Source organism: Trichechus manatus, unplaced genomic scaffold (assembly GCF_000243295.1).
Source record: "Trichechus manatus latirostris isolate Lorelei unplaced genomic scaffold, TriManLat1.0 scaffold00036, whole genome shotgun sequence".
In the NCBI taxonomy this organism is placed as follows: domain Eukaryota; kingdom Metazoa; phylum Chordata; class Mammalia; order Sirenia; family Trichechidae; genus Trichechus; species Trichechus manatus.
In genome coordinates this window covers 5,645,049-5,717,137 of record NW_004443972.1, presented here as the reverse complement: position 1 = coordinate 5,717,137, position 72,089 = coordinate 5,645,049, and positions in this window count along the sequence as shown.

The window sequence follows — 72,089 nt, the reverse complement described above, 5'->3', positions numbered from 1 at the left end:
AAGTCCTAACCTCTAGTACTTGTGAACATGACCTTTTTTGGAAACAGGGTCTTTGACATAAGATCAATTAAGTTAACATGAGGTAATACCCCAGTGGGGTGGATCTTAATGCAATCATAGTGATAGCCTTATAAAAGAGGAGAAGAGATACAGAGAGACAGACAGAGAAAGGAGAGTCATGTGGAGATGCATCTACAAACCAAAATCCGTTGCTGTTGCCGTCAAGTCAATTCCGACTCACAGTGACCCTATAGGACAGGGTGGAACTGCCTCATAAGGTTTCCAAGGAGCTCCTGGTGGATTTGAACTGCCGACCTTTTGGTTAGCAGCCATAGCTCTTAACCACTATGCCACCATGGTTTCCCTACAAACCAAGGAAGACTTAAGTTCAATAGTGTAAAATACCAACTCATGTTACTGCAAAGCTAATTAAATGACCAGAAAAATCCTACAAAGCCAGCTGGGAAATAAGGGTTCCAATGACTCAGATGCAAGATCCATAGCCCAAACATGTCCATCCAGTTCTCAGGTGCAGTATGGCATTACCTTCAAGCAGTTAGCTGCTCCAGTTTAATATCACTGGGGACTATTCTGGATCTTGTGGCTGGCTGGAACTTTTAGAACAGAAGCAATAGTTCGAGGAATCTTCTGGTTAGTTGATTATTGATTCTTGCATTTGAGAAGGTTCAATCAGTAGAATAATCCAAACTTTCCCTGCTGTTTCTCTAGAGTTGTCTGCTATATCCCCACACAACTTTGATCTTGCTTCTGCACACCCCAACAAGATGAGAACTTCAGCCCACTTCAAATGAGAAGGCGAGTAGGCAGATGATGAGAACAAATTGCCCGGGACATTTTATCCTTATTTGCTTATTAAGAATAAAGTATCTTGGGGTTTTACTGTACCTTGTTTATTCTGGAAGTTAAGTAAGAGTTTGTCACCATTTTAGAAAATTCCATCACTGATGATAATTCTTATAATATTTGACTTTTCAGTTCCACAGATTTGTATCTCTCAAATTCATGGCAGTTCTATGTAGAGGAGAAAAAATTGGTTTGATTTTGCTTTATATTGAAGTCACATTGAAATATGAATTATATTTCTATAAATTACTTTAATTATTCATTATAATATAGATGAAACATTGTTGTTGTTAAGTGCCATCGAGTTGATTCCAACTCATAGCGAACCTATGTACAACAGAACAAAACATAGCCCTGTCCTGCGCCACGCTCACAACCGTTGTTATGCTTGAGCCCATTATGGCAGCCATGTGTCAATCCATCTCCTTGAGGGTCTTCCTCTTTTTCACTGACCTTGTACTTTACCAAGCATGATGTCCTTCTCCAGGGACTGATCCCTCCTGACAACATGTCCAAAGTATGTAAGATGTAGTTTCACCATGCTTGCTTCTAAGGAGCATTCTGGTTGTACTTCTTCCAAGACAGATTTGTTCATTCTTTTGGTAGTCCATGGTATATTCAATATTCTTCACCAACACCACAATTCAAAGGTGTTGATTTTGCTTCCGTCTTCCTTATTCATTGTCCAGCTTTCGAATGCATATGATGTGATCGAAAATAGTATGGCTTGGGTCAGGCACACCTTAGTCTTCAAGGTGACATCTTTGCTCTTCAACACTTTAAAGAAGCCTTTTGCAACAGATCTGCCCAATGCAATGCATCGTTTGATTTCTTGACTGCTGTTTCCATGGGTGTTGATTGTGCATCCAAGTAAAATGAAATCCTTGACAACTTCAATCTTTTCTCCATTTATCATGATGTTGCTTATTGGTCAAGTTGTGTGGATTTTTGTTTCCTTTATGTGGAGGTGTAATCCATACTGAAGGCTGTGGTCTTTGATCTTCATCAGTAGGTACTTCAAGTCCTCTTCCCTTTCAGCAAGCAAGGTTGTGTCATCAGCATAACTCAAGTTGTTAATGAGTCTTCTTCCAATCTTGATGCCCTGTTCCTCTTCATATAGTCCAGCTTCTTGGATTATTTGCTCACCATACAGATTGAATAGGAATGGTGACAGGATGCAACCCTGGCACACACCTTTCCTGACCGTAAACCATGCACTATCACCTTGTTTTGTTCGAACAACTGCCTCTTGATCTATGTACAGGTTCCTCATGAGCACAATTAAATGTTCTGGAATTCCCAGTCTTCTCAATGTTATCCATAATTTGTTATGATCCACACAGTTGAATGCCTTTGCATAGTCAATAAAACACAGGTAAACATCTTTCTGGTATTCTCTGCTTTCAGCCAGGATCCATCTGACATCAGCAATGATATCCCTGGTTCCACATCCTCTTCGGAAACTGGCCTGAATTTCCGGCAGTTCCCTGTTGACATACTGCTGAGCCGCTTTTGAATGATCTTCAGCAAAAATTTACTTGCGTGTGATATTAATGATATTGTTTGATAATTTCTGCATTTGGTTGGAACACATTTCTTGGGAATAGGCATAAATATGGATCTCTTCCAGTCACCAAATTTCTTGGCATTGACGAGTGAGCACTTGAAGTGCTGCATCTGTTTGTCGAAACATCTCAGTTGATATTCCGTCAATTCCTGGAGCCTTGTTTTTCGTCAATGCCTTCAGTGCAGCTTGGACTTCTTCCTTCACTACCTTCAGTTCCTGATCCTTTGCTACCTATTGAAATGGTTGAACGTCAACCAATTCTTTTTGGTATAATGACTCTGTGTACTCCTTTCATCTTCTTCTGATGCTTCCTGAGTCGTTTAATATTTTCCCCATAGAATCCTTCACTATTACAACTCGAGGCTTGAATTTTTTCTTCAGTTCTTTCAGCTTGAGAAATGCTGAGCGTGTTCTTCCTTTTCGTTTTCTATCTCCAGCTCTTTGCAGACGGCATTATAATACTTTACTTTGTCTTCTCGAGCCGCCCTTTGAAATCTTCTGTTCAGTTCTTTTACTTCATCATTTCTTCCTTTTGCTTACTACTCGAGGTTCAAGAGTGAGTTTCAGAGTCTCTTCTGACATCCATTTTGGTATTTTCTTTCTTTCCTGTCTTTTTAATGACCTCTTGCTTTCTTGATGTATGATGTCCTTGGTGTCATTCCACAATTCATCTGGTATTCAGTCATTAGTGTTCAACGTGTCAAATCTATTCTTGAGATGGTCTCTAAATTCAGGTGGGATATACTTAAGGTTGTACTTTGGCTCTTGTGGACTTGTTCTAATTTTCTTCAATTTCAACTTGAACTTGCGTATGCGCAATTGATGGTCTGTTCCACAGTTGGCCCCTGGCCTTGTTCTGACTGATGATATTGAGCTTCTCCATCGTCTCTTTCCACAGATGTAGTTGATCTGATTCTTGTGTATTCCATCTGGTGAGGCCCGTGTGTATAGTCACCAATTATGTTGGTGAAAAAAGGTATTTGCAATGAAGAGGTCATTGGTCTTGCAAAATTCTATCATACAATCTTTGGCATTGTTTCTATCATCAAAGCCATATTTTCCAACTACTGATTCTTTGTTTCCAACTTTCACATTCCAATCACCAGTAATTATCAATGCATCCTGATTGCATGTTTGATCAATTTCAGACTGCAGAAGTTGGTAAAAATCTTTAGTTTCTTCATCTTTGGCCTTAGTGTTTGGTGGGTAAAATTGAATAATAGTCGTATTAACTGGTCTTCCTTGAAGGCATGTGGATATTATCCTATTACTGACAGCGCTGTACTTCAGGATAGATCTTGAAATGTTCTTTTTGACGATGAATGCAGTGCCATTCCTCTTCAAGTCGTCATTCCTGGCATAGTAGACCATATGATTGTCCAATTCAAAACGGCCAATACCAGTCCATTTCAGCTCACTAATGCCTAGGATATTGATGTTTATGCATTCCATTTCATTTTGACAATTACCAGTTTTCCTAGATTTTTACTTCATACATTCCACGTTCCAATTATTAATGGATGTTTGCAGCCGTTTCTTCTCATTTTGAGTCGTGCCACATCAGCAAATGAAGGTCCTGAAAGCTTGACTCCATCTACGTCATTAAGGTTGACTCTACTTTGAGGAGACAGCTCTTCCTCAATAGTCTTTTGAATGTCTTCCAATTTGAGGGGGCTCATCTTCCAGCATTATATCAATGTTCCACTGCTATTCATAAGGTTTTCACTGGCTAACTCATTTCACAAGTAGACTGCTGGGTCCTTCTTCCTAGTCTGTCTTAGCCTGGAAGCTCAGCTGAAACCTGTCCACCATGGGTGACCCTGCTGGTATCTGAATACTGGTGGCATAGCTTCCAGGACCACAGCAACATTCAAGCCCCCAGAGTACTACAAACTGACAGACACGTGGGGGAGATGAGACACTACATTCTTTTAAAATTGTATGGGTAGGTAAGTATATTACATATAAGTATCATTTCAGAATATTTATTGAGTGCTATTGCTGTGAATTATCTGATCAAAATACTCATGTCTAAATGTCTAAAAGCACCAGCCAGTCTGAGCAATGTCTGACATTCAATTAAAGCATACTGCAATTAAGTGATGACCCACAATATCATATCATGTCTGGCCAAAAAAAAAAAAAAAAAAAAAACCCCACACACAAAACTATACCAAATCAAACAGTAGTATATTTCTTAACACCGGTTTTCTAGGAAAACTCTAAATATTTATAATAACCATTTAATTTTATTTTTTATATTTTAAGAATAATTCTTAAGAAAGAAAACCCCTTAATATCTCAATGAATACTTCCAACATGAATGACATTTGGATAGAGATTTCAAGAAGAGATAAGAGCTTCTCGTGGGAAGCCTTGAGGTTGCATTGGTAAGATGTCAGACCACTATTTCTTAAAAATGATAAGTAGACACATCTGGGCCTAATATTAAGGGAAAAGAGGGCACTCTCCCTGCAGAAGGTACAGTGCAGAACACTTTTTGTATTCCATTAGGCATAGGAGGGAGTTCCTGGGTGGTGCAAATGGTCAATGCCCTCACTGCTAATTGAAAGGCTGGAGGTTTTAGTCTACCCAGATGCACCTCAGAAGAAAGTACTAGTGATCTACTTCTTAAAAATCAGCCATTGAAAACTTTATGGAGCACAGTTCTACTCTCATACACCTGGGGATGCCATGAGACTAACTCAACTTGATGACAACTGGTAGGCATAGGAGGCAAACTGGTATAGTGATCAAGAGACTCACTGTGGAGTTCGATGGCACTCAGATCAAGTCCCAGGTGTGCCACTTGACGGGACCTTAAACATTTTTCGTAATCTCTCTGAGTTAAATTTTCTCTTTTGTAAATATTAGGAATAATTTTAGTCTGCACCTTTTATTTCTACTTAAAGTAACTCCTTCAGGTGTTTAGCGCAATACCAGACCTTAGTTGCACTTGTAAACATTGGCTATTACAAGCATCACATGCCTAATATAATCCTTGCAACCCAGTTGTGAAGTAGGCCTTATTATCCCCATTTTAGACACAAGAAAGCTGAGGCTCAGAAAGCTTGGGTCATATACCTCAGGACATGCATCTAGTAAGTGGTGATACCAGAATGTAAACTTAGTTGAGTTTGACAGCAATACACAGGCTCGTCTTATTCAGTACTACAGTGCTTCTGAGAGTAATGGCATTTCATTATTAATAATGTACATTTCTACAGTACTTATAATTTGGAAAATGCTTTCCCAGCCTTTAACTGTTAGTGTAGAGGATGTGATGAGACTAGTTAAAAGGGAATGGAATAAGAGATTTAGGTTTAAAAGGGAGCTAACAGCGACAGCTAACAGCTGGGAAAAGAAGATCTCATCTGAAGAAAGGAAGTAAAACAAAACTTACATAACATCTCAGAGCCAGGGAGACAGGCAGAAGATGCAGGAATGGGGAATCAAAGAAAGGGAGAGCTTCAGGAAAAACTGCAAAGTGAGACATGACGGTTAAGTTGGCATCACTGATAGCAACTGCAGGCAGGCCCTGCAGTCTGCTAGGTACCTCAGGTAATGCAAACAGGTTGGGAAAGGTTCCGTAAGAATTGCAATTGCTGAAGTCAATTAGAAATTAAAAGTGAGCAGGGTGATTGCTCTGAATGAAAGAGAGGCCCATCTTAGGTTGCCAAGAGGATGGTGGTTTAAGATACTGGTTTCTGAAGTCATATTGCCTGGAATCAAATTCTGGCCCTACCCCTCCTAACTGTGTGACCTTGGGAGACAAGTAGTTCCACCCCCCACCCCCCACCCCCTGCCCCGCTGTGGTCTGGGAATGGTGATACTCTCTATGGCATAATGTTGATGTTACTGAATGACATATTGAGTGTTGTGTTCTTAGCAGAGTCCCTGGCTGGTGTAAGTGGTTAACTTTTGTTCAGAGCTACTGAAAGTTTGGGAGTTCAAGTCCACCCAGAGGCATCTCAGAAGAAAGGCCAGGTGATCAAATTATGAAAAATCAGCCATTGAAAACCCTATGGAGCACAATTCTACTGTGACATATATTGGGTCTCCATGAGTTGGCGTCGACTCAGTGGTAACTGGTTACTGTACTGGTTCCTAGTGTTCTTAACACTATGGCTGGAACATAACAATAAAGGTAGTGTAGTAAAGTGTTAGTGATAATAAGGACGATGATGATAATGATTTCATCCTTAGGACAAATGTGATAATAATACGGTGGCTAATAAGAGACATTATATACATTGCAATAGTGACTCTGTCTCTTGAACTCTAGGTATGTGAGAGGGTAGAAGGTGCAATATTCCTGTAAAAACGTTATTGTCTCCATGTAGCCTTTTCTAGGGAATCCTCAGGAGACCTGCGCACAGCTGGTGCCTGAGGTAGTGAAAGCAGGTTCCATCAGAAGCACAAATGGAAGGAGTAATGAGGTTCATCGTACGGTTAGGCTGGCCTAGGAGTCAAGGACCTGTGAACCTACTAGCAGGAAGGCTTCCTGAGGAAACACCTCCCACTATTCTGTGTTGATTTTCCTATCCTGCTTCCCCACACACACTCACCAGAAGTCCTCTTTTTCTGGGCCAGGAAGTAGTGACTGTTTCCCGTAAAGAATCCCTTGTCAGTCACTGAAACGTTTGTTCCAAAGTGAAGGGAAGAACAAGCGAGAGAGCAAGAGTGAGAAGAAGGAAGAGGGGTGGGAGGAAGAAGAGAAGGGGAAGAGAGTGAATAACACATATAGTTTCTCTCAGAAAGATTCTCACAACCAGCATCCTACGAGAAAGGGGTTATAATTCCCATTATATATCTGGAAAATACTGAAATATGCCTAAGATCTTACAGCTAAAAAGAACAGGAAATGGAATCTCAACTGAGATCTATTAACTCAAAATCCCTTGCCCATTCTACTAAGTCACGCTTCCTTCCCCACAAAGTATCAGAGTAGTTTCAACTATGAGTTATATCCAAAGAGAAAAATGGCTGTGTGGTTGACCCATCATGGTTGTTTAGATGAATAAAGTTTTTACTTGGAAAAAAAATTGTTATATTCTCATGTAGTATCCTCTTACAAGTAAAATTAGTTTGTTGAACAACAAAACTATATGGTTAAGTATGCTTGGAAGTTTGCCTATAAAATATAAAGATAAACTTAAGGCTTAGCTGTTCTCCTTGAATATCTGTACACAAAGTTTTCTACATTTAAACTATAACATTTTTTTCTTAATTGTACATCATGGGGAACTGAAAACCCTGACACTTCCTCCTGTGTGTAATTGAGGTCAGCCTCTGCAGAAAACTGGGACATCTAAATTATATAATCTCAGTTCAGTCCACATCGTCCTTATTATTTACAGCTTAAATCTTACTCTGTATTGCCTATCCCTAAAATAAGAAACATCATATGTACCTATCTTATATAAACCTTACTTATTTGTAATTTCAATTAAAAGGATTTTAAAGTGTTGATGCAAGGGAACTGTGATGATTTCAGACAAAACATAATTGCTAAATAAAGCACACCATAAATCTCACACCAGCCTATCTTCAGAAAACAACTATGTTGATCATATATCCTCTAGTAAGATATTCACTTTTAATTCAAAGGGTTAAGAAGTCTGAACATCCTTTATTTCCTGGAGGGATGTATATATTTGAAATCTAGCACAACCCACTGAATGTCAGTGCATTAGATATAATGGGAAGAGCAATGAAAAGAAAGAAAATATATGAAAATAGACAGATGGAATTGGTGAGCTTACCTGCCTTGGGGGAAAGGAGTCATGAAATAGCTACTAGCACCCTTAAAAACACTGCTTATGTGCCTCATTATGCCACCTAGACTTTCAGCCTGTCACATTCAATGAGGTCTTTGCAAGCCAATGATGCTAGAGCTGTCAGCATGATATTCGGTAATTCGGGCTGGCTCCCTCCTCCACCATTTTGTGATGCTTCCTGAAAAGCAATGGAGGTAGCATTGCCAGATATTCTTTCTAGCCCCATTTAATAAGAGTATTTTAAGATTTCACGAAGAACAGCTCTCTACTACTGATTTGCCAGGGCATCCAGTCATTCTTGCCACCATTCATGTCTTTTTTATAGCTAAGGCATCTTCCTGGAGAAATGCATTTGATTCAACTTGTAGAAACTAGTGTTATTTGCTAATGAGTTGATTCCTACTCATGGTGATCCCACGTGTGTCAGAGTAGAACTATGTTCCATAGGGTTTTCAAAGGCTGATTTTTCGGAAGTAGATCACCAAACTTTTCTTCCAAGGTGCCTCTGAGTGGACTCTACCCTTCAAACTTCCAGTTAGCAGCTGAGCTCATTAACTGTACCACCCAGGGACTCCAATGTTATATACGTTGTTGTTGTTGTTAGGTGCCCTTGAGTTGATTTTTGACTCATAGCAACCCCATGTGACAGAGTAGAACTGCCCCATAGGATTTTCTAGCTGTAATCTTTACTGAAGCAGATCGCCAGGTCGTTTCTCCTGGGGAGCCTCTGGGTGGGTTTGAATTTCCAACCTTTCAGTTAGCAGCCAAGCACTTGACCTTTGCACCACCAGGGCTTCACCACCCTATTTGCAACTTCTGCATTCTGCCTAATCCACTCTCCCAGTTCTGTTGTTTCTCTGTTAAGGTTCTGATTACACATATTAGGCTATATTTTTGAGAGCTGGAGAAGCCTTCTTAAAGGAAGTGTGTAACCTGACCCTACAGATGCCAGTAAAGTTCCGTTAGTCCTTAAACTAGCCCAAGCCAGATTTAGCCTGCCCCACATGTGGAGAAGGGACAGCTGTGACTGCTATTTGACATCAACAGAGGACACAGCACCAGGAGGAACGAATCAGAAGGAAAATCATCACTTGGACCCTGTTCGGAATCAAGAGGTTTGACAAGAACCACGTCACCTCCTGTTTCCTGACCACCTTCTAGAATTTCTCCTCTGCAGTATGCCTGTGAGGCCACCATCTTGCTACCCAAATCACATATAAGCCCTGCTACCCTGTAGCTCGGGAAGTGGGATTTAAAGAACTTCCACCTGGCTCCTTGCTTTGCACATTGAGATAAAGTTACTTTCTCAAAGACTGGTGTCCAGATTATTGGCAAGTCTGAGCACACTGGACAAGGACCCACCTTCCCTGGTTCGGTAACACGTGTGAGTTATCTTGCAGTGGGACATCAGCTGTTTCAGAACATGGTGGAATTCTCCATGGAAATCCTGGAATTCAGTTTCATCTATGGAGCAGTTCTACTCTGTAACACATGGAGTGGCCATGAGTTGAAATTGACTCAATGGCAACAGGTTTCCCAGTCCCCTGAGAGGGAACAGTGAGCTTCTCTTTCTCCCAGCTGTGCTTATTGATGCAAAAGCAGATGGAGCTTGTTTCCCTGGAGCCCCTCCTAGATTTTGTCTCAGCTTTAGCTTGCAGGCAAAATCAAGGACAGAGGGACTGATTGGCTGACCATTCAGCAACTTACTACAACACATTCACTGAAGTCTCTGGAAGCCTGGTGGGGAAATGAGGTCTACAAGAGAGTAAAGGCTGTGATTCAGCCCTTGAAGGAATTATCTGATGACACTATCAGACACCTAAATTATGAGATTCCATAGGGACAGAGATCATTCAGGGAGCTTCTTCACCTAAAGAGGAAGGGAATGGATTACACTCCTTCCATCTTCTAACCACTTTCCCAAGATCCTGTCATCCTTGGAGATCAGCCATCTGCCACCTACCACCTTCCCCCTACAAGGACCATAGAATTGAATTGTCTACTTTTAATGGATTTAGAAAAACTTTCTTGTACATAGAACTCCTTCTTTCACCTCTTCGGTAGGTGTGATGTATGTTTGGCACAGGGATAAACTGTGTCTTGCATATTTGAAGCGATGCTGATGGAGTCATACATAGCACAATGACTACAGAGGAAGGAAAGAGAAAACAAGAGAGCCTCAGTACAGAACCCTAGTCACGGCTTCAAATTATTTCGGGAAATGTATCTTCCTCTTCCCGCCTGTTCTCTCAATGTGTGTCCTTGTTTTCTTGCCTCACACAAATGTTCAGATGTTCTCAGCGCCCTCAGATCATTTCTTTTCTTAGCTAGCCAAGAATAATTATTTCTGTTCACATTTCCTCTTACTACTGCCTCTCTCACATCATTAAGTTGCACTGTTACATTCCAAGGACTACACATTTGGTTTAGGTATATTTGCTGGGAATATTGTTCTCCCTGCTCAATCTAAGAGAAGTCTCTCCTTTGGTCTCTTGCTGTCTCCCTCTTGTTCTTTTCTCTTGTTTAGTACAAAGAAATCTGCAATCTGCTTTCAGTCATCACTGTTGACACATCAAAGAAATATGACTTTACTTTTTCAGAGAAAATATGAATCATGTAGTGTTCCCATGCAGACAGTACCCTCCTCTGTTAGCTAGCTGTGCAATCTAAAATTCTCAGCTTGATTTTATCCACAAATGATGGTCAGATTCTTGGGACTTACACTGCAGAGTACCACCACACCAGGATATGACCTCATCTCTGACAAACTAAGTAGGGTGAGCTGGGTCAGTGTTTGGAGGAACATTTCCGATGAACGTTGAGAGAACCTCAGGACAGGACGACAATTCCCCGTTCTGGACAATGCCCCCCTTCTTTGGTGAGAACATTCCAGTTGCAAATTAAAAGGCAATGATAGGCTCATAATTGTCACAGAGAAGCCACTTGATAGAAAATAAACTCCCATTTTTATGACAACCAAACAAGAAGCATCAACTAAATTGTGTAGGGATTCATAATTCAATTTGTGTGAGCGATATAGACAACATGAGTAAATAAAAGGAAATACAATATATTCCAAATTAACAACTTCTAGAGGTACGTGCCAAAACAGTCTCAGTTTGTTTTCTGTATGTATAAATACTTAACATGGAGAATCGATTTTTCTAATAAAATCCCTGTCATTGTAGGACCTTGAATATCCTTGTGATTCATCCAGATGCCTATTTCCAAAGCCTTAAAGTAAAACTGCAGCAGACTTGCTAATCAAAATTAACTATTAACCTCTTATTGCATGTATAGCAGTGCCCAGGAACCAGAATACTCAATGGACCAAAGCATCCCATTGTCCAATCACTCAAATAAAAGAGAATTTATTGCCTTGTGATGACAAGGCCGAGGAAGGAGATGGGAGGCGGCAGAAAATGAATAATCGAAAGGAATGCTTAAGCCTAAATCTTGTAATTACACTCTGCCCACTAAAGTTTCCCATAAATATCGCTTGGATTCAACAACTTCAGTCTCTCATTACTCATCCTGTGTCCTTTTAAGGCTGGTTGTCTGACCCACTGTGAGGGAGATGTATTCCAAAGCTGAGGGAATTCTTGAGTGTGTGCAGGTCAGTGGGTGAATTTAGTGTTACAGGCATCCAAGAATGTATCAGTGACAGAAAGATTTCTGCAGGTTCATTTCAGCTGTCAAAGAAGTGACTCTGCTGAATATTGATTCTGTTCTGCTTTAGGTGTTGCCCTTGGAGGCAGTCATCGTCGACAAACACAGATGCAGATTCATAGTCATGCATCCCACAAGGCAACTGGCACATCACTCTTAAAAAAGGTACAGCAGCTACCTTTTTTGGAATTGACTCTGGGAAGAGAATTCTTCTAGATTGTGCATGTGTGTTCAGGTGGCAGAGGCTGGAAAATGATTACACCAAAATAGATAATATGTTATCCTATTTTATTTTTTTAACCTAAAGTTACCAGTTTTATCAGTTGCCGTGGAGTCAATTCCGACTCACAGCAACCCCATGTCTGTCAGAACAGATCTGTGCTCCATAGGGTTTTCAATGGCTGATTTTTCAGAAGTAGGTCACCAGGGCTTTCTTCCAAGTCACCACTGGGTGGACTGAAACTGCCCACCTTTCAGTTAGCAGCCAAGCGCATTAACCAGTTACACCACGCAGGGACGCCAATGTAAAGGTATTGATGGTTTAATGAGAAAAATTTAAAAAACCAAAAAACTACTCATAAATACAAGTAACATGGGTAATAAAAATACATGCATAATAACCGAAACTGTAAAGTGAAGATTTAAGTCCTGAGCATTTTCATATGACGAAGAGTATAAAAGAAAGAGAAGTTAAAGGATGATCTGGAGAAGACAGTAAGCAGAATGTCAGGGCCGTGGTAAATCTCAGAAGAGATGAGAGAAAAGCTAATGTTTTTCTAGTCTAAGAGAGAAGACATGGAGTCAATCTGTCTAAGGCAAATGGATGTCCCAGAGCAGCATTTCCGAAACCATCATTCTTAAAATTGATGCAGCATTCAGAGGTATTGCTTTTTGTCTTTGAAAAAATAAGTTTCTGGGTTCAGAAAGTAAGAAATTATATTCCCTCTTAGAGATTCACAAAGAACATCAGACTCTTCTGGGCCCTGATAATTCTTCTGGTAAAGCATTTCTTTAACTTTTTGTTTTTTAGTCCAGTGTTTTTCAAATGTACTTGAATAAGAAGACTTTATTTATTTATTTGTTATCAGTTTTTGTCCTAGGAATATTGTTCTAGGGAACCTCTGTGACATACGGTTGGAGAAGCAAATGAACAAGACGGAATCATCAAGGAAGAAGAGATTGGGCTCTTGTATCTTTATTCCTTCCTTGCTAATGTTGTGTTGTTGTTAGGTGTCATCGAGTCAGTTCTGAGTCATAGCGACCTGATATACAACAAAACGAAACACTGCCCGGTCCAGCACCATCCCCACAACTGTTGTTATGCCTGAGCCCATTTTTGCAGCCACTGTGTCAATCCATCTCACTAAGGGTCTTCCTCTTTTTCACTGACCCTCTACTTTACCTTGCTAATAGGGTCATGGAAATGCTCTTCCTTATGGCCGCAGGAGTTTGCAGAGTCTCTGCCTAATTCATCAAATTTAGCTTTAAAAAATAATAAGCTAATACTATTATTCTTGTTCAAGGATATTTAGGATCTGATTGCCTTTATCAAACAAATTCCTATAATCTTTTGAAGACATTTGCCACTGTTTGCACTGAATCATCAAAGGGAAGGCTGTGGCAAAGAATACATGAATGGAGCATGACATCAAGAATATGAGGGGTCATGTTTCAAAAGCTCTTACAATACAATTTTAGCAAAAGGCTGAATATTGTTTTTGTGCATTTACTTATGGTACACCAAAAGGAAGGTAGTGGAAATTATTTTTCTTCATCACATCATAATATCAAATTGAGGATTTTCTTGTTTGTCACAGATTTGATACGTGTTCAGTTGTCTCTAGTCTAAATCATGATATTAAATACCTTAAGAACTGGCTACTGGAGAGAAATCAGAAGTGCCATTTATGCCTAGATTTTTTTTTTTTTTAAGAGTGACTAGTCTGTGTCCAGCCAGAATGCTCCTTAGTAGCAAGATGGCGAGACTTTGTCTCACGTACTTTGGACAAGTTATCAGGAGGGACTAGTCCCTGGAGAAGGACATCATGTTTGGTAAAGTAAAGGGTCAGTAAAAAAGAGGAAGACCCTCGATGAGATGGACTGACACAGTGGCTGCAACAATGGACTCAAACATAACTACGATTGTGGGGATGGTGAAGGACTGGGCAGTGTCTTGTTCTATTGTACATCAGGTCACTAGGAGTCAGAGCCAACTCAATGGCACCTAACAACAATCTGTGTCCTCAGGTGTTTCTATGATCAAGAAGAGTACACAACATCTCGTATAAGCAGAAGTAACTATTCTCTTGAATTAAGAGTAAGTTCTCTTATGATTCTCAGGTTATATTAACCTGAACTTTTTGGTTAAGACTTACATAATATTCAATGAAAAGGTGCCTACAAGGAGAAAATAGTATCAGTGACAGAGTATTCTATATTTGTGATATTATATGAATTAAAAATAATTGAAAATGAATTAAAAAGCATCAAGCTTACTGTTTTTGGGACAGTCAGCACATTATGCATGTTTCTCTTTGTTTTGAAGTATTTAATCATACGATAGGGACGATTTTTGACTTGAACCCTCAAAGTCAAAAGATCTATAAAGGGGACAAATTTGACCGCCTAATATGAAATTAAACTTTAGCACTTCAAAATAGCCCATTAGAGAAGAAAAAACATCATGGTAATATTTGCATCAAATATCATAGTCAAAGGATTAATATATGAAAGTTCCTACAACACAATGAGAAAAAGAGCACAATAGAAAAAGGAAATAGGAAGTTCAAACAAAGAAATATAAGTAGTTTATTAACATGTGGAAAAATGTTCCACCTTTCTAGTGGTCAAAGAAATATAGATTAAATCAACTATGAGATATCATTTTTACTTTACCAGATTGATAAAAGTTCATAGTATTTTTGAAATTATAGTAAAACCAGCAGGAGTATAAATCAAAGAAAACAGTATAGAGGACGATTTTACAGTAGTTATAAACTTATATAATGTATAAACCCTTTAATTTAGTAAGTCTATTCCTAGTCACTTATTTACAGAAACATTCCTAAAAATATGTAGTAAAGTGTGCAGGAATATATGGGAAGTCCCCTGCAACATTATTTGTAATAACAAAAAATTGGAAACAACCTAAATGCCCATTAGTAAAAATTTATTGAATAAATTATGGTACAATTGTGCAATAAGACTAATAAGCCGTTAGAAAGAATGAAGATTTGTAGATCTTGACAAGAAGAGATGTTCATGACATGTTGTTAAGTGTAAAACACAAGCGACAAAACACTCTGTATAATATGATTTCATTTTGGTATAAATATGTGCACATGTATATATGTATCTAAACAATGTAATGATGACGTTTTTCTATGCTCTTTTGTATTTTTTGACTTTGTATAGAAAGCAGTATTTTTAAAATTAAAAACAAAATAAATACCCAAACAAAAATCCTCCAATGAGATAGTAACTAAAGAATGCCACCTAACTATCCTTATGCCTTTTTAAAGTAGCTTCTCAAGTCAAGCTGTAGGTGGACTCTAGCAGATTCAATGTATATTAACACCAAAGCTCAGCTCTCATTTCTCAATTGATAGCGTACCATCTTTCCCCTGGATTGCTGCCTTGACTTTCAAACTGCTCTCCCTGCTTCTACTGTTGACTCACTGCAACCCATTCCCAATGCAGTAGTCTGAGTAGTCTTTAAAACACTTAAATTATATTTATGTAACTACCCTTCAATGGTTCTCTATTGCATTCAAGATGAAATCCAAAATTGTTAACCTGGTCTATAAAGTTCTATGTCATTTGTGCTGCCTAGTTTTCCAGTCTCCTCCAATACCACACCATCCCTGCCTCACTGTGCTCCAGCCACTGTGGCCCCATTTCACTTATTCAAAGGCACTAAATTCTTTCTGGCCTTTGTATATGCCTTCTGTCTTTTCTGGCATGCTCTTTCCCTGCTGCAAACTCCTTCTTCTCTTCCCCTTTTCTTGGCTAATATGCAACTATTCTTCCAGACTCAAATAAGCATTCTTTAGAGAGGTTCCCCGATCTTCTTTACTAACTAAATTAAATCCCCATCCGTTTCTTATATCATAATATACTTTTTCTTCAGTTTATTTGTTATAATTTGTAATCATATTTTTATGTAGTATTTTGCAAATAGCATGTAAAACCCCTTCATAGCAGTGGACTATACCAGTCCCCTCTTGTTCATTCATATTTTTAAAAGAACTTCTTTGCCCACTGCTATGAGCATCTCATAAAATATTCCTAAGTAAACTAGAATGCAAAACCAGTGAACCATAATACAAAAGTATTTTACTTAGTGAACTGAAATACTATTCTGAGTGAGCAGAAAGCTCCTTGGGCGCCACTTACAAAAATAGGCTCTGCTCTTCTCAAATGCTTTCCACCCAGAGTAGAGTGGGTTTCTCAACTTGCTAAGCACTGTTAGAATCCCAGTTACCAGGGGAACCCAGCATCACCCTTGGTTAAACTGTCCTATCTTCACTCACATTTTATTTCTGGTAATTTAATTTTTATAGTCTTCTACTTTTTTAAAATAGGACTACAGCTGCCCTGTTCTTACACCCTCAGAGTTTACATATTTCCCCTGAGTTTCTGAGGAAAGGAGGTAGTAAGATGAGGAAAGGTTAGGAAAACCTCCTACCAAAAATATTAATCACCTGGGAGGAGAAAGACAAACAGAAGTTTAATCTTGTGTTTATGAGTCAAGTGTTGCTTACCTCTCTTAAACGAGTTTTGCAGTTTTATTAATACGCGAGCTTTCTTTCCAAGTTCCAAAGTTACATTTATCCGAATGTTATTTACCAAATCCACTAGAAGAACGTACATTCACATTTGATACCAGTCTGAATCTATTTTAAACTAGGTATTCGTTTTCTTTGAGTTATATGCAACAAAAGATGATAAAAAGAAAAGACAAAAGAAATATATTCGGTAGATTCTAAGATATCAAAGAAGTCTCGAATAACGAAGCATTACAAAGAATGGAAACAAGGCTGCTCCAAATTCATGGATATTTTCTCTCAAGTTCCAGGATGAACATGTGTCATCTTCTTTCTCCTTATTTGTTTACTGGGTAAAATTCTTAGGGCAAGGTTCTGATTGGACAGGCTTGAGTTAGGTGTCCGCTTAGGTGTCCGATAAGATATGACCAGCCACATCCACTTCTGTGAATGAAGCTGATAGAGAAGAGGTGCTCGGAAGACACCTTAATGGTTGCTTATCATACATGGCCAATGAGTTCCCACTGAAATACTTTATTTATTGATTGATAACAGGAAAATCTATAAATACAGATAGATAACTGATTGAGGGACTTTGAAAGAGCTATTGTCTAACAACAAAGTTCTAGAGTGACATATTTTAACTTTGTCCAAATAAGGAGAAAGATAGAGGAAATTAGGGTGCACAGGAAACCCTTATACTTTGGGAGTGTAATGTTGACATCTATGCAACATGGCTTCATATATTGCTCCTGTCTCCTGGTGGATAGAAGAAAGAACATTTTCTAGCGATCATGGTATCTTCTTAGTTTTGATTTCTTTTTCTTTTCACTTACCCAGAATCTCACCATCAGTTATTTTTGTCCTCTTTGACTTATCTGTTTCCTCCCATTCTCATTGTCACTTCACATTATGGTGTTTCCCTTATGACCTCATGCCCAAAGATTGGCATTGGTCACCAGGTCTCCTAGCTTCAAGTTATTGAACTCCTTTATTCTATATTGCACTAGCTACAAGATGAATCTTCCTAAAACATCACTTTTGTCATGATGCTCCTCTTCTCAAAACCATATAATTTCCTCCTATTACTTAATCATGTCTAATCTGCTTTGTTGATCTTTTCAAGTTCCCGGAAAGTTTGGCCATTCTTATCAACACTTAGTTTCTACTCTTCCTTAGTCTGAATGCTTAGGTCTATCAGTTTGGCCTCCTTGTTTTCCTCCTTCCAACTATATTCACCCCTTACTCATATTCCTGGCTCAGTTTTGGTCTTTTATTGCCCTAGACTACTATCTTCACTCTTCATGTTCACATGAGTCAGAATTGACTCATGGCAACTAACAACAAGAATGCTATCTACATCCCTCATGTTCATCTCTTAAAATTCAGATTATTATTCTAAGCCCTTCCCATATCTTGCCTCTTATGAGGCCTAACTCATGCTTACTGTCCCATTCTTTTAAATTTGTTGTGTATTACAGCCCTATGAAAGACCTTCCTGTTCTTTAATGTCTGCAGACCATTTGCAAATTTAACATATCAAAATATAGAAAGGATCTAATATCCTCCTGTTCATTCATTTTTTAAATAAATATTTATTATATATCCCCTACATGTCTGACATTGTTCTAGACAATGCAGATTTGTAGAGCAAAAGAGATAAGTGTACCTACTCTTATGGGGCCTAATTCTGGTGGAGAAGATAGACTGCACCCTGAGTAAGATGAGAAGTAACAGGAAATGAGGTAAGAATGATAGCTAGAGGCCAGACTGTGTAGGACTTTGAAAGCTACGAAACCAGGAAAATAGCATGATGATTTCCTTCTTCTTCTCCTTCTTTTTATCCTTCTCCTCCTTCTCCTCCTCTTCCTTCTCATTCTCCTCCCCTCCCCTTCTCCTTCACTAGGCTAAATAGCATGGATTTTGTATTAACTGTAATGGAATATCACTGACTTCTACACAGAGCAAGATTGTAGGAGAGCAAGGAGAAACAGAGAGGATATGCAAAAATCTAGAGAGAATTCATGGTGTTTTGGACTGAGTGATAGTAATGGAAATGGAGGGATTGTTTCATGTGTGTATGCTTGGCCTCTCCTATTATATGGAAAACCACCAAAGACATATTTTATTTCTTAACCCATGAGGTATTCCACAGGTAAAAGCACATACAGGATGTTCCATATTGGCAAATTGATAGGGTTTAATTTGACCTCTACTTTATTTATTAAAAAAATAAAAGATTTGAGAGATAGAATATTGCTGATATTTAGTCACTGAATTTACCATTCCTTTTGTTGAGTATTTCCCTTCGTCATCATGATGGATACCCACACAACTTATTGGCTAGATTTTTCAGGCAGTGATATTCAATCAAGACAGACCCAAACTACTAAATTGAACCTTCCTGATATTTTTCAGTTTTTAGATGTGTCCTCAATATGTCATAATAATTTAAGGAATTTCGATAAGAAAATCTCAAGGCAATATAAGATAGCTGAACATTTTTTTCTTCCCACAAATGTATTTCTTTTTAGCCCAATGTGTTTGCTTGTATACATCTAAATACCATGGTAATGTTTCAAATAATTACATAGTCCCCAATGTATAGTTATTGAGTAGGATGTGCCAATGATTAAAAATCTGTGTATGGAAATATAGCTGTTGCTTACAAAGGCTGCTAAATCTCAAGGCTGTGCTTGGGCGTATAATTTATTTTTCTTTTTATAACTGCAACTTGACTATTTGAGAACTAACTTTTCCAAGTAACTTTAAAATAAGTAAAATGTTCACAAGAGATATCCACAGAGGAACCAGTATAAGAGAGCTTCTAACCCAAAGATCTAAGTGATCTGCTCATCACAGATCAGTGTTGTTAGGTGCCCTCGAGTCAGTTCCGACTCATAGTGACCCTATGTACAACAGAACGAAACACTGCCCAGTCCTGCGCCATCCTCATAATCATTGTTATGCTTGAGCCCATTGTTGCAGCCTCTGTGTCAATCCATCTCATTGAGGGTCTTCCTCTTTTTCGCTGACCCTTTACTTTATCAAGCATGATGTCCTTCTCCAGGGCCTGAACCCTCCTGATAACATGTCCAAAGTATGTGAGATGTAGCCTCGCCATCTTTGTTTCTAAGGAGCATTCCAGTTGTACTTCTTCCAAGACAGATTTGTTTGTTCTTTTGGCAGTCCATGGTATAGTCAATATTCTTTGCCACCACCACAATTCAAAGGCATCAATTCTTCTTTGGTCTTCTTTATTCATCATCCAGCTTTCACATGCATATGAGGCAATTGAAAACACCAAACTTGGGATTACATATTTCCAGGGCAGAACTCTTCTGGAAAAGTCATGATTAAGGTAGAGATAATGAAGTAATAGATACAAAAGCACATGGAAGAATTTAAACAATTATACACATATTTCACATAATTTTTTTATTGTACTTTCAGGTTTACAGAACAAACTAGCTTCTCATTAAACAATTAGTACACATATTGTTTTGTGACATTGGTACCAACCCCAAGACATGTCAACCCTCTCCGTTCTCAACCTTGGGTTCCTTATTACCAGCTTTCCTGTCCCCTCTTGCTTTCTAGTCCTCGTCCCTGGGCTGGTGTGCCCCTATAGTCTTGCTTTGTTTTATAGGCTTGTCTAATCTTTGGCTGAAGGATGAACCTCAGGAGTGACTTCATTATTGAGCTAAAAGGGTATCCGGGAGCCTTACTCTTGGGGTTTCTCCAGTCTCTGTCAGACCAGTAAGTCTGGTCTTTTTTTGTGCGTGAGTTAGAATTTTGTTCTACTTTTTTCTCCAGCTCTGTCTGGGACCCTCTATTGTGATCCCTGTCAGAGCAGTCAGTGGTGGTAGCCAGGCACCATCTAGTTGCGCTAGACTCAGTCTGGTGGAGGCTGTGGTAGTTGTGGTCCATTAGTCCTTTGCACTAATCTTTCCCTTGTGTCTTTGGTTTTCTTCATTCTCCCTTGCTCCAGACGAGGTGAGACCAGTGGAGTTTCTTAGACGGCCGCTCACAAACTTTTAAGGCCCCAGACGCTACTCATCAAAGGAGAATGTAGAACATTTTCTTTACAAACTATGTTAAGTATTTGGCACAATTTTTATTTAATAAATCAGAACAACTTTATTCTTTAATCAGAACTGCTCCAAGTCCTTAAATTCAGAAGAAGAATTTTTTTGGAATGGTCAACTAAAAATCAAAATTCATTTTGCCAACCTGAAAATCTTCTACTAACTTGTTTTAATTTATAGAAGGAATTTAATTAAGGCATAAAACTTAAATTTAATTCAATAATTCAGTGCACATAAAAATTCTTCACTCATTCAACAAACATTATTGAACTCCTATCATAAAAAGCGAAGTCTCCTTCAACAATATCTACAAATAACATTTGAAAAAATATATTTCTAATCCAATGGTTCATTAACAAAAGTATTGCCAAGACCTGAGTTATGGTCCCATTGGAATCACAGTTTCACAGCATTTTAAAAGAAAGCAAACTGAGCTCCTGTGACAAATAGAGAATCAGCGTCATAGCAAGGATAACAATCACCCAGGGGCAATCTCTAAGTTGCATCCCCTCTCCCCCATTTCAAGATGAATAGACTTGACAGCAGCAATGCGTAAGCAGAAACACCTTTCCCATTCTTGTCTGGCTACTTCAGTCAGACTCCTTTCATGTTTGTGGCATTACAGAATGTCATTCCATGACTCATCTGATGCCCTCTTAGACTTATGCTTAGGGGCAAGTGCCCCTTCTGCCCACCCTCCCTATGCTTCTGTAAGGGAAGAATGCATTGAGAAGAAGTTGAGATGGATCCAGAAAAGTAGTAGACTCATGTACTATATATTCACAATACGTTTACTGACTTACTCAGACCTTTTTATGGCAGTGTTAAGATTCAAGCTCAGACCTCCTAAAGCTTAGACAAATACTCCTCACCCATGCCCCACTCATTGGATTATTCTCATTTTGTTGTATTACTAAAGCCCCATCATTAACCCAACTGTAGAAAATTAAATAACAGTATTTCTTTAAACTTACTATGTGTTAGGAACTATTCTATATACTCTACATCTCTTGAATTGTTTAATCACTACCCAAACCCTATCAGGTACGGGGGGCAGTGGTAGAAATCTCACCATCCATTCAGGAGACCAGGGTTCGATTCTCAGCCAATGCACCTCAAGTGCAGCCACCACTCATCTGTCAGTGGAAGCTTGTGTGCTGCTATGATGCTGAACAGGTTTCAGAGGAGCTTTCAGACTAAGACAGACTAGGAAGAAATAGCTGGCTATCTACTTCTGAAAAAATTAGCCGGTAAAAACCCTGTGGATAACAACAGTCCTCTCCTGCGGTATATGGGGTTTCCATAAGTTGGGATTTGACTCAGATGGCAGCTAATAACAATAATAAATCAGGTACACATCATTATCATTTCCACTTTACAGATGAGGACACTGAGGCACCGAGCAGTTTAGTTGTTTGTCAAAAGTCACAGAGCTACTGAGTGGTAGAGTACTAATATGAAACCTTGTAATCTGAAAACAAAATATTTGCTCATTGCTTTATTTAAGGTTATCCAAAGTAGTTGACTTAAAATTACAGCAAAACTTTAAAAAATAAAACACATTATGCCCTTAAAAATAAGCTGCATACAAAATTCTGGTAATGATTGCTTCTTGTTTTATAGGCAATTTAATTTAACTTTCAGCGTTAGGAGTTCAAATATAGCATCAAAGAGGGAGACTGGAAGATATTTTGCTTATTTAGGGAACGTGCTTTCTAATTCAAATATTCATGTGAAAGATTCTGTATCTATTTCAGTGTGGTCTTTATCCTCAGTTATCAACACAGTGCTTGGAACATGGTAGGAGCTCAGTAATGTTTGTTGAATGAGTGAAGGACTTTTATGTGTGCTGAATAACTGAAATAAAAATAAGTTTTATGCCTAAAAATGCACAATATTGTAATTAAGGCAAATCTGATGACCTGGGATGATTTATGTAGCTTCTTCACATATTACCTAATTCCTAAAATAAGCCTGGTGGCTCCACAGGTAAGAGCTCAGCTGCTAACCTAAGGTAGGCGGTCCAAACCTACCTAGTGGCTCTGCAGCAGAAAGACTTGGTGATCTGCTTCTGTAAAGATTATTGCCAAGAAAACACTATGGAGCAGGTCTACTCTGTCACATGGAGTCACTATGAGTCGGAATCAACTCGACAACACACAACAACAACAAAATATCTTTAAATTACAAGTCTAAACATTATAGATATTATTAAATAAGTTTATAAATAACCTTTATTGTCTTTCTATAAGTACTATATGAGTTGAATTGTACTTTTAAAAACTGAAACACCAGACATACTTATTACAGGGTAACAGTAATTTTTAATTCAAATTTGGACTATCAAGATAATTATTTTTTCCATAACAAATCAGTTTCCTACTTTTGCAATCAAGCTGCTTTAATAATGGCAGATAAATTTAATCTACAGATTGAGAAATGTTTGTCAAGGAAAACATAGATAAACTAATACTTTTATTTATGTATTTATCTATTTATTTTTAGGGTTTACTGAACTCTGCAGTAATAACTTAGGGTGCAAATACGTATATGCTAATTTAATTTACCAGGGTGTTGTTTTATGTTGGTCTTCCCAGAATATTTCAAATTTAATTACTGTCCAGAAATTCACTACTCAATAACCTTAGTAACACACATATTTAAATACTGTTGGGAAACCATTGGTAGGTAAATGCGTTATAAGTAGAATATTTGTGCTATAAGAAACCCAAAGCTTGAGAATATTTAACCTACAACTCTATTGTTACCATTCTAAGTAGCTACTTTTTTATGAAACCTAGTCTCAAAAATCTGATATTTTATCTTCATATTGAATTCTAGCCAAGTTTTCCATATGGATTCAATAAAATGTTTGGGAGATATTTTAGATTCAGCCTCTGTATATACGACAAACGTTTTGATTGTTCTCTCTGTTTTAGTTATGTTTATTATGTTTAAAGAAAAGACCTACATTTTCTGGCAATCCAGTGACAAGGAAGCCTACCTTTACTGAGCTTCACAGCTAGAGGAGAATGGGCTGGTTCACTGTGGTATGGTGCATACTACAGCTGTAAGGTGTCAGAGAAATCTGCTGGATATTTTGAATAGTTAAAAACTATTGTTTGTTGAATTATACCAAGGTGTTTTCTCTTCAATAAGATGGTAATTATTTTTGATCCCCAGGCAATTGTAAAAACAAAATATAAATTATTCCTTTCATTCAGGGGGTGCAAGCATAAGACGGATGATGTCTAAAGGGCCCCTTCAATCTGAGAGTCTGTGATTTTGGAAGTTTATAATCTAGATAGAAAAATAAGATTCAAGAAAAGTTGACTAATTAGGTAAGTCCAAACATACTTAAATGCTGAATAAATGGTGTAGATAATAAGAAGCAACATGAAGTCTAACAAAATTGACATACAACAAGTTCACTATAACAGGATTTAAAAAAAAAAATTGTATTGGATGAGGGTTGTATTTACAATAGAGTTTTGTATGTTTATGATTATTTTTGCATCAGATTTGATCTAATGGGTTGAAATGAAATCTAAATTTTTTAGCTATAAGTGCTACTGATCTGTAGGTAATCAGCCTGTTGCCTGCATAGTCTATTGAGCTACTGAGATGACTGAAATTATCCAGACTGAACATTTCTGGTTTCACTGAATAGTATCATATCCTGAGCAATTGAGTGATTAACTTCCAAACAGTAGGTTTTCTTAGAAGTCTTTTCAATACTCTTTGACATTTCTATATGATACTATGCTTGTATGTTTCTGACTCTGATTTTTGAGAATTATATTCAGTGAACCAAGTTTTACAAATATTCAAATGGCAATTTTCAATGTTATTGCTTGATTCCTTTACTGATCTCTTCTGTGATAATTTCAGTTGATCCAACTCCCTACTTGCAGTCTGTGTAGTAGAAGTATCCAAAACCAAAAGAATAGCTTTAGATTTGCTTGATATTACCCCAGCCAGATCCCTAATGTAGCTAAAGTTACATTTTGGATAATATTGCTCCAAATCAAATCAAAACTGTATAATCCTCATCTTTCACTCCCGCCACTCATCCTCACCCTGCCTTTCCTCTGTTTATTCTTCACCAGATTTTCAAGGCCATCTTAGGTTTGGTTGCCAGGTTACCAACAAAGCCAGAAGGTGAGTATAAACCTATCCTGGAAAGTAGCACGTGTCATAGTTGAGGAAATAATTCCACTGTAAATTGTAGATGAGAGCACATTCATGGCTTCATCAAGCTGTCTTGGGCATCAATGATGGCAGAATAATAGTGGATGAACATGGTGGACCATTCCTGTTGAATTTCTTGTTCAAGAGCTCTTCTTCCTGCATTCTTCTCCCTTAGCCTTGCACCAGAAGTGGCAGCAATGTCAGTTTCCAGAGACTTCTTTTCCTGTGTTCTCCAGTCATTTCCTTCCCTAGCTTGTGAAATAGAATACATTTATCATGGCTGCTTGTTTAAATTATTCTGAAATTAAGATATGCATAGTATAAACCAAAAAACCAAACCCATTGCTGTCAAGTCAATTCCAACTCATAGCAACCCTATAGGACAGGGTAGAACTGGCTCATAGGGTTTCCAAGGAGTGGCTGGTGGATTCGAACTGCTGACCTTTTGGTTAGCAGCCACGCTCTTAGCCACTGCCCCACCCGGGCTCCATGCATAATATAACCCAAAAAACCAAACCTGTTGCCATCAAGTTGATTCTGACTCATAGCAACCCTACAGGACAGAGTAGAATTGCCCCATAGAGTTTCCAAGGAGCTCCTAGTGGATTCAGAATGGTGACCTTTGGTTATCAGCCATAACTCTTAACCACTACACCACCAGGGTTTCCATGCATAGTATAAGTATTATAATTTTCCTTAAATGCACAAGGTAAATTCAAAGGTGTTTATTTTATTCTGAAATTAAACTAGGCATAATACAGATACTGTATTTTTTTCTAGAAACATACACACTTCACAGACATGTCAGTTGATAGCTAGTCTACTTTTCAGTACCAGGACCAGAGAGGCAATTTCATCTATCATTCAGATTCATCTATCTCCTCTACTTTGTAATATATTTTTCTTCATTCATTTCGGTTTTCCTTTCTGTGTCACTAGAGATGATAATTTTTAAGACTTTATTTTTTGCTTGCTTGTTGGCTATAAAATAACATTCAAATAATTGAACACCAAAACAGTCCCTTGTGCTCTTTACGAAAAGGAGTTGTAAGCATTTACAGGTGAATCTTTTTAATGAAATGCATGGCTCCAAGATTTACTCAGTCACACTGTGTATGCAATAGGACTGAAACAGACTTCTCAAGGATTGTAGTAGTAGCCTTTTTACCTTCTCTAAAAAAAAAAAAAAAAAAATAGCCTTTGCCAGCAATTAATTTGGAATCCTTGCAAATGCTCTGGTCTGAAGGCTCTATTAGCCTTCACTTGATCCTTTTGATCAGGATTTTCTTCTCCCACTTTTGGAAAATGTTTGGTCTCAGAGAAACATATGGTAATTAGAAAATTTTTTTTTAAATTTCTCGATGATTTCTCCCTTTTGTTCCACAATGCAGGCAAGTCTTCCCATGTTTCAGGGAAGAACCTGCCAGATGATGGCATAGAGGCCAACTAATCTGTCTGGTGGTCCTTCCAAGAGTAGTGTTGACAAGTACATGCTCTAGAGATGACACTCTTTCATCCTCCAAAAATTTCTGACCTGAGCATCCCTGAGTCGTAATACTACAGAGATAGAGAAAAAAGTGTGAACATTCTTTCTCTGATCAGTAATAGGTCAGTTTGCCCAGGATTTCAGAGCTCATAAAAGATATCTGTGGTCAGTATCAGGGGTGGATTAACCAGGAAGCAAGGTACACATGGGCTTGTTTACTTTGATGTTGTGAAAAATGAAAAACAAGTGAAATTGTGCATTATGGATTAGTAAGTAAGCATAAGTAAGCCTGTGCGTACCTTGCTTATTGGGTAATCCATCCCTGGGTCAGTTCATCACACTGTCTGTGTGCAGACCATTAGCTATGCTGTAAGGAATCCGGCTTGCTCTTTGTGTTCTGTGAAGCAGAACAATAGGTCACTCTCCTCTGGAATAGCTGCTGATTCCTTCAAAGTTCAGTTGAAGCCCACATTTTTCCTCTCTGAATAATGCATGAGCTTGATTCCCCCATGTGCTGCTAATCTAGTATGGAGCAAACTTCCAACAGCTGTCAGCCTTCTTTCTGATGTCACTGAAAAGGACTCCCTGGCTCAAACAGGGAGACCTTGTAATCCGACTTTGTTTGGGAGGAGGGTTGTGAAGACAAGGTAGAAGAGAGAGAAACCCCAAGGAGTGGGCGTGAACATGCAAGCAGGCAGGAATGCTGGCCTCTTAAACAGCATTTAGTTCCATATTGCTCACCTATTAGGATCATACTAGATTAAAAGGTAAGCCCTGCTTCCCCATGCACAACAATGAGGAAACATTCTGTTGATGAAGTAGTTCCTCCATGCCCCTTTATGAAACTGAGGGCCCCGTCCATGGTGAGCTTTCAAGGCTTATGGTTCCATGATCACCACTGACCATATGAGGTGCCAACCTTTATTATTTACTTGTGAGAGTAAAATAGGAGTCCATGGGTGGTGCAAATGGTTAAGTGCTTGACTACTAACTGAAAGGTTGATGGTTTGAACTCACCCAGAGGCACCTTGGAAGAAAGCTCTGGTGATCTACTTTGGACAGATCATGGCCACTGAAAACCCTATGGAGTGTAGTTCTACTCTGCAACATATGGGGTTGCCATGAGTAGGAATGCACTTGATGACAACTGGTCTGATCTGAGAAGAGTAGAAAAGTGACCATAATTTATAGACTCATGCACCGGTCTTTAAAAATGTCTGAGAAGCACGCTTACCCACTGCTACCACTACCCATTGTCATTGAGTTGATTCCAACTCATAGCGACCCCACAGGACACAGTAGAACTGCCCCATAGGGTTTCCATGGAGCAGCTGATGGATTTGAACTGCTGACCTTTTGGTTAGCAGCCAATCTCTTCACAACTGTGCCACTAGGGCTCCAAGAAGAACACTTAATGCCTATAATGCCTAACTACTCACAAGAAGAGGGGTGAAGAGGCATCTAAGGGTCTCATCCCAGTCTCTAGCAGAGGAAGACGTCCCCATGCCTTCACACTGCTGTTCTAAATGGAATGGATTTCTTTCTAGATCTGCTATCAAATCTACATCTTTCAAGGCCCTTCTTTCATGCTACCTTTTCCCTAAAGCTGTTTTTCCCAAGGGACGTTATTTGTCCTTTTAACGCTATAATATGAGGTAAAATTTTATGTATTTGGAACTTCTTGAGGTCCCCAAAACTCCATGTTTCTAGAATCTCCACATAGGAGGATGACAGACCAGGCTGTGAAGAATCATAAAAGGTTTGGCTAGTCAGTCAAACCTTTACGTAAAATTGTATCTTAAATTTATTAGTTAAATCCTTGACCAGGAATGAACAAGAATAGAACCCAAGTATTTACTTGAGGGGAATATTTCTGAAGGATGGAAAAGTATATTGTAAGGGAGGTAGGAGAGCCCAAAGCAAACTTCACCTATTTTATAATTTTGCCTCAAGCTGTCCCTGAAGCCTACCATGATCTCTTTCCATCATGTCAATTTTTTGCACCTAAAAATCAATATGGGTGTTGTGTTTAGCCTCTCTGTCATAGTTTGCCAGTATCTGCGCTACTTGAACTTGTTATGCCTTCTAACAGTGGAGGAATGTGAGGGGGCAGAGAGTAAGTAAGGCCATTGTCTCTGTTTTGGTTCCAAAGAACACACTGGTTCACTCATGCCCTACGGAGTGGTCAGGGAAAAGTAGGAACAGCATTTTCTTGGTGAGTGGTTGTAGATTTTAACATTAAACTCCTCTAGCTTCACCACCTCTTTCTAGTTCTTTTGTGGTCCTTTTCATGAATTGGCAATCTTTCCTATCAGTTAGAATGCTTTCAGTTGTGATTAATGAAAGACCCAACTAAAACGGACCTAAAAAACAAGGAGCTTATTAACTCATGCAACAAAAATTTTTGAGCTGGGGCAGTTTCCAAGGCTGGTTAATTTAGAAGCTTAATAACTTAGGTGGCCCAGGTGCTTTTTGTCTTTCTTCTCTAACATCCTCAAAGGATTGGCCTTGTTCCCTTTGTGGTGTCAACATGCTGAGGCAGATCCAAGTAACACAAGCAGACATTAAGACCAGGGCCAGCTTTATGGGCATGTGACCAATACAGCTACACAAAATCCCAAGATCAAAGTGTCCCATGCTTGAGGGATAATGCTCTAAGTTGCCATCTTGAAGTTCTTAATAACGTTACTTTAAATTTGTGTTTTGTAAGCGACAGTTCATGAGACAATGGAGCATGTGCTAGAGGCTTGAAGCCTGGACTCACGTGCAGTCCCGCCTCTCACTACCTCCTCATCTCCCTGGCATGGGTTCTTGGTCACCTGCTCCCCCTCCCCTGCCTGAGGACTGCTGACGCCCACTGCCCCCAGCAGGGATCTGGTGTGAGTACAGGTGCAGGGAAGGTCAGGGTCATGTGTCGCCTGCGTGCTGAGTCACAGGGCAGAGCCCCAAGTGCCTATGAGAGTCTGCAGTTGCACCATGCCCATCCCCATGCCCAAAGGAGTGCGACATTAAATAGCAAATAAAAAACACCATGACAAGGTGGGAGAAAGAGACCGTGGAAAAGGGGAAAAAAAAACTTTTTCTTGCTGTTTGAACAAAGGTCCTAGCATTTAAATATTTCACTGGGCCGCATAAATTATGTAGCCGGCCCTGATGAAGACTTCCAGCAGAGGACAGAGACTTTACTGTCCACCTCTTATCACTAGCAAGTAAAGCGTTTCCTAGACAACACTAGCCCAGTAGATTTCGCCTTAATTCCAAATAGCCCAGTTACATTTCATGTCTATGCCAAAGCCGATGACTGGCCAAGGATTGACCAATAAGGATTCATTTTTGGGCTGGTGATGGTTTCTATCCCTGAACCTGACAGGGATCTGCTAGCAAGAAAAGATGGAGACAGGTAGGGAGCAGGATTTAGATAGAAAAACAATGGTGTCTATCACCCTGTCCTTTTGCTGACTCATTTCCTAGTTCATTTTATCATGTCAGCCAGCGAGGTCATAGGAATTGTCAGAAATACCCTAATTTAATGCTTTTCCAATCCTTTTAGCGGTGGAAACTTTTCAAATGAACTCACACAGTGAACCTCACTATCAGAAGGCATTAAGAAAAATAAAGAGAAGCTAGTCTGGTTGAAGCAGATGAGTGTTGCTTGGGTCCTAACAAATTGTTGTCGTTGTTGTTAGGAGCCATCGAGTCAGTTCTGACTCATAGCAACCCTATGTACGACAGAACGAAACACTGCTGGGTCCCGAGCTATCCTCATGATCGTTGTTATGCTTGAGTCCGTTGTTGCAGCCACTGTGTCAATCCATCTCATGAGGGTCTACCTCCTTTTCTCTGACCCTCTACCAAGCATGATACCTTTCCTCAGGGACTTGTCCCTCCTGATAACATGTCCAAAGTATATGAGATGAAGTCTCACCATCCTTGCTTCTAATGAGCATTGTGACTGTACTTCTTCCAAGACAGATTTGTTCATTCTTTTGGCAGTTCATAGTATATTCAATATTCTTTGCCAACACCATAATTCAAAGGTATCAATTGTTCTTCAGTCTTCATTATTCACTGTCCAGTTTTCATATGCATAGGAGGTGATTGAAAACACCATTGCTTGGGTCAGGCGCACCTTAGTCCTAAAGTGACATCTTTGCTTTTAACACTTTAAAGAGTTCTTTTGCAACAGAATTGCCCAATGCAAAGTCTTTGATTTCTTGACTGCTGTTTCCATGGGCATTGATTGTGGATCCAAGTAAAATGAAATCTTTTATAACTTCAATCTTTTCTCCGTTGATCACAATGTTGCTTATTGGTCTAGATGTGAAATTTTTGTTTTCTTTATGTTCAGGCATGATCCATACTGAAGGCTGTAGTCTTTGATCTTCATCAGTAAGTGCTTTAAGTCCTCTTCACTTTCCTCAAGCAAGGTTGTGTCATCTGCATATTGCAGGTTGTTAATGAGTCTTCCTCCAATCCTGATGCATCATTCTCCTTCATATAGTCCAGCTTCTCAGATTATTTGCTCAGCATAGAGATCAAATAAGTAGGGTGAAAGGATACTACCCTAATGCACACCTTTCCTGACTTTAAACCACAAAGTAGCCCCTTGTTCTGTTCAAACAACTGCCTCTTGGTCTATGTACAGATTCCTCACGAGCACAATTAAGTGTTCTGGAATTCTCATTCTTCTCAATGTTATCCATAATTTGTTATGATCCACACAGTTGAATGCCTTTGCATAGTTAATAAAACACAAGTAAACATCTTTCTGGTATTTTCTGCTTTCAGCCATGATCCATCTGACATCAGCAATGATATCCCCTGTTCCACGTCCTCTTCTGAATCCAGCTTGAATTTCTGGCAGTTCCCTGTCAAGGTACTGCTGCAACCACCTTTGAATGATCTTCCGCAAAATCTACTTGTGTGTTATATTAATTACATTGTTTGATAATTTCTGCATTCTGTTGGATCACCTTTCTTTGGAATGGGTACAAATATGAATCTCTTCCAGTCAGTTGGCCAGGTAGTTATCTTCCAAATTTCTTGGCATAGACAAGTGAGCACTTACAGTGCTACATCCATTTGTTGAAACATCTCTATTGGTATTTCATCAATTCCTCTAGGCTTGTTTTTTACCAATGCCTTCAGTGCTGCTTGGACCTCTTCCTTCAGTACCAAGGGTTCTGGATCATATGCTACCTCTTGAAATGGTTGACTGTCAACCAATTCTTTTTGTACAGTGACTCTGTGTATTTCTTCCATCTTCTTTTCATGCTTCCTGCATCATTTAGTATTTTCCCAGTAGGATCTTTCAGTTCCGCAACCTGAGACTTGATTTTTTTTCTTAGTTCTTTCATCTTGAGAAATGCTAAGTGTGTTTTTACCTTTTGTTTTCTATCTCCAGGTTTTTGTACATTTCATTATATTTTACTTTGTCTTCTCTAGCTGCCCTTTGAAATCTTCTGTTCAGCTCTTTTACTTCATCATTTCTTCCATTCAGTTTAGCTACTCTATGTTCAAGAGCAAGTTTTAGAGTCACTTTTGACATCCATTTTGGTCTTTTCTTTCTTTCTTGTCTTTTAAATGACCTTTTTGCTTTCTTCATGTATGATGCCCTTGATGTCATTCTACAACTAGTCTGGTCTTCAGTCATTAGGGTTCAGTGTGTCAAATCTATTCTTGAGATGGTCTCTAAATTCAGGTGGGATATACTCAAGATTGTACTCTGATTCTCATGGACTTGTTCTAATTTTCTTCAACTTCAACTTGAACTTGCATATGAGCAATTGATGGTCTGTTCCACAGTCAGCCCCTGGCTTTGTTCTGATTGATGATATTGAGCTTTTCCATCGTCTCTTTCCAGAGATGTAGTCGATTTGATTTCTGTGTATTCCATCTGGTGAGGTCCACGTGTATAGTCGCCATTTATGTTGTTGAAAAAAAGATATTTGCAGTGAAGAAATCATTGGTCTTGCAAAATTCTGTCATGCAATCTCCGGCATCGTTTCTTTCACCAAGGCCATATTTTCCATCTACCAACCCTTCTTCTTTGTTTCCGGTTTTCGAATTCCAATCACCAATAATTATCAATGCATCTTGATTGAGTGTTCGATCAATTTCAGACTACAGAAGTTGGTGAAAATCTTGAAATTCTTCCTCTTTGTCCTAGTGGTTAGTGTGTAAATTTGAATAATAGCCTTGTTAACTAGTCTTCCTTGTAGGAGTATGGATATTATCCTATCACTGACAGCATTGTACTTCAGAATAGATCTCGAAATGTTGTTTTTGACGATGCACGCAATGTCAGTCCTCTCCAATTTGTCATTCCCAGCATAGTAGACCATATGATTGTCTGACTCATAATGGCCAATACCAGTCCATTTCAGCTCACTAATGCCTAGGATATTGATGTTTATGCATTCCATTTCATTTTTGATGATTTCCAATTTCCCTAGATTCATACTTTGTATATTCCACATTCCTATTATTAATGGATATTTGCAGCTGTTTCTTCTCATTTTGAGTCATGCCACATCAGCAAATGAAGGTCCCAAAAGCTTGACTCCATCCATGTCATTAAGGTTGACACTAATTTAAGGAGACAGCTCTTCCTCAGTTGTCTTTTGAGTGCCTTCCAACCTGAGGGACTCATCTTCTGGCACTATAACAAATTAGGAAACAATTATCCCTAAATAAAAATCTGTCAAACCAATTCAGTGATGTCTAATTAAGTCTGTGCTCTGAAAAATCTTTCTGTGCTACAGTCATAGTTATTTAGTGCTGCTATAACAAAAATACCACAAGTGGTGACTTTAACAAGCAGAAATTTATTTTCTCACAGTTTAGGAAGCTGGAAGTCTGGATTCAGGATGCTGGCTCTAGGGGAAGTCTTTCTCTTTCTGTCTGAGGAAGGTCCTTGTCTCTTTTCAGCTTCTGTTCCTCAGTCCCTTAGTGATCTTCATGTGGCCTAGCATCTATCTTCCCACATCTCTGCTTGTTTGCTTGCTTGCTTAATCTGCTCTTTGACGTTTCAAGAGACTGACTTAAAATACATCCTACACTAATACTGGAGCCCTGGTGGCACAGTGGTTAAGCATTCAGTTGCTAACCGAAAGGTCGGCAGTTCAAATACTCCAGCCGCTCCTTGGAAACCCTATGGGGCACTTCTGCTCGGCCTGTAGTGTCACTATGAGTCGGAATTAACTCGAGAGCAACGGGTTTAGGTTTTTCTTTTTTTTACACCAATAACTGCTTCATTAACGTAACAACAAAAATCCATTCCCAAAGGGGATTATAACCACAGGTATAGGGGTTAGGATTTACAACATGTATTTTGGGAGGACACAATTCAATTCATAACAGCTACTTAGTTTTTTAGGGTTTTTTTAGACCTCAAAAATATCCTTAAAATTGGTGTTTGGTAAGACATACATGCTCTGAAGCTGATTTCATTTTCTAACTAAAGAGTAACTCTTCTCTTTTAGAGCATATAAAATAAATTAACCCATCAGGAACTGATACTATAACAATTAACTTTTTCTACTTTTATTCCTGTTTTAGTCTAGGTCTTCACATCTCACCAGGTTTTCTCATATTTGGCTACCATACTTAAGTTCTGAAACATCAAAACTACATTAAAATCCCAAAGTGTTTGGAATTGGATGACCAGTTTGATTTGCAAAATGTTAGTTGGCAAGAAACGACTTGGAAGTTGATTTTGTTTTCTTTCCTCATCAAACTCTCGGCTGCTGGGCAGACAGATCTTAAGTCTTTCTTCAATCATTGTCCCAGAAAATTTGTATGTCAACTGTTCAGTTCCAACTGCTCAGGTACTTTCCCATCCAGATACAGGCGCAACCAGGCAAGAATGTTGGGAAAGAAAACCCAAGCCTGACTTTACACTCGGGTTTCAGAAGAAACATTTGGCAGCTTGGAAAGACCTCAACAGAGTGTGTCCTAACCCCTCCACCGTCCACCCACCACTTAAACATGGTACAAATTCATACACCACAAAGCCTCTCCCAAAAAAAATACATTATAATCCAATAACTGCATCCCTGTGCCCACACATTCAGAAACCCAGTCCATTTCTTCTGCACAGGAATTCTGAAAACGAAGGCCAGGGTCTGAGGTTTTCACCACAAGGACTCCACCAGGATTAACAGTTGCCTGGGAAAGAAAGGAGCACAGACAGGCGAAATGCTTAACTGAGCATTGCTTGTGGAAGGCGAGGAAAACGCCTAAGGCTCAAGTATGCTACAACGTCTTACTGGCCATTTTGGAGTTCTGAAAATCAGCCTCAAGTTCAGGTGGGTGCACTGAAGCTTGAGATATTTTTACGGTTTTCGCCAGGGTTTCTTAGCTTTGCTCTAATCTTAGGTCCATGGCAGCAACTAACTGACTTACCTGAAAAGAGAGCAAGGCAAGGTAACAGGGATGGGTCAGTAAAAATCAGCCTTCAATACCAGAAAACAAAACAAAAGTGTTCAAACCCTTAAACTATTTTATTGCTTGAGCAATATCTTTGCTGTAAAGAAGAGCACAGTGGGAAACAAGAATCACAATTTGACCTGTTATTTCTAAACTAATGCAGGGTTACCAAGCTGGTTCGAGCATTATGAATTTAATGCATTTATGCATTTAAGCAGGTAGGAATCACGTGATTTATATAAACCACAGGATAACAGCACAGGATAACAACACTTGTGAAAGTGCTTTGCAAACTATGGCGATGGTTTTCTTGTTATTTTCCCCTAACTCCTCGTTTCACAGAGTCATACTGAATTCACCAAAGAGGTTGAGTGGCTTGTCACATGACTTCCAGTTTCTTGCCTCTCAGTCCAGTCACCACAAAGCAGACAGATACAAAAAATGCCCAGAGCAGATTTTTCTTGGGTTAGTTCACTTTGCCAAATACATTATTATGCATATAATTATCGGTAGTTACAATCTGTCTGGAAACCAAGATCATTAACTACAGTAATTTGTGGATGAGTGTTTCTTTGAAATGGTCATTTTCCTATAGCTTGAATCATTCCTATAGTTTGAATCACTGGTTTTGGAACTCAGAGAGTTGTATAAACACAAAAAGTATATTATTTACTTTCTATGTCCAGTCAGCATCTGCCTAAGAATTGTTCTAAGACAAAAGGGACAGAAATAGTCACAGATCGGTGATGAATATATGACCCAAAGCTTGGGGAAGCTTGTTAGTATTGCCCTTTAAAGGAACTTTAATTAGCTGTGTGTTGTCAGCGACCCCAGGCATTCTGGGCTATGCCAATGTCATGGTCATCTTGGCTTCCAGGTTATCAGGTGTGGGGTAACGAGACTAGGAGAACAACCACAGCTTGAGCAAAGATGATGAGTCAGAGAGAAATTAAAGCCCTGGGGTGTTTTATTGTTTAAGTTGAAGAGGGGATAATAGGCTAGCAGGGAGCAATTTCTCAACAAGGGAAGGGATTACTTTTGGAAGGAATACTTTTTTGATTTTGTAATATTTAAAGTACAATGAACATTCATGGAAGCAACAGTCAAGAAATCAAACAACACACTGCCTTAGGCAAATCTGCTACAAAAGACCTCTTTTAAGTGCGAAAAAGCAAAGATGTCACTTTAATGACTAAGGTGCATCTGACCCAAGCCATGGTGTTTTCAATCACCTCATATGCATGTGAAAACTGGACAATGAATAGGGAAGACCAAAGAAGAATTGGTGCCTTTGAACTATGGTGTTGGCAAAGAATATTGAATATACCATGGACTGCCAGAAGAATGAAAAAATCTGTCTTAGAAGAAGTATAGCCAGAATGTTCATTAGAAGCAAGGATGGCGGGACTTCATCTCACATATTTTGGACATGTTATCAGGAGGGACCAGTCCCTGGAGAAGGACATCAGACTTGGTAGAGTATCAGTGAAAAAGAGGTAGACCCTCATGAGATAGATTGACACAGTGGCTGCAACAATGGACTCAAGCATAACAACGATTATAAGGATGACTCGGGACTGGGCAGTGTTTTACCCTGTTGTACACAGGATCGCTACGAGTTGGAACCAACTCAATGGCACCTAACAACAACAACAAAAATATAATTAAATGAAACATGAACACTTGGCCCCCAGTTTTGCTGCTCACCTGGTATTAATTTGAATTTGAATTCATAATAAAGTAAAAATAAGTAAATTTTAATTTATGTCAAATAAATTATTCAAATTTATAAATTCAAATTTGATCGTGAGCATCTTTTTGATCTGATATTTCTTGGCCATAACATGTAATTTAGTAAGTCTGCCATACCATAGGATTCTGTTACACAGGGACGGGGACACTTTTTCAGTAAAGGGCCAGTGTGGTGCAATGGATCACTTTTGTGTGGCCCTTCTTACCCCGCTGGGCTTGAGGTAAGCCATCCCAGAGGCGGGAAAGAGAGAATCCTACCACCACCAAGGAAGAACAGCTAGAAGCTGAGAGCAAGTCCTTTGGACCCAGGATCCCTGCGCTGAGAAGCTCCTAGCACCGGGGAGACTAAAAGAGAGAGCAAGCTGTAACCCTGAAGACAATGAGAAGGAGTGGCAGGAAAGATCTGCAGGAGACCCTGCAGTCGGCTTCCTGGCCCACAGAGAAGGAAGCTGAGTGCTTGGAGTGCCTCTGGGGACTTATTGGCAGGGGCTAAAAGAGTTTTGTAACACTTGCCTGAGCAGGGCAGAGGCCTAGGGCCAAAGAGAGGTATACCTGCGAGCACAGCTGAAAAGAGGCTGTCCTGTTGGAAGAACTATATCCTGAGTGTTCCTGAGACTGAATTGTAACCTGTTACTTCCCTAATAAACCTCAAAATCATGATATTGTCTGTGAGCTCTGGGTGGCTATTTCAATGAATTACTGAACCCAGCAGAGAAGTAGAGAGTGCTATGGGAGAGACAGTTGGTGTCAGAATTGGTAAAGATGGCGGAGAGAGGAGGCATGTCTGACCTCCACCTCATAAGAATCAGCCTTGCACCGCTGATCTTGATTCTTCTTCCCCCTTGTAAAGTTAGAGGAGGTCAGACACCAACCCCATGCCATTTTTATAGCCAGATAATAAATATTTTAGGCTTTGTGGGTCATAACAACCTCTGTTGCCGATACTCAACTCTGCCATTGTAGGGCGAAAGTAGCCATAGATGATTTGTAAAGAAATGGACATTGTTGTGTTCCAATAAAACTTTATTTACAAAAATAGGCAGCTGGTCAGGTTTGGTCAACATTTGCTGACCTCTGCTCTAATAGTTCTAAAGATTCCGGGCTTGTTGGGGAGGACTTTAGGGGTTCTGGGAAGCTTTTAGCCTGAAGAAAAGAGTCATATAGGGGTAGAAAATCAGATCAGGGTTCCACTCTGATCATAGCCAGCTTTAGAAGTCTGGGGAGGGGGAATTTGGGAAGCTCTAGCTACATTAATGGTCAACTAAGACGCCCTAGGAAGGTTCAGAATTCTCTGTGGGAGGGAATTAGTTAAATCGATCCTCTGGCCACATTTCTCCAGTTCTTTTCACTAAAGATAGTGGAAATAAGGTGAACGGATGTTCATCTACTCTCTCCATCCCACCACCGTCTTGAAAAAATGGAACCTCATTTGACAACGTTATAGATGCCAAAGAATGTATAATTTGAGCTTATACCTCAGTGTGTGTTTAAATATAACTTGGCCAGTGCAACGTAACTTGCAGCCATAGAGACATACGGCTTGAGCTCGTGATGTGTGTGCGTGTGTGTAAGAGAAAACAATACCATCTGACTAAATGGTAGGCTTGGTGCCAGATGCCAATCTGACTGAAGCAGGCTCACAAGCGAACAAAGCTAACCTCGGCCTCCACTTCCTCCTCCCTCAAGAATCTATTAAAAGACTGAAAAGGGCTGTTTAGCATCAGAGAGTGGGACTTGTGCTAAAGTGCACATTCCCCAGTGTCAGAAATGGCAGCAGCTGCAGCCCAGTTTAAACAACAGTCGCCTGCTACTGCCATTCCCCAGCACATCCCAGAACTCCGAGGAGGAAACTTTTCAGAACTTCCTGGATGTGTGGATTGGGGCAGGAAGTGAGACAAAACACACGTTACAGAGCCATGTACGACAGCTGCCAGGAGGCGTAAACTTTCTGAGCTGCTCCAATAGCAGGGAGACAGCCCAAGCCCATTGGTGGTAAACTTTTCTTCACTTCTCCTCTTAGGAAAAATTAATGAGGCAACAGAGAAGCCTTTGATCCATGCTGCAGAAGAGGCCCTGAAATGAAACAAAATCCTCAGGGACCCCAAAGTTTGCCAGTTCTCCCAAATCTTGTCTATATAGACACCAAGTGGATTGTTAATCATGTGAATAGATTTTTACATTAAAAATATATTGTATAATCTTTCAAACATACAGAAACATATTAAAATCTATCATAAACACTCCTGTATCCACTATGCAGATGTACCAAGTACTAACTCATCTGCCATATTGAGTCATTTTTTAAAAGAAAAAAAATTTTACAGATACCGTTGAAGCCCCCCGTGTATCACTTTCTTCTCCCATTTTCTTCGCTGTGTTTTCAGGGGTAGCTCTAGTAATTCTTGAGTTTGAGGTGTATCTTTCCCAAGAATATTGCATATTTTCTACTATATGTGTGTGTGTGCACATAAAGATATGTGAACATGTATTTATATATATATGAAAGGCCTGGCAATCTCCTGAGCCCCACTGACAGATGGGTGATGGCAGCACATGAGGTGCGTTAGTCACGAATCAAACGTCACATGGAGGGGAGAATTCTACCCCTGAACCACCTGGGGCAGCTCATTGAGTGTCCAGGGGAACCAGCCCAGGGCTTCAGGCCACGCCAGCCCCTCCCTCCCCACCTGTCCCCAAAACTTCAGGCATCGATATCTCGGCACACATGTGACTCATTCAGAACACACTGGGGGCAGTCTGTGGGGAAGCCTTGCTCCTGAAATGGAATTGCTGGGCATCTTCAATCTCAGGAGAGAGTGGCAAATATTTTTTCCCTAAAGTTGCTCTATCAGTTTTCACTCCCCTTCAGTGGCATCTGAGACTTTCTACTTTACCATATCCGTGCCAGAATGTAGTATTAGGAACTTGTAGAATTTTGCCAAATCTGTTTATATGTGCGTTTTCCTGGTAATGGGTCAGGCTGAGCATCTTTTCACATGTTTATTGGCCAAGAAAGTTTCTTCTTTTGTGGTTCATATCCCTTCCCATTTTCCTACTGTGCTATTAATCTTTTCTTAAAATTTATAGGGCTAATTAAAAGTAAGTACTTAAAAGTAAATCTAGGTCCTAACCTTTTGTCATACTTATGCAGACGACATCTCCCAGTCTGTAGCTTGTCTTCTAACTTCGTCAGTGCCTTTTTTTTCCACAGCAGATTTGACCTTTAATGTAGTAAAATTTGGCAATTTTTTAAAATTATTTGTGCATTTGGTCTTCTTTAAAACTCCCTATCCTGAGGTCATAAGTGTTTGCCTCTACTTCCTTATAAAAACTTTTCTGTTCAACTTGAGTCTTCACTTCGCCTCACGTTGATTCCCCTGGATCCACTTTGTTGATGTTGTTGTTGTTGTGTGCGGTTGAGTCAATCCTGACTCCCAGTAGCCCTGTGGGACAGAGCAGAACTTCCCCAGAGAGTTTCGAAGGCTGTAAATCTTTATGGAAGCAGACTGCCACGTCTTTCTCCCACGGACTGGCTGGTGGGACATTTTGGTTAGCAGCTGAGTGCTTAACCACTGCGTTTTGGATCTACATTCGCGAGGTTAATTTTATTTTATGATGACTGTATGTCCCACGAGGAGCAGTGGCGGTTCAGTGGTAGAATTCTTGCCTTCCATGCGAGAGACCAGGGTTCGATTCCATCGATGCACCTTATATGCAGCCACCACCTGTCTGTCAGTTGAGGCTTGCATGCTGCAATGATGCTGAACAGGTTTCAGAAGAGTTTCCAGACTAAAAGGGGCTGGGAAGAAAGGCCTGGTGATCTACTTCTGAAAATCAGACAATGAAAACCCTGTGGAACACAACAGTCCAATCCATAACTAATCATGGGAATGGTGCAGGACTAAGTGTTTTGTGGTATTGTGCACGGAGTCACCATGAGTTGGGGGCTGACTAGACGGCAGCTGACAACAACATATGTCACACAAGCATTTATTGAATCGCTATTTATTTTCCCACTGATCTGCTGAGCCACCTTCGTAAACACGCAATCCTTCTTTTCGTTGCATATGCTCCTTTACTTTTAGGAGAAGGCGCTGATGGAAGCACCCCACCTCTCACTCTGCGGCTCCCTCGTGGAAAGTGAGGTAGCTCCTGTGCTGCCTGACTCAGCGGCAGGGAGAAACTTGAGTGCTGGAAGGAATATCTATCAGTGCATTTATGAGTTGTTGTCATTAAACTTCAGAGAGAACTTTATGACTCAATCCCTATTTAAAATTATAAGTGAGTTAGTCATGCCGAAGCTCATGTGCTGTTATCCTGAGCTACAGCCTTCAGCATATCATAATGAATCACAGCCAAAGTGTGGTGTGCACTCCACAGTTCTCCACAGACGAGAGCCAACCATCAAATTTCATATATTCCAGTTTTGAGAAATGCAATTAGTTGACCTAAAATAAACCCGCTTTATCACTTAGGGGTGTTTTGCTGTTTCCTGAAAACTGTGAGACACGTGCATTATAAATCTCATACATTATTTAAAAAAAAAAAAAAAAGATAGCTTGGCAGAATATTATTGGAATTAAACCAATTCAACTTTCTGGACTTTAAAATGGCACAAATCCAGACCAAGAATCAGAAAAAAAGAAGTAAAAATAACAACCCTGAGCTATTTTAATTAACAACCACCACCACAACAAATCAGACATTCGAAGAAACACTTCACAGATAACTTTATGGCAGAGATTTCTGTTAATGGAAATGCCAACAAAGAAAAAGGGAAAAGAATCTAAACTTTACTGGACACAGTATGAATCAGTCACCTCACAAAGCACTTTTATGCATGCTGTGTCTATTAAAACTTACCACAGCCCTCAAAAAGCATTATTACATTCCCACTTTTGAGATGAAAAATTGAGGTTTAGAAAACTTGATTAACTTGTCAAGGATAAAGAGGTGGTAAACAGTAGGCCTGGGATTCAAATTTGGATCTACATTGCCCAAAGTCTTTGCTCATCAATTTTCTAACAAGGTTTCTGGTTCTAGCATTTGGGCACGTTGGCCTAGAAAGAATCATTCAAAGAGCCACATTATTTTCAGGGCTATAGACCATGGTGGAACTGAAAATTTTTTGTATCTCTAAGGCTGTGAGTCTGCTCTGGAGTAGAACACCCAGTAGAATCACCCAGCTTCTGCATTCTGTCATTGGGTAGTCTCTAAACTGGGTCAGTATGATCCTTCTACTCTATACTACTGGCCCCATGATTCCTCCAAAATTTATAAGACCAGTTACATATTGGAGTCTCAGATGGTTTGGCTTTCTGAAAGTGTGATAGTTAATTTTATGTGTCAGCTTGGTTAGGGTATGGTACCCCAGTTGTTTGGTCAAACACTACTCCAGATGCTGTTATGAAGTAGTTGCGTGTGACTGAATCAGTTGGCCTTAAGTAATGCAGATTACCCTCCATAACGTGGGTAGGCCTCATCCAATCACTTGAAGGCCTTAAGAGCAAAAAGGGGAGTTTTCCCTATGGTGTAGTCTGTCACTAGACTATAGACATCTTGCCGGAACTCTTCCATTCTTCCCATTGCCTAACTTACAGATTTTGGAACACAAGATTAACAGAATCTCCAATCTGTTGCCTGACCAACAGATTTTGGACTTGCCAGCCTCCCACAACTGCATGAGCCAATTCCTTAAAATAAATACCTTTATTTATCTCTCTCTGTACCCTCCTCTGTGTGTGTATGTGTGTGCCTATGGAAGTGTGTGTGTGTATCTATAGATAAATACCACATATATATATATATATATATCCCTAGTTCTGTTTTTCTAGAGAACTGACTAAGACAGAAAGATAATATGATACATCAGCAATTACTGCATAACACCTCCTACAGGTATGAGGCTTGTAACCACATTGATAATGGTTGCAGTGAAACAAATGAATAGTCACACTAAATATGAAAGAGCAAGATAATAAATATGCCCAGCAGTTCAGGGAGATTTTTTTCTGCTAAACAAGTTGCAAAAACTTTTGGTTTCAGCACTTTGGGGATTTTGGAATTGTAGATAATGGGTTGGGTACCTGTTTTTATAACTCGACACTTCACGGAATCTATAGTTACTGTTTGGGGGCAGTAAAAGAGTAAGTAGGACATAATCTTTGCATAACACTTTGCTGCTGACGAAACCTTCCATTGATGAGCCTACTCAGGCTTAGAGCTCTTGTGAAGTTTGCAGAGGGTCACATAGCCAGCTAAGACATCTGGAAGAATCTAATACTCGGTTCTATTTCCAGTTTCATCCCTTTCTATTGTGGAAACTTGCAAGTCAAGAACCTCACCAAAGTTGAGTTTCCTTGTCTATAACCTGGGGGCAGTTATCTTTTCTGCCTAACTCAAAGAATTGTAGTGAGAAACAGGTTATATTATGTTATATAAGTGTAAAATCAGGGATGGATTACCCAATAAACAAGGTAAGTAGAGTCTTGCTTGGGCTTACTTCCTAATCTGTAATGAACGGTTTCACAAGTTTTTCACTGCGTGCCTGTGCTTACCTTGCTCGCTGAGTAATCCACCCCTGTCAGGGATTATAAAATTGAAAAGAGCCTTTGATTCTGTAAGAAGGTACTGTGGAATTGGGAGACAGATGCCAGCCATACCTAGAAGCAGAATCTTTGACGTGGTGAAAAAATGTGAAAATGTTCACTACACATGATCTGGTAAGCAAGGTAAGCACTATGCTTACCTTGCCTATTGGATAATCTGCCCCTGTGTAAAATCTTATTATTATGATACACCTGAATCTGTTTGGCTCAAAGCCTGCATGTGGCTTTGTTAGGGCAGGGAGCATTGTCCGTGACTCCCTGGTGAGCTCCTCGGAAATTCTTGCAGGATGCCAGAAGGCGACCTGTCCTCTCCTGCTGAGCCTAAGTGCGTAGTCACAGCTGCAGTGCTCTCGTTATTTAAACTTTCAGCTGATCTCTGAGCACATTCCATTCCCATGATGTGCAAATTTTAAGACATTTGTTTCCAAGCTTGCTGGGAAAAAGAATAGAACACTTTTTTCAGTGTTTGGACTTCAGAATATATAATTCAGGTAATAAAAAATTGTCTCATATCACATATTTTATTGCACATTTCTATGTAATACAGAGATACATATTTGGATGGAAGTTATCTTTCTTTTCATTACAGTCTTTTCAGGACCTCATTAAAAGCATCAATGCCAAAATCTGCTTTTGGAAAAGCTCTTAAAAATTATATCCAGAAAAATAATCAAGGGTATTGTAATGCAGACCAAACCAGTTTTCACTATATATTTGGTAGGGTACATCTTACACTATAACATTGAAGGACACATTGGACATGACACAGCACTGGGATGATAGAAATATTATAGTACATTTGGCATTTATTTTTGCTTCTAATATCTGTATCCATATGCATATCTATATCTTCACCACTCGTCTGTCAGTTTGATGTGCTACAGTGGCTTGCATGTTGCTGTGATGCTGGAAGCTGTGCCACAGGTATTTCACATACCAGCAGGGTCATCCATGGTGGACAGGTTTCAGAGGAGCTTCCAGTTTAATACAGACTGGGAAAAAGAACCTAGGGGTCGTTACTTCTGAAAAAATTGACCATTGAAAACCTTTCAGATAGCAGCGGAACACTGTCTGGTATAGTGCTAGAAGATGAGCCCCTCAGGTTGGAAGGCAGCCAAAATACAACTGGGGAAGAGCTGCCTCCTCACAGTAGAATTGGCCTTAATGATGTAGATGGAGTAAAGCACATGCGATCTTTATTTACTGATGTGGAATGACTTAAAATGAGAAGAAACAGCTGCAAATGTCTGTTAGTAATCAGAACATGGAAGGTGCAAAGTGAGAATCAAGGAAAATTTGAAGTCATCAACAATGAAATGGAACGCATAAAGATTGATATCCTAGGCATTAGTAAGCTGAAATGGACTGGTATTGGCCATACTGAATTGCTTTACTATGACAGAATGACAAACTGAAGAGGAATGGTGTCACATTTATCATCAAAAAGAGTATTTCAAGATCTATCCTGAAGTACAACACTGTCAGTGATAGGATAATATCCATATGGCTGCAAGGAAGACCAGTTAATACAACTATTACTCAAGTTTACGCACGAACCACTAATGTCAAAGATGAAGAAATTGAAGATTTTGACCAAATTCTGCAGTCTGAAACTGATCAAATATGCAATCACGCTGCATTGGTAATTACTGGTGATTGGAATGTGAAAGTTGGAAACAAAGAAGAATCAGTGGTTGGAAAATAAGGTCTTGGTGATAGAAATGATGAGGGAGGTTGCATAATATAATTTTACCAGACCAAAGACTTATTCGTTGCAAATATCTTTTTTCGACAACATAAACGGCAACTATGCATGTGGACCTTGCCGAATAGAATACACAGGAATCAAATCAACTAATTATGTGAAAGAAGATGATGGAGAAGTTCAATATCATCAGTCAGAACTAGGCCAGGAGCCGACTGCAGAACAGATCATCATTTGCTGATATGCAAGTTCAGTTGGAACTGAAGAGGATTAAAACAAGTCTACAAGAACCAGAGTATGACCTTGAGTATACCCCACCTGAATTTGGATACCATCTTAAGAATAGATTTCATGCACTGTACACTAATGACAGAAGACTAGATGAGTTGTGGAGTGACATCAAGGACATCATACATGAAGAAAGCAAAAGATCATTAAAAATACAGAAAAGAAACAAAAGACCAAAATGGATGTCAAAAGAGACTCTGAAACTTGCTTTTGAATGTAGAGTAGCTAAAGTGAAAGGAAGAAATGATGAAGTAAAAGAGTTGAATGGGAGATTTCAAAGGGCAGCTTGAGAAGACAAAGTAAAGTATTATAATGAAATGTGCAAAGATCTGAAGTTAGAAAACCTAAAGGGAAGAACATACTCGGCATTTCTCAAGCTGAAAACACTGAGGAAAAAATTCAAGCCTCGAGTTGCAATATTGAAGAATTCTACGGGCGAAATACTGAATTACACAGGAAGCATCAGAAGAAGATAGAAGGAATACACAGAGTTACTGTACCAAAAAGATTTGGTCAATGTTCATCCATTTCAGGAGGTAACCTATGATCATAAACCAATGGTACTGAAGAAAGAAGTCCAAGCTGCACTGAAGGCATTGGAGAAAAACAAGGCTCCAGGAACTTTGGAATACCAATTGAGATGTTTCAACAAAGGAATGCAATGCTGGAAGTGCTCTTTCATCCATGTCAAGAAATTTGGAAGACAGCTACCTGGCCAACAGACTGGAAGAGATCCATATCTGTGCCCATTCCAAAGAAACATGATCCAATAGAATAAATAAATTATTGAACAATATCATTAATATCACACACAAGTAAAATTTTGTTGAAGATAATTAAAAAATGGTTGCAGTAGTACATCAACAGGAAACTGCCAGAAATTTAGGCTGGATTCAAAAGAGAACATGGAATGAGGGATATCATTGCTGATGTCAGACGGATCTTGGCTGAAAGTAGAGAATACCAGAAAGATGTTTACCTGTATTTTATGGACTATGCAAAGGCACTCAACTTTGTGGATCATAATAAAGCATGGATAACATTGCAAAAAATAGGAATTCCAGAACACTTAATTGTGCTCATAAGGAACCTGTACATAGACCAAGAGGCCATCATTTGAGCAGAACAAGGGGATTTTGCCTGGAAAATTTAAAATCAGGAAAGGTGTGTGTCAGGGGTGTATCCTTTCACCATAATTATTCAATCTGTATGCTGAGCAAATTACCTGAGAAGCGGGGCTATATGAGGAATGGGGCATCAGGTTGGAGGAAGACTCATAAACAACCTGCGATATGCAGATGAACACAACCTTGCTTGCTGAAAGGAAAGATAACTTGAAGCACTTACTCTTGAAGATCAAGAACTAGCCTTCAGTATGGATTACACCTCAACATAAAGAAAACAAAAATCCTCACATCTGGACCAATAAGCAACATCATGATAAATGGAGAAAAGATTGAAGTTGTCAAGGATTTCATTTTACTTGGATCCACAATCAACGCCCATGGAAGCAGCAGTCAAGAAATCAAAGGACGTATTGTACTGGGCAAATCTACTGCAAAAGACCTCTTTAAAGTGTTGAAAAGCAAAGATGTCACCTTGAGGACGATGGTGTGCTTGACCCAAGTAATGGTATTTTAAATTGCCTCACAGACATGAGAAAGTTGGACAATGAATAAGGAAGACAGAAGGATTGCTGCATTTTGAATGATGGTGTTGGCGAAGAATATTGAATATACCACGGACTGTCAGAAGTACCAATAAGTCTGTCTTGGAAGAAGTACAGCTAGAATTCTCCTTAGAAGTGAGGATACTGAGACTTCATCTCACTTACTTTGGTGATGTTATCAGGGGTGACCAGTCCCTGGAGAAGGACATCATGCTTGGTAAAGTAGAGGGTCAGTGAAAAAGAGGAAGATCCTCAATTAAATGGATTAACACAGTAGATGCAACAATGATCTCAAACACAGCAACCATTGTGAGGATGGCACAGGACCGGGCAGTGTTTTGTTCTGTTGCACATGGAGTCAATACAAATGGGAACCACCTCGATGGCGCCTAACAATAACATATCTATATCTATATATCTATATTTATATCTGTATCTGTACCTGTACCTGTACCTATACCTGTAACTATACGTCCTCTGTGAATGGTTGGTTGTTCAACATTTATTACCTCCCCTGAATTTCCTGCTATGTGAGACACTGAGGATAAAAAAAAAAAAATTGTATGCTCTAGTCCCTAACCTAAGAAAGCCATCCATGTTAAATGAATAATTAGATTAATTTATTATAAGAAAGTTATCACAGTTTTATTGAGGGTCCAAGAAGAATGCAAAGGAAGGTGTATATATCTCTTCAACTAGGTAAAAATCTCCTAGAATCTAGGACTATAGAGATACTACTTTGTGTTCTGTTCAATATATACATTGTTTACATAGTATATGCTTAATTTATATTTGATTAATTCATATTGTTTAGTTTTAAAAACTTGAAAGGCATAGTTCTGGAGAAGTGACCAAATTTTGTATTTGAAGGAGATGCTTCCCACAGTGATTTCTGTACAGGACCCACAGAAATCAAAACAAAATTTTTTCCAGGTTGTTTAGAAATTAAGTTGTCTTTTCATCTGTTAGTAAGTTCTTAACTTCCAGATAATTAGCAATTAGCATTGTTGTTGTTGTTGTTAGGTGCCATTGAGACAGTTCTGACTGATAGTGACCCTATGTACAGCAGAACGAAACACTGCCTGGTCCTGCACCATGCCAACAATCGTTATTATGCTTGAGCCCATTATTGCAGCCACCATGTCAATCCATCTCATTGAGTGTCTTCCTCTTTTTCGCTGACCCTCTGCTTTACTAAGCATGATGTCCTTCTCCAGGGACTGATCCCTCCTGACAACATGTCCAAAGTATGTAAGACGTAGTCTCGCCATCCTTCCTTCTAAGGAGCATTCTAGTTGTACTTCTTCCAAGACAGATTTGTTCATTCTTTTGGCAATCCATAGTATATTCAGTATTCTTTGCCAACACCACAATTCAAAGGCATCAATTTTTCTTCGGTCTTCCTTACTCATTGTCCAACTTTCACATGCATATGATGCAATTGAAAATAGCATGGCTGCGTCAGGTGCACCTTAGTCTTCAAGGTGACATCTTTGCTTTTCAACACTTTAGAGAGATCTTTTGCAGGAGATTTGCTCAATGCAGTGCATCTTTTGATTTCTTGACTGCTGCTTCCATGGGTGTTGATTGTGGATCCAAGTAAAATGAAATCCTTGACAGCTTCAATCTTTTCTGCATTTATCATGGTCCAGTTGTGAGGATTTTTGTTTTCTTTATGTTGAGGTGTAATCCATACTGAAGGCTGTGGTCTTTGATCTTCATCAGTAAGTGCTTGCCTTTCAGCAAGCAAGGTTGTGTCATCTGCATAATGCAGGTTGTTAGCGAGTCTTCCTCCAGTCCTGATGCCCCGTTCTTCTTCATATAGTCCAGCTTCATGCAAGCCCCCACAGTACGACAATCTGGCCGACACATGGGGGGCAATTAGCATTAGATCACACATAGTAAAGAAAAGAAGGGGAAAGGATAGGAAAAAAAGAGGAGGGGAGGGGAGAGGAGAGGAATAAAAAAAGAAACATAGTTTCAAAATGATTCTGTTCTTTCTGGTAGCACTCTCAGAACATTTTAACTCAGCCTTTTTGTCTTTAGATAGAGCCGATAAACCAAGTCATATTTCTGTTGCGTATTGGTAATTTTGATAGGAGATAAGATGGGAATGAAGGTTGAAATTCTAGGATAAAATGTAATTGGGAGATTATCTGTGGACTTTAGTGACCTTGGATAACTGAAGTTGGCTCCGTGGTTGAGACAAAAGAGGCTGGGAATGTACTCTTGGATGGACTAATAGAGAAAGGAATTCTCTAACACATTAAGTAAGCGTCCTTGGCTTTTCTTAGCATTATGTGTTGGTAGGCTTGTGTTTACGTATACAGAGTTGTCACCATTAGTTTCTGTTTATGAGACATTCCAAAGATATTATAGTATAAAAACCATAAAGCAACATTGTTATTTTCAGGTATGTGAGCTGTAAAGCTGACACTTTAGCCCTCTGGCCATTTTTTAAGACATTACCTAATATATTACCTCGTAATGATGACTAGAGGGAAACATTTTCAAAAGCACAATCATAAAGTTCTTTGATAAAGTCCGCCCCAGGTCTTGTAGCAAAATCTAGACATTAAAACCTCTGAAAAGGAGTTAGGGGGCACCAGCTGTCTGTGTCCACTCACGGGAGTATCATTTATATTTTCCAAGATTCTCAATTTCACTTTGGGGACAGAAATTCTGGCAGGTAGACTATGTGACACAAATTGTACCTAATTCTGCCCCTGGGAAGAAAGAGTCTATTGAGTAGCAGTGACAGATAGGACTCTGTCTCTCTCTTCATTTTTATGCAGTGAAAAAAAAAAGATTATCAGCTAACAAAGCCTTGCTCTTGTAATTCTGCTTGTCAGCTGTCCTGTCCCCTAGGAAAGGGCAGGTTTGGGCTAGATAGGCACAGAATGAAGAGTGACCTACAGGACACCACTAAAACCCAAACACCAAACCCATTGCTGTTGAGTCACTTCCAACTCATAGTGACCCTATAGAACAGAGTAGAACTGCCCCATAGTGTTTCCAAGGAACAGCTGAGGCTGGCTGTGGGGCTCATTTTCCATTTGTATTCAGAGAGTAAAAATTGTATCTTCCTCATACCCACGGCATGTGCAAGCAACATCTCAATTGGTTCAATTCTCTTCTTTTTTTTTTTTTTTGCCTGAACTATCTTCTTTTTCTTTCTTGCCCACTTCTCATCCTGTATTCCAGACCTTTGTCCCTGCCAGTTCCTATCCTGAGATTCTGAACCAGCATCCAAGATAGTAGCTTTCAACACTGGTTGCACATGAGAATCACCTGAGAGCTTCAACAAGCATACCTCACAGATTCTAATTCAGGCGGTCTAGGTATTGGTTTGTTTAAAAAAAAAATAAAAAAAAAACTCCCCAAGTGATTCTAATGTACAGCCAAGGTTAACAACTATTGACTTAAAGAGTTTGGGCTTTATCTGGTAGGTAATAAGTAGCTGGAGTCCCTGAATTTTGCAAACAGTTTAATGTGCTTGATTGCTAAAAGAAAGGTTGGAGGTTCAAGTCCACACAGAGGCTCCTTGGAAGAAAGGTGTGGCAATCCTTTTCTGAAAAAAATCAGCCATTGAAAACTCCGTGGAGGGTGTTGCCATGAGAAGGAATCGGCTTGACAGCAAATGGTTAATGAGTAACTAATAATGTTTCTGGATAGGATAGTGTGTAACAAAAATATACCTGAAGGCATTATGCAGAATGCATTGGTGAAGGTAGAGAATGGAAGTAAAACCCTTGTGATGGTTAAGGTTGTGTGTCAGCTTGGGCCAGGATTCTCAGTGGTCTGGCAGTCGTATGATATTGTGATCACTTCCATAATGAGATTTAATATAATGCGATCAACTCCATGACAGGATCTGCTGTGAGTAGCCAATCAGTTCAAAGGGAGTTTCCTTGAGTGTGTGGCCTGCTCGAATATAAGTGGATATTCTGGCAAGGCTCAGGAGCTTTTGCTCACTCTGGATCCTACTGCTGGCTCCTGTTCATCTGACCTCCAGTTCTTGGGACTTGAGCTAGCAGCTTGCCTGTGGTCTTGCCTGACAATCTTAGAATTCATTGATATTTGTGGCCTGTGAACAAGAGCCTTGCTCTCTGACCTGTCTATCTTGTGTTAGCCAGCCCCTACGGCTTCGTGAATCAGAAGAAGCCTCTATCCTGACCCATGGAATTGGGATGTTCCAGCCTGTACAATCATGTGAGCCATTTCCTTGACATAAATCTCTCTATATATTATACTCTTTACTGGTTTTGCTTCTCTAGAGAACCCAGCCTAAGAGAACCCTCAGTTTATCACTTCTACCAACATTCAAAGGGGAATCATTCATGGTGGATGATGTGTCACCGCAGGCGAAATGACTCCACCCAAAGTCTTTGTTTAAACCTCATTAAATACTTTGTTTAAATGTCATATAAAATGTCTTCTGTGGTAAAAGATAAAACATTCTCAGAATGCATTTATATCAAAGAAGGTTTGTAACTGACAGTGATTTGCAGTTATAGGTAAGAACAAATACCTTGCTTGTCTATGAGTCTCTGGTAAGTTTCTTTCAAACCGACACTTAAATCTATGCTTTATTTTTATATTAGGTGATGAACTTCTCCCTCAGATGATCTGAATGCAGGCCAGTGAAACCTGATTCCATCAGATTGTGCACAGGGGAAAGTAGAGCATAACACAAGCCAATCACTCTAGATTAAAGGTTGTAGGGACTATAGGAGCCACCACTCTACAAGGTAACTGACCAGAAGATCAGAAATTGGGATAAGTTACTCATACAGCATATTCATGTTGCTGATATATGGAAATGCAGTTGCACATTAATATTGCTCTCTTCTATAAATTGGAAGAAATCAGAGAAAAGTAAGTGAATTCAGTTTTCCAGCTAAATGCTAGAATGGTAAAATAATTCATTCAATCATTCTTACGTTATTAACTTATTATCCTGCTTTTATTGTTGTAAAAGTATAGATAACACAGCATTTGCCAATTCAACATCTTTCACCTGTACAATTCAGTGACACAAATTACATCAATCGTATTGAGCCACCATCACCATACTCATTATCCTTTATATAACCCATGTTGTGCCAAGCTCAATAAACTGTACAAAGAAAAATAAGACATGGTTTATGCCCTCAAGAAGCAAAAGTTCATTAGGGGGTTTTATTATGTTTCTATTAAAATAAAAGACTATATGTGCTAAATTTTATTTTTTTTAAAAATGACACTAACTAAGGGAGAGCTAACTTTTGACTTGTGAGTGGCAGTGGGTTGGGTATGAAAGGCTTCACAGAGAGACAGCATTTGAGACAGACTGCAAGTGATTGATAGAACAGGCAGAAGGTGATAGCTCACTCCTGAGAACAGTAACATCATGAACCAAAAGGAGAAAGAAGAGGCATAAGAAGTTCTCAGATCAGTGAAGAATTAGAAATTCAGGCTGGAAAAGTACGTCTAGCCAATATTGTGGAGATCTTTGAATAACTGATTAAGAGATTTGGATTCTATCTGGTAAGCAATGACCAGCTACTGAATGTTTTTGAGCAAGAAGTAATACAGATGATGCAATATTTTAGGAAGACAAATCAGATGACAAGGTACAGGATGAGTTGGAGGAAAGGGAACTATCCTTTCATAAAATTCTAGAAATACAGGAGATCGGCCTGCCAGTGTGTAAATTAGTGAAAAGTCTCAAGAGTCTTCCAAACCCATGAAGCAAGCTGGTGGAGGTCATAAAAGTGGAGGATATTGGGTGGCTCAGCCACCCCATATTGCTTCCAGTGTAAGAACCTTCCTTGGGTGCTTTCTCCTTAGAGACCTGTCTAAATAATAGGCCAATCTTATTGGTAAGCCACAGGGAAGCTTTACAGATAAATCATAGCCTGAAAGTTTATAGTAATCCTTCAACAATAACTCCTCAAGAGAGTCCAGTCCAGGGAAATACGGGTCTCTACTGGCCTGCCTGACCTTTAGGCATGTCCTACTGTTGGTAGCAATGTTTATTCTTACCTCTTTTCCTAACTCACAAATGGCAGGCACATGGCTCCTGAGTCCATGAAGTCAAAGCACAGCTTGCCACTTAGCCTGGTCACAGCTCACAATTCCCTCCAGCACAGAGCTGCAGGCAGCCTTCACATGCACTGTCTAGAAGGGTGTAGAGGCTATCGTTTCCTGTCACTTATTTGCATGCATGCCTTTACACAAGTAGTCTCTTCTTCCCAGTATTAAAACATTTGGTCTAGAGCAATATCATACTTTACACCTGCATTCAATTTTAAATGTCTTCCTTCCTCAGGTTGGGCCTCCTTTAAGCTAGAACACTTGCAATGGGAAAGAGAGGTGTATTCAGTCCTCTTTCTTGATACCTCTGCTAGCTACCAAATGTCTATCTTCTACCTTCTAATGCCAGGTAAAGTGTGGGGGATCAGAAAAGGTCTTATATGACTGGGACCTCTGGATGCAGTAGATACCCAAAGATGACTCTCACGTGGATATTTTTATGACTCCTGTTCCCATCTGCAGCCACCCTTAAGTTTTGAGCAGTCCATCTCTCTCCTTAGGTCTCCTCACCCCTGTGGAGTTCCTCTTCAAAGAGACTCTCTTCATGGGTTGACATTTGGACCACAAGAAAAATTTTCCCTTTGCCCTTCCAAACTGTGGAAGTACAGGCTTGCCCCAGCTCATATCTGTTCTTTCCCTCTGCCACAGCAGGGAAAACTCTAGACACAGCCATGTGTGTTGGCTGTCTTTTGGGATGAGTCAGATTCCCATCCTTAAATTTTCTGGGTATTTATAGCTCAGGTTCTCTCAGGGTTACTCTTGAAGCCATCCCTCACTTGGATCGAGGTGAGGAGTAAGTACACCTCACATCCTCCATGATGTATGTCCAGCACACCAACAGCTCTCCCTTTAAGGAAATCTTATTGTCAACCTCTTTAACCCCAAAATGAATTCTTAGTCATATCTTTTGTAACCTTGAGGTGTTTGATGGGCTAGTATTGGCAGAATGAATATCACAATCCTGCATAGGTGGTCTAGTATTTACTTCAGTGTATGGAAAGAGCTACTACATTTTTCTCTCTGAAAATCCAAGACAATAGGAAGAGTCAAATTTAACATCCAATTATATGTTTATTTTTTGTGAAGTAGGGTTCAAAATTTATAAACTACATGTCTGCAGTCTCTTATCTGAAACCCTTTGGGGCAGATAAATTTCAGAATTCAGAATTTTTCAGATTTTAAAAAGGTAAGATGGTACATATATCATAGATTATGTCACAACTCCATTGGGATCAGGGGAACCAACCCATAATCAAATACAGCAAAATGTGTATATATTCACCCAGAGTGGGATAAATAAACATGATAAATGGGCTCTTGCTACTTCAGGTCAAGTTTGGCCCCTGAATGACTTGTTGCCTGAATGAAATAAGTGTAACAGGAGAAATACCCTGGTTTCTCCCTTCCTGCACTCCTTACTCTCCAACCTTCCACCAATGACTCCCATGGCCATTAACCAGCAGGCAGGAAAGCCTGAGCAATGCAGCCTCCCTAGGACACAGAGCACAGAAGGGAAGGGCCAGAAATGGATGTGAGGCAAGTGAATACGGAACTGGCACATGTCTCTTTCTTACTCAGGCCATCTGTTTCTGGAGTGCCTGATTTTATTACCCATCTTTCTACGCTTTCTGCCTCACTTTATAATAGAAATAGCATTGAACTGAAAACCAGACAATGTGGTCTCTGATTAGGGGCCTACCATTATCTCTCAATGTATCTATCTAGAGTTCCCCAAATGTCAGCGAGCTTTTGGGAAGTGCATGTAATAATTTTGTATCGTAAGGAAAGCCAGGAAATTGAATCTATGTTGATCAAGTATAGGAGTCTTTCAGAAGAGTTGACTCAAAGATGCAGGGTGAACAAGAATGGAGGATAGATAAAGTCGTAATTGATAATTGAAAGATTACTAGGAAAAAGTTATCAGCATATATCTAAGCAATTGGTTCTTTTAAGTCTTCTTTACATGACAAGGATTAAAAAAAACAAAAAAAAAAAAAACACTAACAAATGCATATTCTTAACCTCATTCTTCCACCTGAGAAAGAAGTCATGTTGGTTCTTGGCCTGTTGCCATCTAATCTGGTACGAAGGACAGATGCAGAACTGACGAAGCTGAAAAGGCTACACTAATTTCTACTAGAAGGGGCACGCCATTTCAGTGTAAAGAATAATTCCTATTCTCGGTCCTGGGTGTAAGTGTGTGAGGAAGGGTTAGGGTAGAGAAGAGAGAAGGGAGAACTGGAGGGAGAAGACCCAATAGGCTGTATTGAGGGAAAAAACCAAAACCGAAACCCACTGCCGTCAAGTAGATTCCGACTCATAGTGACCCTATAGGACAGAGTAAACTGCCCCACAGAGTTTCCAAGGAGTGGCTAGTGGATTCGAACTGCTGACCTTTTGGTTAGCAGCATAGCACTTAACCACCACACCACCAGGGTTTCCTACTGAGGGAAAGAAGGAGTAAATGTGTGCGGAGAACATCAGACAAACAGGGCAGCAACTCTACTACGTGAACTCTTGGGAGAGAGAAGAGGAAAGAGAATTTTCAGGAAGTTTTGTTGTGTTGTGAATGGCAGACCTTGTTGCTGCCTCTTCAGGATACTTCACTACGTTTTAAATGGCTTTTCAGTGCCCTTATGGATATCAGGCGGATGTTTCTTTTGTGTGTGACACATGCTGAGCTAGATCACAGGGAGGCCCAGTTTTATTAGGGTTATATTTTTATAACATCTTTTCAAAGTGCTCTTTTAATGATGCTGTTTAACTTTATTAAAGAATTCTACTTTTGAGTTGTGAATGATGATTTAAAAGCTTGTTAATTTTTTTCTCAGTTAAGCAAGACTCTGTTGGAATCCTGGCAATTCCAAACATGTAGACAGAACCAAAGCAAAATACCTAAGAGGGAAAAAGGCAGCCTTTGGGCAGTGAACTTGGAAACCCAAACCTACAATATTACAACATGAAATATCATAGCAAAAATGCATTTCGTTTTCTAGTCTGTGAATATTCCACATGCTTAACTTGGAAACAGATCCACCAAGGTTTTACATGCCGTTCCCAGGGAAGCATTTCAGTAAAATTTCTTCGTTAGTGATGAAGTATGCAAATGATTCGGCATTGATGTCCATTAATTTCACATGCCCTCCCCAACAGATATATTTGCTCCCAGCCCAAACCCCAGCACGGGGGCAGGGGTGGGGGGTGTTGCTCACGGTCCCTCTCTGCAACATTCACCGCACTGTGCACTTGACACATATGTCTTTGTTCTGGGTGAATGTGTAGCAATTCTCTCCTTTTTCAGCAATTTCAAAACCTGGATACTAGTTTCCCATCCCTTTTCCAGTTCTCTTTGTTTATAAGAAAGCATTTCTGGTTATTTTCTAGGCTTTGACTGCTTGGTGAAGTGCTGGTAGATTTGCCGGTAAATTCGAGCAATTGTCTGTGTTTACGTCTGTTTCTTCTCAGGGACACTAGAGCTAGACTGGATGTTGGGTGCCACAGACTCCCTTCTCGTTGGCCAGGTCCCTGTTTTAGAACGAGACAACCTCCCAAATTTGCGCAGAAGTAATTACTCACACTTCTCCCAAAATCATGATCTCTGGAGTGTAGTAGGGATTTCTTTCTCCTAGTTTACTGCCACAATAGGTTTAAGGTTTTTTTCCTTTCTCTGAAAATGATTTGAAGTATCTTATGTCATTGCTTTCATTGTCTTGCAGCCATGCTTTGTCACAGATTGATTTATCAGCCTCTGCCTTGCTCTTTTCATTGGCTATCCATTAGTCCCTGGCAGCTCAACTGCACTTACGATACTCTTCGCTAATGTATTATTAAAAACACATTAAATTTTGCTGTGGTTATATGTATATATATATATTACATAAATTTTCCATTTTAGCCATTTTTATGGTGGACAGGTTTCAGCAGAGCTTCCTTTCATGACCCAATTATTTTCTGCTTTAATTTTTTTTTTTTTGATACTATGTGTTTTCATTAATGGAAAGCATGCTGATCAAGGATCATTTATGAAATTTTGCTATGAAATATGGATTTTGAAACATATTATGTGGGACACATATGTCCCTTGTGTCTCTGGGGGAAGGATAATGTGGGGTACATACATCACTCTGGACTTTGAGGGTGAAATTACATGGAAGACATATGTCCCTCTGAACTCTGCACCAACCTTCTAGATCCCTTGACAGTTTCATACAAAGTAGGATGCCTGAAAATAAGTATTTCATATGAATATTACATAACCCAAAAACCGTCCCTTCCCCAAAACACAGAGCAAACTGTAAATATACTTACCAGGCTTATCTCACTGTACAGAAGCCCAGAGAGACAAAATTTTGACACAAGCACACCTGCAGGATGCACCACCTCAGACACTAACATTTCCACACAGTGATACGGCACTGTTGAACATTCCTTTTGGTTTACACAGTTCAGCATGCCCAAGCCCTGACACCAGCATGAACTGTACACAGGATAAGAGGCTTCCTTTAAACCCGTGAGGGAAAAATTGTAACTGGGCCTGCTATGTCCCTCAGGCAAGAAAATGGTTAGGCAAAAAGGTCTGGCCATCTACTTCCAAAAATTAGCCAATGAAAACCCTATGGACCGAAACAGGATATCATCCAATGTAATGCTGGAAGATGAGGCGCTTAGATGGAAGGTACTCACAATGCACAGTGGCCATGACAATGGACTCGAGCACACCAATGACTGTGAAGATGGCACTGGATGGGGCAACATTCTGTTCTGTCGTACCTGGGGCTGCCATCACTCAGAGCCGACTCCACGGCAAATAACAACAGCTGTAGCAAGTGTGTAATTCAATGACATAATTACATTCACAGTATTGTGTGACCATCGTTACTATCTATTCCAAAAATTTTTTCATCACCCCAAATGGAAATTCCATATCCATTAAGCAATAACTCTTCATTTCTCCTAACCCAAGCCCCTGTTAACGACTAACAAACTTTTTTTCTATGCTTTTGCCCATTTTAGATATTTCATATAAGTGGGCTCATAAAACATTTTTCCTTTGTGACCAATTTCTTTCACTTAACATAATGTTCTTGAGGTTCAACCATACTGTAGCAAGTATCAGAACTTCATTTCTGTTTATGGCTGAATAGTATCCCATTGTATGCATGGACCACATTTTATTTATCCATTCATCTATTGATGGACATTTGGGTTATTCGACTATTATAAATAATGCTGCATTGTACTCTTGAACATTGGTGTACATGTATCTGTTTGAGTCTCTGCTTTCAATTCTTTTGGGTGTATACCTAGGAGGAGGATGCTTTTTTTAAAGGTGGATTTAAATGAGGTCTTAAAGGACGATGAACTACATCTGGATGTGTTTATGATTTTTCAGCAAAAAAAATTATGAGATGGTTGCCTAATAGCACTGATTAAAAGATATTTGCCACCTAACAGTAAGGTTTATTATGTAAAGTTAAAATATTGTCCATTGATAACTATGTAGAATTTCAATAATCTGACAGTAAGAAAGTTACCAGTTAGAGATAATCTGTGTAATTTAGTATTCCTTCAAGGTTGTTAAATTTGAACCACTTCATGAGGCAGTATTGCAGAGTGGAAAGTATGTGGACTGTAGACCAGACAGACCTGGGTATACATTCCAGTTGAACTATCAAGGCCTCATCGCCCATTTATTAAATGAGAATAATAATATCTAAAGTGCAAGTTTGTAGTTAAGATACATTCACGCATAAAAAGCACTTGGAATTTGGTACCAAGATGGTAGCCACCTCTACTTTTATAATGATTTCTCTGAGAATTCCCTCAGCCTGCCTCACTCAAGTGCTCTCACTGGCACGACTAGTTATTATTCTCAAATTTCATAAACCACATTTGGCTTTAACAAAATGATGCATATGTCCATCTGGAAACTAAGTTAAAAAAATAAATATAAACTTACAGTGTGACTAATAGCCCCTTGGGAGGAACAAAGCCCTGGCAGACAGCATTTTTAGATAAGTCATAGAAATTTTGTCTGGGAGTCAACAATCAATGCCTACTTTTTCATTAAAAATGCCAGGAGAACTATATTAATGCATTCAGAGTCTATATTTCCAAAAGTCCATTTCTGCCGCTCTCCACAGTAAACTTCATTATAGTTAATTTACTCCCTGGAAAGCCAACCCAACCCTGGAATAGGATAGGCTTAAAGGAACATTCCAATTGCTGACTCAACTCTCAAATGCTTTCCTTCTAAGATGTACTGTGAGTTTTAATTAATTTGTTTTATTGCAAAAAAATAGGATCATTTCTCAGGAAACATGATCATTCTTGTCTCTCTAAATTAAAAACAAAAAGATGTAAATGGGAGTGGGATCTTTCAATGCAGCAATGGAACAAACCATCATAGAACTAGGCACTCTTAGGAATTCCTATAGGGCAAATGATATCACATTGGTATTGATCTGACCCTGTGGACCAGAGGAAAGTTTTAGAGACAAAAAGGGTCCTATAAAAATCATAACAGAAAAGTAAGTTTTATAAGCCATAATATCTACAAACAGTTACATTTTCTGGCAATTCTGTTATTGAAAATATTTGTATTTTTAATTAAATTCAAAACATGTATAACACGTTATCATGCACACAAAAAAGCAAGTTTAACTACGCAAAAAATTGTTTGCGTGCTTAAAATAAATCTTTTAAACCAAATCCTGTTTTGATGTTTTATTATGCATGGGAGTGGAGCATTGTTTTAATCAGTTACAGTCACCAGGATCATTTGTTATTTTCTTAGCACTTTCCCCATTCCCTCTGAGTAAGTACCTTAGACTACTTCTCCAGAATTTTAATGTCTTATTGAAGTCACTTGACACAGCTTCTAATATGAACTACAGCTTCTTCTTCTTGTTAGGTGCCGTGGTGTCAATTTCAACTCACAGTAACCCCATGTGACAGAGTAGAACTACCCCATAGGGTTTTCTAGGCTGTAATCTTTATGGGAGCAGATCGCCAGGTCCTTCTCCAGCGAAGCCTCTGGGTGCGTTCAAACCACTAACCTTTAGGTTAGCAGCCGAATGCTTAACATCATGCCACCAAGGCCCCTTCAAATGATCTGTATTTTGTTACTGTGGGATTTCTTATGAAACAGAATTCTTCCAAATGAACAGATTTTACATTTTCAGACACACTATTTTCTAGGCTCTCAGAGGCAAAAAGTAGATTCACCATTGGTTAGAATAAAGGAAACTGAGATTGCTCAGGAAATGTGGGGTAAGACTGATGCTGGAGACAGGGAGAGATTTGGCCCTGGCAACCGGAGAAGAGCATCAGCTGTGTCAGGGATCGTCAACTTTGACATTTACTACACTTTTTCTCCAGAAGGTGGTGCTTGTCAGTCACTCCTGGATAGTTCTGAGAAAGGTCAAACAGATCCTGAGACTTTGTTGAGTTCCCCCTCACTAGAAGAAGTCAACAAATGCAGAAGCATGATTAGGTTGGCAACAAGGCATAATGTTTTAGCATCTCCACAACTCCCATATAATATCTAGCAGGAGAGCTTGTGCTGAATGAGTGGTTGGGAATATATGAAGCCGTCAGCATTATGAAAGAGAAAATTCCCAGAATCATAAAATTCTAAGTTGAACAAGATTTTAGAGATCATCTGTCCTAAGGGTTCTTGACATAAACCTCTAAGGGATATGTGGATTATTTTCAGGAAGTCTGTAAACCCCCTGAAATTGTTTGCAAATTTCGTGCGTATTCATCAAGGGGGAGGGGGTCATATTTTTCATTATATTCCAAAATGTGTCCCCCCACAAAAAAAAAATTAGATTAAGTAACACTTATTCTGGAGTCCCTGAAATGGTTAACACACTTGGCAACTAACCAAAAAATTAGAGGTTCAAATGTACCCAGAGGTGCCTTGGAAGAAAGGCCTGGTGATCTACTTCTGAAAAATTAGCCATCGAAAACCTTATGGAGCATAGCTCTACTCTGACACACGCAGGGTCGGCATGAGTCGGGGTCAGCTTGATGGCAGCTGGTTTTGCTTTCTTGTTTATTTTTTTCTAATGCTCATTTGATGAAGGAGGGAGTCAAAGCACAGCAATGTTAAACAATGTGTCCGTATCTCGTTCAGAAGCTTAGTGGCAGCGTCAGAAACGGGGCCTTGTTTTCCTGAGGGATGTTGCAACTACACAAAATTCCTACAAAGTTTGTTGATTTTTGAGAAATAGAGAATGTTTACGGGCTACACTGCTTCGTTGCTTTCTGTATCACATCAAAACAACTGTTAATTTGGTTGAACATTTGTTCAAAGCGATTGATATTATGCTAATCATTTTTAAATCATTGTTTGACCAAGTATTTCTGTTTTGATTGATTATGTTGGCATCCTCCAGACATAGCTGAAATAACGGCACACTCCCATGACTACGATCCTGTAAATATTCTGGCACCTCCCACATTACCAATAAAACTGTTCAGCACAAGTATGCAGCATAAAAGCGAGAAGAATGGGAAACATATGTCTGAGGTCTCCATGTAGAATCAATAGGCACTGAGGGAATAATTTGCACTATATGTGCCCTAAGCACGCAGCCAGTTAGTAACCATGGGACCCAGCAAAGTGAAATGAAGAAACAAGCTTGGAAGAAATACTTCCGAAAAAGAAAGAGTCACAATTCTTCTTTCTAAACCAAAATAGCCAAAGGCTAAACCAATGAGAAAGCATTTATATAGGGCAAAAGAAATTCAAAATATTGTACTTTCGTGGTATGGTGTGGTTCTTAAAGTTTGAGGGCAGGATGACAAAAAGGAAAATATTCTGGGAAAAGCTGCTAACTCGGAATTGTTACAAAGTAACTTTAATCCTGTGGCCTAAACAAAAATGAACGAAAACAATATCGTCAACAATAGCAACAAAACGATACCTGTGATCGCACACAGTATCATAGGATAAAAACTATTAGGGTTCACATCCTTCCCCCAGCTCTGTTTAACCACTTTGCTTCTCCTATCACAGAGAAAGTTTAGACATCAATTTTTCATGAGAAAACAGTAAAAATGAAGCTCAGTTGCCCATGGTGGCAGCAGGGAGCGGGAGCCTGGGAGGGTGGGCTTACCCCATAGTGCAGGCTTCATGTTGTGAAATGACAAGGGCGTAGAGGCTCAAGGTGTCAGGGACAGACAGCAGAGATAAGAGGATCATGCTGGGTATAAGACGGAAAGACTCTTAGGATGGAAGTGCTAGAAAATAGGAAAAAAGGAGAAAGTTTAATAGAAGTTGCCATGAATCAAGCACTTGGAAACCCTGACAATCTTGAGAGAGGCCCAGTAATACTTGACAATTCCAGTTTGGAGAACCTGTTGCCGTTGAGTTGATTTCTGCTCCTAGTGACCCTACAGGACAGAGTAGAACTGCTCCATAGGGTTTCCAAGGCTGTAATCTTTACAGAAGCAGAATGCCACATCTTTCTCCCGAAGAGTGACTAGTGGGTTCGAACTGCCAACATTTTGGCTAACAGCCAAGCACTTAACCACTGCACCACCAGGGCTCTTCAGTTTGGAGAAGGTTTCCATAAACATGACACTGTTGTGGGGGAGGCAGGCAGAAAACAATCAAGACTTTATGAAGGACTTACACAAGCAAAAAAGAAAATAGTGTCATTTGTATTTATAACATGGCTATACCACATGTGACCTACTTTTCATAATGAGTCACTTTGCATTCAGTGTGAAGGGTATTTTTACCATTATACTTGCCACAAACTGTGGAACCACTTGGTCTTGCTGGTGGTGAGGACTGAGGCTAGAAGAAGGTAAAACAAAGATAGATATAAATCAGTTCCATGAAGTTGACTTCAACTTATGGTGACTCCAACTCATGGTGACCCGATGTGTGTCAGAGAAGAACTGTGCTCCACAGGGTATTCAATGGCTGATTTTTCAGAAGTAGATCACCAGGCCTGTCTTCCAAAGTGCCTCTGGAAGGACTCGAACCTCCAACTTTTCAGTTAGCAACCAAGTATGGTAACAATTTACACCATCCAGGGACTCCAAGGTAAATATACTACTCCTTAAAACGGTCTGCTCTGTATAAAGGTCAACTGCAAGTTTCAGTGCTTGATCATACCAGGAAGTGAGTTGGATTCATAATCCCTTCTAGATTTGGCATAGATACTTTCTACATTAGTCACCTCTGACAACAAACTTACCGGATTCTTCATATTTGTGAAGCTGTGAAGCACAACAGTTTACAGTGAGAGGGAAACAGGCTCTGTCCTGCCACAGCTAGGTGGGGCCTTTGGAGGCTTTCTTTCCTTCATTCTCTTCCTGAAATTCTTTGCTTTAGTGACGTGCTGCTTGCCAGGGAAGGCTATGGATCAGAGATCACCACGTGAAATCTTCGGATTGTAATTCAGTAGAGATGCCTAGGAAGGAAGACCTTTATTAAGGAGTAAGTGTATCAGCTTGTCATTTAGAGAAAGAGATCTCCAGGCTGGTGTGGCCAGCTGTCCAGAAAATATCCTTCCTGCAGGGCATTCATACTTAATTATCAGACATGGGTTTTAATTAGTCACCACTTTACCATAACTCCGTTATGCCATATTATTGGCTAGACAGCAGGTGTCATTTACTTACTGCTCACAAGCCAGTAGTTTTGTGGCTCAGGTCAAATCCCACTCAGACTCACTTGTGTGTGATGCTTCAATTATGATCAATATTCTGGAACTGCTGCCAGATCAGAAGCCAGTTTCACTACTTGGGAATTAAGCTGATGATCACACTTCTGGCTGTCAGATATGATATGTCTCCTCAAGATATTATCCCAATCTTAAGGAGTTTTCCTGCCTTCAAAAGTCCCACATGTGCCATGAAGAACACATCTGGGGCATTCTATTTCACAGTGGGGTTTGCAAATAATTTGCCCCAGAGTACATCACTCAGTAACTTCCAGCACGGATTAGCAGAAATTCCAGTCTCACTCCTCCAAGGCCTGCCCCCTCCAGTATTTCCCAGAATTCCCCCAGAGTGCTTACAGTTATCCAGTCCTGTTTGCTCCCAGTTGCCCCTAGAGTATGATTCCTATAGGCTCCCTGAAGGTTGCAGAGCATTATAATTGTTGTGGATTGAATTGCGTCCTCCAAAAAGATATTTTGAAGTCCTAGTACCTGAAACCTATGAATATGACCTTGTTTGGAAACACAATCTTTGAAGATGTTATCAGCTGAATTAACAAGAGGTCTGTCTTAGTTATCTAAGGCCTGTTTCCCTATAACAGAAATAGGGAAAGAGGATAGCTTTAACAAAGAGAAATTTATTCTCTCACAGTCTAGGAAGCTAAAAGTCCAAACTCAGGGTGTCAGCTCCAGGGAAAGCCTTTCTCTCTCTGTCAGCTCTGGAGGAAGGCCCTCGTCATCAATCTTCCCCTGGTCTAGGAGCTTCTCTTGCCGAGACCCTGGATCCAAAGGACACGCTGTGTTACTGGCACTACTTTCCTGGTGGTATGAGGTATAAAGCCCTGTCTCTCTGCCTGCTTCTCTCTTTTATATCTCAAAAGAGATTGACTTAAAACACAACCTAATTTTGTAGATTGAGTCCTGCCTCATTAACATAATTGCCTCTAATCCTGCCTCATTAACATCATAGAGGTAGGATAAAACACATAGGAAAATCACATCAGATGCCAAAATGGTGGACAATCACACAATATTGGGAATCATGGACAGCCAAGTTGACTCATATTTTAGGGCGACACAATTCAATCCATGACAAGGTCATACTGGAATAGGAGTGAGCCTTAATCCAATATGATCAGTGTCCTTATAGAAGAAGAGAAGACAAACAGAGACACACAGAGGGAAGACGGCCATAAAGAAAAAGAAGCAGAGATTTGAAGTGATGCATCTACAAGCCAAGGAACGCCAAGAATTGCCAAACCAGAAGCTGGGAGAGAGGTGTGGAACAGGTTCTCCCTCAGGGCCCTCAGAAGGAATCAACACTGCCAACATCCTGATTTCAGACTCCTACCCTCTAGAACTGTGAGAGAAGAAATTCCTGTTCTTATAAGCCACCCAATTTGGGGTACTTCATTATGGCAGCCCTAGGAAACTAATTACCAGTTGCTGTCAAGTCGATTCAGAGTCACGGCAACCCCATGTGCGTCAGAGTAGAATTGTGCTTCATAAGGTTTTCAATGGCTAATTTTTCAGAAATGTATTCCAGACCTTTCTTCTGAGGCACCTCTGGGTAGACTTGAACAGCCAACCACCTAGTTAGCAGTGGAGCAAGTTTACTGTTTGCATCACCCAGGCAAATTAATTCAATAAGCAATTTCTATAGACGAGCTAAGGAACCCTGGTGGCACAATGGTTAAAGCACTTGCATGTTAACTGAAAGTTTCAGGTTCAAATATACCAGCTGCTCAGCGGGAGAAAAGACCTGGCAATCTGCTCCCGTAAGGATTCTAGCATAGGAAACGCTGTGGGGCAGTATTAGCCTGTCCTGTAGAATTGCTATGAGTCAGAATTGGCTCGACTACATGCAACAATCACATAGATCAGCTGCACCACAGTGAATCCCATCCATCTCATCTACACTTTTGTCAGCAAAGACAGAGACCTGCTGAACAACTAAAGACCCAGACCAAAGAGATCTGCTGGTTCTGCTGCTGTTTAAGCAGCATGTCAGTGGTGCCGTTTGAGTCTGAAGCATGATTGCTTGGGTCTGAAACTCATAGTTTAGTCACTTCCATTAGTGCAAATCTTTGCTGAGGCCCCAGAGATTTCAAGATTTGAAATCTCATCCAAGGGAAACCCATTCCAAGATAGCCTCTGCTCCCAACCTCTCTACATTTCACAGAAGCACGTTCCTGTTAACATGAATAAAACTAGGTCAGGTTCTGGTGTTCAGGTTTTCATTCAGCTCAGGGAGCAGACTACTGACCTTATTTTTTTTTCCCATCAAAGTAATTTTATCTCTGGAGATTTGTTGCCCTTCAGTCATTGGGCATTGGTCAAGACCACCCTGACAGGTCACAATAGCTTTGAGAATTGATCAGAAATTTGAGAAATTTGGTTTTGTGCAAATTTACCCGTGCTCGCTACCATCTGTAAAGTTCACATATCAATAGTCTTTTCTTAGAAAAAAGTTATTCTCTTCATTAGATACTCCACTACTCTAAGTATAGCATAGTGGCAAAGTATGAACTTCAGAATTAGGACATCCTGGATTAGAATATTAACTCCATTCCAGTTGTGTGACCTTGACGAAGTTACTGAAGCTCTTTAACTTCAGTTTCCTTATCTGTTCACTGAAAATAATAAAGTGATAATAATCTTATGGGGTTTTTAATGAGATTCCAATTGGCTAATTATACAAAGAGGTTAGAGGAGGGTTTGGCATATAATAAGTGCACAACAAAGGGTAGCCCCTATGAATATCAGTTGTAGCCTATAGTATCTGCTGTAAGTTGAAGGTGTGGTCCACCCAGGCACAAATGGGGCCCATGAAAGCATAGTACTGTAGGGGACTCATCAGTTCTGCCCCTCTTAAGCAACAGTATCTCAACCACAATTGGCAGGTGGAGTCTTCCTATTCCAAATACTGATCTATAACAATGTTTAACATGTTCCTTAAAAGAGGACTTGATGAAGATAACACAATTATTATCTGAAAGTGGCTGGGCCCACCCAATGGAATGGCAGTTATATACGGGTCACTACACGGTGAACTCAAACATAATAAGATACAGTAAACATGGGGCTGTGATACTAACATCCAGTCTCTCCTCACTAGAAAAGCCACAGAATTGATTCTCTTTATTCTTTTCCAATTATTTTTACTATTGTTGTTTTCATTTTCCTTAAAATATTTCAGTAGTTTTAATTTTTTGTTTTAGAAAACAAATGGTTGTTGCTTAAAAAAAAATCATGAATCTACAATTAGCTCAAAATAAGCAGTTAAATTAAAAAAATTCAAAAGTATAGAATTTTATAAAGGAAACAATAAAAGTCCCCATGAACCTTTTCCTCCTTCTCTATATCGTCTCACTCCTGAGATGTTGATATTGTTGTTAGGTGCTGTTGAGTCAGATCTGACTCATAGAGACCCGAGGTACAATAGAACAAAACACTATCCAGTCTTGTGCCATCCTCACAATCATTGCTATGTTTGAGCCCATTGTTGTAACCAGTATACCAATCCATCTACTTGAGGGTTGTGATGGTTAAGGTTGTGTGGCAACTTGGCTGGGCCATGATTCTCAGGTTTTGGAAGTTATGTAATGACGTACTTTGGCAGTTATGTAATGATGCAATTATCCTCCATTTTGTGATATAATGTAATCACTGCCGTGATGTGCTATGATGTGATCAGCCAATCAGTTGTAAGGGGAGTTTCCTCAGGGGTGTGGCCTGCATCGAATATATATGAACATTCTGGCAAAGCTCACTGGCTTTTGCTCACTCTGGATCCTGCATTTGGCTCATCATCATCTGATCTCCCGTTCTTGGGACTTGAGCCAGTGGCCTTCCGTATTGCCTGCCAGTCTTAGGATATGTTGACCTCCACAGCTACATGAGTCTGGAGGAGCTTCCAGCCTGTCACCTGACCAGGGACTTGAGACTTGCTGGCCTCCACAACCACAGCCACATGAGCCATTTCCTTGAGATAAATTTCTATCTCTATCTCTATCTATATGCTTGACTGGTTTCACTTCTCTAGAGAACCCAGCCTACGATATTTGGTACTGAGAGTGGTTCTAGAGAAACAAAATTATAAGGATAAGCTTTCTAAATTGGTTCTCAAGTCTGATTAGTCTTAAAGATGTTGATGACTCTGCTTCCAGTAGTAAAGAGGGCACTGCTAATCTATGGAATAAGATGACAATAGAAATACGCAAAATATCGCCACCAATAGATTAAGTATTGGTGAGAGGCGAGGCTCTGGGTGATCACATGTTTGATACCTTTCTACAGTTTTGTCAGAATGAGAAGGATAAGGAAGCTGGCTGGTTAGTCCTACTTTCACCAGACAAAATAATGAAAGAAATAGATGAGCTAAGGGCTTCAGGGTCACAGCTCAAGCGCCACATAAAAACCTCAAAGTTGCCACTTGTGCCCTGAAAGAAAGCCCCATTTCTTGTAATAACAGAGCTAATATTGCCGAAAACCAAATGCTGACTCTTATCATAGGAGTGGCTGAATTACAACACCAATTGAATTCCCAACCTTGAATGATGTCTGAAGTTAAAACGAGGGCATTGATTGGGAAGAAATGGGATCCTAAAATTTGGAATGGGTATATCTGGACAGATAATCAGGAAACTGGGGACACTGAGTCCCTAAATTCCATTGAATCACTCCTGCCAACAGAACCAGTTCTTTCACTCCCATTTGAAGAGATTACTCCATCTCTGTCTGATAAGCCATGCTTCCCGGTAAAACCATTAGTTCCTTCACCCCATCTGATGAGATTAACCTTGCTGTGTCTGGAGAGCCTTTGTCTGAGATGTCATCTGGGGCAGAGTCTGAGTCATTGCCTGGGGAGGCGTCTGAGTCATTGCCTGGGCATTACCTCAGGCAGATGCCTTACAAGACATTGCTGAATATTCTCAGAATGCATCTCCACCACACATTTTTGCTTTTAGATCTAAAGCTAGACTTAAGTCCCAGCAAGCCCCAGAGAAGTGAAGATATTTGTGTCTCATGTGAATACTTACAGCTTGTCTTGTCTTCGGTCATAAGTGTTCAATGCATCAAATTTATTCTTGAAAGTGTCTCTAAATTCAGGTGGGATATACTTAAGTTCATACTTTGGCTCTCACTGAATTGTTTTTATTTTCTTCAGCTTCATCTTGACCTTGCATATGAGCAATTCATGATCTGTTCCTCATTCGGCCCCTGGCCTTCTTCTGACTGAATGATATTGAGCTTCTCCATTGTCTCTTATGAAAGATGTAGCCAATTTGATTCCTGTGTATTCCACCTGGTAAGGTCCCCATGTATAGGCACCATTTATTTTGTTGAAAAAGGTATTCGCAATGAAGAAGTTGTTGGTCTTGTAAAATTCTATCATATGATCTCCTACGTTGATTCTGTCACCAAGGCCATATTTCCTAGCTACTGACCCTTCTTTATTTCCAACTTTCACATTCCAATCACTGGTAATTTTCAATTCATTTTGATTGCATGTTTGATCAATTCCAGGCTGCAGAAGTAGACACGGAAGATAGTTTGGTTTATGTATTTTTATATATTTTCTATTCATATATAGATGTATAAACATGTATATGTATGGATATATGTACTTTTTTTTCTTTTTACAAGAAGTGTTTCATACTATACATGCAGTTTCATGACTTATTTTTCCCTCAAATATATTTTGGGCACCTTTCCATATCCAGTACATTTAGATTTTCCTAATTTTTAACCATCGTAAAATTCTGATTGAATTTATTAACTTCTTAGAAAGTGCATACAAGTTCCTATTTCCATGGCCTTTATTAACACTCAGTAGTATTTACAATTTTTAAGTCTTTGCTTAAAAGAGTAAGTAAGCGATGTATCTCATTGTTTTATGTATGAGTGAGGCGGTGCATTTTTAGTATGTTTATTGGTGACTTTTCTCTTTATGTGGCTTGCATTCTTATATCCTTTGTTCAACTTTCTGCAGGATTATTTGTCTTATTCTTATTGATTTATAAGAACTTTTCGTTTATCTAAATTAGCTCTTTAAGAATCATATGCCTGGCAGATATATTTTTACAGGCTTTGAATGTTGTTTTTAATGTTTTTGATTTAAGACAAAAAGCTGAAAATTTTAGTAGTCAAATTTATCTGGGTTTTAGCTTTTTTACTTCCAGGTTTCTTGTCATGAGATCCCTGGGTGGCACAAATGGTTTGCATTTGTCTGCTAACAGAAAGGCTGGTGGTTCGAACCTACCCAGCAGCACCACAGGAGAAAGGTCTGTTAATCTGCTTCTGTAAAGATTACAGCCAAGAAAACTCTATGGGGCTCAGTCCTACTCTGTAACACTTTGGGTTGCCATGAATTGGAATTGACTTAAAGGCAACAGGTTTGGTTTTTTTGGTTTTCTTGTGCTAAAGGAACCCTGGTGGCACAGTGGTTAAGTGCTGGGCTGTTAGCCAAAAGGTCAGGGGTTAGAACCCACAAGCTGCTCCACGGGAGAAAGATGTGGCAATCTGCGTCCGTAAAGATTTACAGCCTTGTAAACCCTATGGGGCAGTTCTACTCTCTCCTACAGGGTCGCAATGAGTCGGAATTGACTCAACGGCAGTGGTTTGTTTGTTTGTTTTTGGTGTCATGCTAAGAAATATGTTTCCTGGTGGCTCAGTGTTAAGAGCTCAGGCTGCTAACCAAAAGGTTGGTAGTTCGAATTCACCAGCCGCTCCTTGGAGACCCTATGGGGCAGTTCTACTCTGTCCTACAGGGTCGCAATGAGTCAGAATCAACTAGATGGCAACAGGGAATGGGATCCCAAGATTACCAAAAAAAGCTCACCTTTTCTTCTAGTATTTTTACATTTAAAAAAATTAAATCATTAATCTGTTTGGAAATTGTCATGAAGTAAGAAGTCGGTGTTTTATTTCGTTCAAATACATATTTGAACCAACAATATTTACTAAATAGTACACCTCTTCCTCACTCTTTTGAAAACCCATTTTAACATATTCTAAATCTCCATTTTTCCACGAATATATTTCTGGGTTCTCCATTCTCTTCCATCGATATCCCTGTCTATTCTTGCACAATTGTTTTAAACATTGTATCTTTTTGTAACCTTTTAAAATTTTGTATATTATTCTCCTCTTGTTAATTTTTTTCAGATTTTCCTCACTTTACACAAGTTTATTCTTTCAAATAAATTTTAAAATAATCTTTGAAAAAATAATTTGATTTTATTTTTACTGGGATTGTAAATACTTTACATCTTTATAATACTCAGTGATTTTTTTTCCCAAGAAGAGGTGCATGCTTTTTAATTTATTCAAGGTTTATTTTACATAACTCAGTAAAATATAAATATTTCTCTTCATTTATATGTTGAACATTTGTTGTTTCCTTGGTATCTTAATATTTTGCTGGTATTTAATTTAATCTCTTATTGCTTAATTTTTATACAATGGTTAATTATTTGAGTTCATTACTTTTAAACTGCTATCTTGAGTGGTTTCTCATTTTTTTTGCTGATGTTTTCTTGTGCAGCTTTCAGGTATAAAATCAGTATCTCTAAAACTCGATTCATTCCTCTAATTCCAGTGATGTTGACTCTTGCAAAGAAATAAACTTGAATAATGGTGGTGATAGTGGGATTTTTTGCCTTCTTTTTGAATTTAGTGTTTTACCATAAAGCATTTCACTGACTTTTGATTTGAGATATATGCTTATCATAATGCCAAGGAAGTAACCATTGATTCCTATTTAATGAAAGCATTTTTATCAGAAATAGATATCGAAATTTATCTAATATTTTTTCAGTACTGACTGAGTCAAAAGAACATTCTCTGTTGTCAGAGTACAGAGTTCAATATATAGGTACACAGCTCTTCTGTCCAATATAGTAACCACTAGCCCTATGTGGCTATTTTAAATTTAAATTATTAAAATTAAAAATTCAATATGCTTAATCATGCTAGCTACATTTCAAACTCTCAATAGCCACATGTTAGAGGCTAATGAAGAGGACAGAGTAAAGAGAACATTTCCATTATCTCAAAAAGCTCAAACAATGCTGCTATAGTTTTTTTTTTCAATACTTTATTGTGTTTTCAGTGGAAGTTTGCACAGCAAATTAAGTTCTCATTTAACAATTACTACACAAATTGTTCAGAGACATTGGTTACATTTTTCACAATGTGCTCACATTATCATTAATTCTATTCTGGTTGTTTTGATGCCAGTAATCTGATTTCCCTGACCCCTTACTCTTTCATCTTTGCTTTAGAGTAATTGTTGACTATTTGGTCTCATTCAGGTGATTTTTTAAAAGGTATGCAGTACTCACTGGTAATATTCTTTATGAGCCAATCTGTCATTTAGCTAAAAAGGGAGCTTAGGGGGTAGTTTTGGTTCAAGGTTTGTGGAGTATCTCAGGGTAATAGTCTCAGGGGGTCCTCTAGTCT